The 72,089-nt window shown below is 36.2% G+C and overlaps 5 protein-coding genes and 2 pseudogenes across 6 annotated transcripts; 2 read left to right on the forward strand and 5 right to left on the reverse strand.

The window, feature by feature from the left end:
- Positions 1-10,293: 10,293 nt before the first annotated feature.
- On the forward strand, positions 10,294-12,237 carry LOC149028350 (chalcone synthase 2-like). The gene is made up of 2 exons (XM_089148238.1): positions 10,294-10,798; positions 10,946-12,237. Exons 1-2 carry the CDS (start codon positions 10,618-10,620, stop codon positions 11,938-11,940), a joined length of 1,176 nt encoding a protein of 391 aa, XP_089004364.1. The 5' UTR covers positions 10,294-10,617; the 3' UTR covers positions 11,941-12,237.
- Positions 12,238-23,397: 11,160 nt separating this feature from the next.
- Positions 23,398-27,251, reverse strand: LOC149028351 (expansin-A11-like). Of its 2 annotated transcripts, XM_089148259.1 has the most exons (4): positions 27,240-27,251; positions 24,219-24,282; positions 23,803-24,124; positions 23,398-23,704 (listed from the first exon to the last, which is right to left on the reverse strand). In XM_089148259.1, the coding sequence occupies exons 2-4, from the start codon at positions 24,220-24,222 to the stop codon at positions 23,398-23,400; spliced, it is 633 nt and encodes a 210-aa protein (XP_089004385.1). In that variant the 5' UTR covers positions 24,223-24,282; positions 27,240-27,251. The 2 variants fall into 2 exon arrangements, with proteins under 2 accessions (XP_089004385.1, XP_089004377.1); XM_089148251.1 differs by lacking the exon at positions 27,240-27,251 and having other exon boundaries at positions 24,219-24,360.
- A 6,016-nt stretch (positions 27,252-33,267) lies between these two features.
- On the reverse strand, positions 33,268-35,292 carry LOC149028352 (cytochrome P450 94A2-like). Its single transcript, XM_089136032.1, has one exon. It carries the CDS (start codon positions 34,924-34,926, stop codon positions 33,406-33,408), a length of 1,521 nt encoding a protein of 506 aa, XP_088992158.1. The 5' UTR covers positions 34,927-35,292; the 3' UTR covers positions 33,268-33,405.
- Positions 35,293-44,625: 9,333 nt separating this feature from the next.
- On the reverse strand, positions 44,626-46,505 carry LOC149028353 (cytochrome P450 94A1 pseudogene; annotated as a pseudogene).
- Positions 46,506-51,707: 5,202 nt separating this feature from the next.
- On the reverse strand, positions 51,708-53,411 carry LOC149028354 (chalcone synthase 2-like). The gene is made up of 2 exons (XM_089136040.1): positions 53,149-53,411; positions 51,708-52,998 (listed from the first exon to the last, which is right to left on the reverse strand). The coding sequence occupies exons 1-2, from the start codon at positions 53,327-53,329 to the stop codon at positions 52,004-52,006; spliced, it is 1,176 nt and encodes a 391-aa protein (XP_088992166.1). The 5' UTR covers positions 53,330-53,411; the 3' UTR covers positions 51,708-52,003.
- A 9,111-nt stretch (positions 53,412-62,522) lies between these two features.
- LOC149028355 (cyclic nucleotide-gated ion channel 4-like) lies at positions 62,523-66,586 on the forward strand. Its single transcript, XM_089148270.1, has 7 exons — positions 62,523-63,358; positions 63,461-63,676; positions 63,775-64,088; positions 64,351-64,459; positions 64,560-64,796; positions 65,721-65,807; positions 65,889-66,586. The coding sequence occupies exons 1-7, from the start codon at positions 62,747-62,749 to the stop codon at positions 66,402-66,404; spliced, it is 2,091 nt and encodes a 696-aa protein (XP_089004396.1). The 5' UTR covers positions 62,523-62,746; the 3' UTR covers positions 66,405-66,586.
- A 4,386-nt stretch (positions 66,587-70,972) lies between these two features.
- Positions 70,973-72,089, reverse strand: part of LOC149028356 (cytochrome P450 94A1 pseudogene) — a 1,851-nt pseudogene continuing 734 nt past the window's right edge.

The raw sequence follows: 72,089 nt of genomic DNA on the forward strand, positions 1-72,089 counted from the left end.
ATCTTAAAATATTCATACGAATTGAAGATGATAATAGACTTAGAAACAACTTGGAGATGATGAATAGATAAAAATTTGTCGTGAATATGGTCACTTATCCCAAGCACAATTCTAAGAAAACCAAGCCACAAAAAAGTGAACCTAATAAGTTGGAGGTCAAAAAGACTATTTTAAAGAAAAAGAAGGGCAAGTGCTACAACTATGGAAAATGGAAACATTTTGCAATGACTATAAACTATAAAAAAAGAGTGATAGACATACTAAAAAGGAAGAAGTTAATATGATGATTGATAACATTGTACCTAGACACTTTGTCACCATAGTGGGTGCGAGAGAAGGTCAAGACTAGTACATCTTTAGATTGATGGTTGGACTCAGGAAAGACATGTCATGTTTGCCACAAAGATGCTCCATTTGCAACTGTCACTTTGTTGAGGTTTTAGAGACTATGACAGTTGCAAATGGAGCATCGGCCTTGGTGATCCAAAGAAGAACTTGCAAATCTGATTTTATTTTTAAGTAAAGTTTTAACTTTAAAAGATGCTAAAGTAGTTCCTAATTTAAAAATGAATTTAATTTCACTTAGCCTTTTATGTTGGCATGTGTATTTTTTTCCATAGTGATAGTGTGACTTTATCTATTAATTCTCACTACTTTGGTTGTATAGTGCGACTTTATCTGTTAATTCTCACTACTTTGATTGTACTTGTGTAATTAATGGCATGTATAGACTAATTTGGAAAATGAAACAATAAACCATATTAGTTTCAATTTTAATTGATCACAAGACATTACATTGTAGATTGGGACATGTGAATTGTTGGAAGATGATCCAATTTTCTAAAACTCATAACATACCATTAGACTTCTAAACACTTTAACGAGATCTAAGTGTCTGCTCAAACAAAAATTACTAGAAAACATTTTCGTCAGGTTTCTATAAGAACACAATTTTTGGAATTAATACATTCTAATATTTATGATTTTAAAAATTTCACAACTCGTGGAGGATGGAAGTATTTAAATACTTGTATAAACGATTTTTCTATATTGTCACATTTCTCTGTTAAAATCAAGATGAAGTATTTGAAAAATTCAAAATTTTTAAGAGTAGAGTTGAAAATCAATTAAACGTAAATATTAAAAGACTTGGAAGTGATAGAGGAGGTGAATATTCTTTGTGAGTTCAAAATATTTTGCACCTCTTAGGGTATAATTTTTGAAAGCTGTTGCACCTTACTCACCCCAACCAAATGGCATAGCTGAACGTAGGAACTTGACGTTAACAAAAATGTTGATATTCCATGTTGTTGATTTTTGTTATTGGGGAGAGGCAACATTAATTGCGAATCACATTCTGAATAGATTACCTCATTCAAAATTGACTGAAACTCCATATGAATTGTGGCATAAACATCCTAGTAGACTTAACCTCTTAAAGACTAGGGCTGTATTACTTATGTAAGGATACAAGACCTTAAAAGACCTAAGGTGGAACCTAGAACCAACATTTTGTGTATATCTAGGATGTGCAGAAGACGGTGCAGCAAATTAGTTCTTGGATCTATGAACTAATGTGGTAATAGAATCTAGGGATGCAATGTTCTTTGAAGATAATTTTCTTCGAGATCAAGGCATGACCTTACCAAGTCTGACAACAATAGTTACATAATCAATTATGGAATATGAACCAATTACTTCTGGCACTAATCCCAAGGATTCTTGAATCAAAACTAGTTGTACTTTCAAAAGAGATAGAGTATCCAAAGATTTTGGTGAGGACTATGTAACCTACTATTTAGAGAATGATCCATCTACCTATAAGGAAGCGATGAGATCTAAGGACTCTTTGCTACGGACAGAAGCAACTAATGACGAAATTTACTCTTTACTACAAAATAACAAATGGACTTTAGTTGATTTACTTAAAGGTACTAAGTGTGTGGGTTGTAAATGAGTCTTGAAGAAGAAACTAAATCTTGATGGATTTGTAGCTTGGTATAAAGCATGTTTAGTAGCTAAAGGCCATAATCAAGTCAATCGAGTAAATTATTTTGATATCTACTCACCGGTCTATCATCTAGCTACAATTAGAATTCTTCTTGCTTGGGCATTTGTTGAACACTATGATGTGTATCAAATGGATGTAAAAACAGTCTTTCTTAATGGAGACATAATTGAAGAAATCTACATGGACCGACCTGAAGGGTATATCATGAAAGGTTTTAAACATAAAGTTTGTAAATTAAATAAATCTTTGTATGGTCTAAAACAAATACCTAAATTATGGTATCAACAATTTGACGAAATAGTAAAGAGCTTTACGTTTCAAATTAGTAAATTTGATAAATGCCTATACAATTAGTCTGTGTCGAATAAGGTCATAATTATTTGCTTATATATAGACGACATGATGATTTTAGGTTTTAATCATTCTGTCGTGAGTAACATCAAAGAAACTTTAGCTAGAGAATTTACCATGATGGATCTTGATGTTGTAGACACCATTCTTGGCATGAAAGTAAGTTTTTTTCTGGAAAAGAATATCCCTTAGGCAATCTAGCTATGCTGAAAAACTAATCTCTAGATGGGGATATAATGGATACAAACAGGTAAAGACACCATATGATTATAACAAAAAGCTTGTACTGAATGATGGTAAAGTTATGAATCAATAGATCATTCTAAATTGATTAGTAATCGCACTCTAAAACTGACACATCTTTATTTATTTTTCGTGGATCTACTGGCATTATGTTTAGAATGGTGTATGTTGATGATAATATTCTGACTGGTAGTTCTGGCGCTTTATTGGCCCGATTCCTCAGTAATCTTGGCTCGGTTTTTGCCTTAAAGGACTTGGGTTCTCTTCATCATTTTTTGGGCATGTTTGTCACTCAATCTCATGATGGCCTTCATCTTTCTCAACATCAATATATTCACGATCTTCTTAAGAGGGCAAATATTTCTGATTGCAAGCTTGTCTCTACTTCAGCCTCCACCACTGACAAACTCAGTAAGTTTACAAGTGAATGAATGGCGAATTCTACTCTATATCGGACTAGCGTTGGTGTTCTTCTATATGCAACTATGACTCGGCCTGATATTCAATTTGCAGTGAATAAAGTTTGTCAATTCATGCACTCTCCCACTGTTGATCACTGGTCTACCGTCAAGCACATCTTACGCTACTTAAAAGGACCTTCCTCTAATGGCATTTTTATTCATCTTTGATCTTCGAAATCTTTATTGGCTTTTTCTAATGCTAATTGGGCCGGTTGCCCTGATGATAGAAAATATACTGGTGGCTATGCTATCTTTTTTTGTTGCAATCTTATCTCTTGGAGTTCTAAGAAGCAACAAATTGTAGCTCGATCTAGTACCGAGGCGGAATATTGAGCCCTTGCTAATGTGGCTGCTAAACTCACTTGGTTGCAATCTTTGTTAACAGTTAATGGTTTATTTGCCTTTTGCTCCTATTCTTTGGTGTGATAATGTGGGGGCCATATCTTACAGCCAATCTTGTCTTCCATACACGTACTAAACACGTAGAGATTGATTTTCATTTTGTTCGAGATAAGATTGCCAAGGGTGATCTCCAAGTTCGGTATATATCTACTGAAGATCAGCTTGTAGATATCTTCACAAAGCCTCTATCACATCAACTGCTCAGTACTCTTTTATCCAACCTCAAGGTCTCATCTTCCCCCTTGAGTTTTAGGGTGCATGTTACAGATAATAACAATTTTCGCAGTCTGAGGGGAAAATAGGAAAATCATAGGAAACCTTACGCCAATCTAAGGTTGCCCTAGCCACCACTACTCCATGCGTACAAGGCTTCAAGAACTCTACTCAAACTCAACTACCTCCATGCGTGCAAGACTTCAAGAACCAGACACAAACTCAACTACTTAAGAGACTCCAATAGATTACATCTTTTCCACAAGTAGTAGACTCAGAATTGTACTCAAACACACAAGAGACATAGTTCATGCTATACACAAAAGGATAACTTGAGTAATTCAAACTTTAGAGTTAGAGTTTAAGATTAATGTTGAGCAAGATTCTTGTAACTAGAAATATGTAATATGTACAATAGTTAATCTCAAGGAAGCAAATCACATTCTCGTGGACGTAGGTTGCAGAGATCAATCGAAGCACGTAAAACTGAGTCGCTCTCTCTCTCCATCAACAAAAAATGTCTCTCTCTAATCCTAACTCATGGCATCTAACAATGAGAGAACTAAGGACCTGATAGAATTTATTTATGTTGATTAGCTAAATTTAAGAATCTTATTTTTCAATTTTACCCATGGCAATCATCTACCCATGTGGATTGGAATTAATTCCAACGTATGTGGGTGAAAGATCCAAATTTTTTAATATTTCATCCTTATTTGTTTCATTTTTAGGTAAATATCCTTGTTTTTATGCATCTGCCATAGCCCACGATTGATGAATGTCTTACAAATAATTAATGCATTTCTCCCTCTTTTGCATATCTGCCGTGTCCCACGATTGATGGATGTCTTACAAATTGATGTACCCAGGTCTCAATTCACGTTATCATTAGGTGATTAACTGTTATTAATTATCTATTGAATCAAATGAAATACGCAACCTATAAACCCTAACCTAGTCAAGCCAACCGATCGTGTGATTTAACAAGAAATTGGAAGCAAGAAGAAGAAGAAACACATGAGTTTGATGACGGAGTTCGGCATAGCCTACTCTCCGGGATTCAGGTATGAATCCAATCCACTATATGATTTGGGAAATTACAGACCTAGAAGAAGAAAGCAAGGAATATGAAACACACTGGTATATGCAACCTCGATCTTCAAAAGACCATTGAGTGTTCACCTCACTCCAGCGATCAAAAGCCCTCTATTGTATTCACCAAGAACCAACTAGAACCGAGAGATACGGGTGACCGAAGACGAACGCCATGGAAGACCTCAAGCAGCTTCAAGAACCCGTAGCAGAGGAATAACCCAAAATAGGAAAAAAATGAATTGCATACATCGTGCGAGCCAACCCCAGCCCCTAATATAATTAGGCATGAACCATAAGAACCAAAACCGGTTCGGTTCATCACTAAACAGATACAAATTACCAGATTAACCCCAACATTCTCCCCCTTAATCTGTATTCCCCAAAAACTAACTATAGTGAGTTGGATGCGATTGTCATCATCCACGTATACTGCACACACAAGACAAAAGAAAAACACACAGTACAAAGCAAATAAAATATGCAAAATACCTAGACATATACTAACTATGCAACACTAATGACTCCATGCAGATATACCATGCAACAGAATGCACCAGGTAGAGAAAACCCTAAACATAACTCATAACTCATAACTCACTCATACAACTATGAAGAGCACACATGCACACACCAGGCATATATCTCAAAGCCGAGATAAACAGAATAAGAGTTATAAAAATTTGGGCAGCATCTCCCCTAAAAGCGCAACAAATACAAAACACGATAAACAAACACAAACATACCCGGACATCACCACACCATAGATAAATGAAAACAAGTATACAATCTCCACAAAAGATAATAACCCACCACATAGACTTACTCATGCTAACCAAAGCATAATAAATATATAAATTAAAACAAGTAAGACTTTAAACAAGAGACTTGTATAAACTTCAAGAAATCCATGGTGATATCCAAAACAAACCTAGATTAACAGAACCTCACAACATCAACAGATGAACAACATGGATCCTGACATAATTGTCAATGCCAATACAGCCCATAAATCTACAAATGCTTACAATATAAGCCAAGTCAAGTCTAAAACATATCATATGATACATAAGAGAACTTAACCAACTAGAGAAAAGAGATTTAAACAATTCAAATATAAAAACATAACAAGTAAGCATAAATCTCTCCCCCTCAATCAGTAGATTCCAAAACTTAGGAAATTCCTAACAAATCCATGTATTTTCATTTCAAAATTCTGATTTTAAAACCTTCCCAAAGGAATACAAACATGCAATCAATATGTTAAACAACATAGATGCAGATATAAGACATAGAAAATGAAATGAGAAACTAGAGGTAACTGTCAACCTAAAATGCAAATACAATGCAAAAAATTCAACCATCAAGTCTTATATATCAATGCCAAGGGTATTCAAATGAAATCACAACAGAATTCATTAACAAGTCATATTTTCAAACTTAGTTGTTAAAATGCCTAAAGAAGTTGCAAATCTTTCTTTCTTCCACACTAAAGTAAAGAAAGACAACAAGTATCCATTTACCCATTAAAATAATGAAGAGAGTAACTCAGGATAGCAAACATTCTAATAGCCTTACATTTAACCAACAAGATGAAAATATTCTAAACAAACCCAAATAGGCAATAACACTTCCTCAATCCATCACTGGCTTACTACCACTACTCAAACCAAGACCTCTTCACCCACTCACTACACATGACGGGTACAAGTCACAACTAGACACATCTAGGTCACCTAGAGTAGAAACCAAACCGGAGATAAAAGAAGTAAACTCAATAAGACTTGACAACTCTGACCAACCGGGACCAGGACTCAATGACCACATAAAAATCTAACTGCAAACAAGACATAATCTAACCAATAAAACTGGTGCAAGTCATCTTACCAAACAACTCAATAAATCTGACAATAACTACTCCCAAATCAAAATCATACAAGCTGACAAACCATATCCCCCTGAATCTCATGTGAACCCCAACCTGTGAAGACACACCCTCTTGACAACACCTATGTCAAGACCAGCACCAATGCTGAACTGGAGAACAAACCTCTCCCCCTGGAGACCAACCTCTCCAAACACTTGACAACACTGTGTCAAAAAAACTAGCACTCATGCTACACATGGAGACTATGCCTCTCCAAACACCAGGGATACTTCTAATGCTATACCAAGTGAAATAGGAATCCTCATGTGTAACCAACTGTAATAAACAGTCTCAACACCACCTATTACCACTCTAGCATTACAAAAACCAGTCAGACAAGTATACCAATGCCAATAAAAGCATCCATGAGAGTACAAAACAACAACAAATACATAACATGCCATCACTATCATAATTGGTCAAGAATTCTCACACAACAAGATATATCTTAACCAATAGAAAAAAAACAGGCATAAAACATGTTGTCTCAGATTTATGAAAAAATAAACAACTTCCTTACACAAGCATATCACCTTAAAAATAAATAGACCACCTCCTTTTAACAAAGGAACAAAATAGGATAAACCAAAGTGTGCACCCAATGGAAACCCAAACAACCAGGTCTTAAAACAAGGTTAATGCTAACACAGAAAGCACCTAGGTCATCAAAGGACCTCAAACATGTTTATTTCACCAGAATTAGGCACATTATTATTAGTTGTCTCATTTTCTTGCAGTTTTCTCTTATATGCAAAACAATCTTTCTTAAAGTGTCCTACTTTCTTACAAAAGAAGCATCTCTTGAGGTTTGCATCAGACTTGTTGTTCCCATTATTATTCTTATTGTTATTCTCATGACTTTCAAATACTTTTCCCTTCCCTTTGGGTCTCCTTTGTTTGTAAGAGCCTTTACCCTTAACAAACAGATTCTCCCCATTGCCCTTAGTCATACCAGAAGCCAATAGTTCAGACTCCCTATTCTTTAAGGCATCAATCAGTTGTTCTAGGGAAATGTTTTGACAAGCATACTTGATTGAGTTCTTAACAACAAGATAATCATTATGAAGTGAATTCAATAGGATAATAGACAAGTCCTGATTTTCCAATTTAGTCTTCTCCCCTGTATTAGCTAAGTCTTGAATCAGCTTCTTAAATATATCTAGGTTCTTGTCAAGGCTGATTGTAGGGTCCATCTTAAACCCATACAACCTCTCCTTCAAATAAATTTTGTTACCTAGATTCTTTTTCTAATAGATCTGCTCAAGCTTATTCCAAACTTTAATAGGAGTGTTGTCATCATCATCAAGACACCTGATAACCCCATCTGTGATGTTCCAGAGCATGCAACCAATTGCATTCTCCATCACTTCAGTCCTCAAGACTGGATCAATACTTTCAAAGAAAGCATCTGGGTCATCTATTGATCTTAGGAGCTTTTGCTGAGCCATTAAAGCTCGAACCTTCCTCTTCCAAATCCCAAAGTCCCCTGTCCCATCAAACTTCTCAATGTCTACCCTGGAACCCCCCATAGGAGTATCCAAACTTAGGTAACTAGGACTCAACCCTAGACCTACTGCTCTACTAGAGCCTGTGGTAATTACACTAACCACACTGGGAGGAGTGTCCTCCCCTGGTAGACCAAATCCCTTACTTAACTCCACTTTGAAGCAGATAAATCACACACAATCAGTATATATTGGAATTAAATCACAATACTGATATAAACAATTACGAAAAATATAATAAACGGAATTAATCAATCACAATTTTATTATCTACTCATATACATGTGTCAGCAGTATTTAATCAAACATTTATTAACTCAATAGGCCAATATAAACCAAATAAAGTGCCTAAGTTATCAATTGAGATCACTACTACAGTCTTGTATAAAATTCTAGCAGAAATTATATAACCAGTGATCAATTAACAGTTAATAAAAACAGAATAAATCTCATACATAGATTATCACAATTACAAAGTCAAAACAGGTCATAAAAATTAGAACCGAATACCTACGGTAACATACGGGAGCAGCGAGTAGTATATATGACCAACATATGACAGTAATCAACCTATATTCATATGAGATTAATTCAGCAAATTAATCTAATCAGAATCACCAATCCTCATATAGATTAACATTGGAAATGAACCAAAAAAATTATCAGCAGACCAGAATGGTAAGCAGCAGAAGCAATAAATCAATCTATATTAACCAAAAAACATAGGCTATCAATCTAACAGGTTAACACTTGCTGAAATTATATAAAAACCAGATTATATAACCAGCAGTAGAATCATCCGAATTATAATCAGCAGCAGAAGCAGAAGCATACACAGATTATATAATCAGAAAAAAAAATGATTCAATAATTTAACCTAAATTATCTATGAGATCATAAAACCGAATTAGATATAGGAACTAAACAAAAGCCCTAATCCATCTAATTATCAATCACAAGAAAAAATGAACCGAAACACCGGCTGTCTCAGGCTAGCAGGGTAACCTCAGCTCTGATGCCAATTTGATGTACCCAGGTCTCAATTCACGTTATCATTAGGTGATTAACTGTTATTAATTATCTATTGAATCAAATGAAATATGCAACCTATAAACCCTAACCTAGTCAAGCCAACCGATCGTGTGATTTAACAAGAAATTGGAAGCAAGAAGAAGAAGAAACACATGAGTTTGATGACGGAGTTCGGCATAGCCTACTCTCCGGGATTCAGGTATGAATCCAATCCACTATATGATTTGGGAAATTACAGACCTAGAAGAAGAAAGCAAGGAATATGAAACACCTGGTATATGCAACCTCTGATCTTCAAAAGACCATCGAGTGTTCACCTCACTCCAGCGATCAAAAGCCCTCTATTGTATTCACCAAGAACCAACTAGAACCAGAGATACAGGTGACCGAAGACGAACGCCATGGAAGACCTCAAGCAGCTTCAAGAACCCGTAGCAGAGGAATAACCCAAAATAGGAAAAAAATGAATTGCATACATCGTGCGAGCCAACCCCAGCCCCTAATATAATTAGGCATGAACCATAAGAACCAAAACCGGTTCGGTTCATCACTAAACAGATACAAATTACCAGATTAACCCCAACACAAATAATGCATTTTCTCCTTCTTTTGCAGATCTGCCGTATCCCACGATTGATGGATGTCTTATAAATAAAGCATTGGCTTTTCTCCTTTTGCATATATAAAATTAAGGTTCACTTTAATATGGTTTGTATATGGTATTTATTACCTACTTTTATGGAATATCAAGACAGATTAGGATATAATGTGTGGTGGCAGTCCCACCCCCTTTTCTTTTATATAATCTACAGACAGCTTTTAATGCCTCTCCTTTTGATTAAGAAAAAAATTAAGATTAGCGAATGATGCCATTTTCTACCGGATAATTATTCAATATTATTTTGAGATTGTGATTTCCTGTTTATTGTATGGTTCCACACGGGCATCACGTTCCCTTTTGTTCAGGTAGAACCAAAATCCTATATTGGTCGGAGAAACAAAAATAAATAAAAGCTAATTAAGTGGAAGCTGAAGAACGTGACTCCAGTTATAGGTTGAACAGATGACTCATTCTAATGACTGAGTAACACTCATTGAGGCTTTTCTAAATCTGCCAGCTCTTCCGATTGTTGCATTAATTATTAAAGCAAGCACGAGGCATCCACCAGTATTATTCAAACCCCTAGGGAGGATTTGGCAAAGGCAATCGAATCTTGATCAGATGATCCATGCGACCCACATTTCTCTATAAAAACTATGTCCATTGGCTCTGTCATTTCATCAGCACCAATCCGAGTTGCATATCCTTGAAGAGATATATCAGCTGCAGTGAAGTTGAAGCCACTTCTTCATTACTGATTAAGCTGAGCATCGACAGATATGGGAAGCACCGGAGGAACCATCGATCCAAGCCAGTCTCAGAAGAGCCTAGCGACAGTATTGGCCATCGGCACAGCAAATCCGTCCCAGATAGTCTACCAGACTGATTTTCCTGATTTCTACTTCAGAGTTACAGGAAGTGAGCATGAGACTGAACTGAAGGAGAAACTCAGACGAATGTGTAAGTGAAAAATATGTTTACATTGCAATCCATTCATGCTTCAGTTACAGACTCACGTAGCCTTCTGCGTCTAATTAATGTATGCACTTCTTCAGTGAAATTTATACCTAACATGTTCTTGTTGTTTCCATTATGTTGTTAATGTAGGTGATAGATCAATGATCCGAAAACGACATATCTACCTAACAGAGGGTTTACTCAAGGAAAACCCCAGCATGATTAACTCCATGACCCCATCACTCAATGCCCGCCTAGATATTTTGGTTTCCGAGGTACCTAAGTTGGCCAAGGAAGCCGCAACCAAGGCCATCAACGAGTGGGGGCAACCCAAATCGGACATCACTCACCTTATATTCTGTACCACTTCAGGCATCGATGCACCTGGTGCTGACTTTCAACTTATCAAGCTCCTTGGCCTTTCCCCTTCTATTAGACGTGTAATGTTGTATCAGCAAGGTTGCATCGGTGGTGCCACTGCCCTCCGTGTGGCCAAAGACCTTGCTGAGAATAACAACGGTGCACGAATCCTTGTTGTTTGCTCAGAGATAAACTCAGTTAATGCTTTCCGTGAACCTACAGACGCAGACTTGGAGTCTCTGTTAGGGATGGGAATATTTGGTGATGGTGCAGCGGCTCTCATAATTGGTGCAAACCCAAATCTATCTCTCGAACAGCCGTTGTTTCAACTTGTATCAACAGCTTCTACGCTTATTCCAAATTCTGGAGATATGGTTGCAGCACACTTGCGTGAAGAAGGTCTAGTGATCAGCTTGTCTAAGGATGTGGCATGGACTATCTCTGAGAATATTGAGAACTGCTTGCTACAGGTGTTCAATCAAGTTGGTATTAATGACTGGAACTCCATCTTTTGGGTTACTCACCCTGGGGGACCAGCGATTCTAGACAAAATACAAGCAAAGCTCAATTTAAGAAAGGAGAAATTGTTTGTAACAAGGAAGGTGTTAGACGATTTTGGTAACATGTCAAGCCCAACACTGCTGTTTATTTTGCATGAGATGAGGAAAACATCTCTTGAAGAAGGGAAAAACACAACAGGTGAAGGGTTTGACTGGGGTGTGTTGTTAGGATTTGGACCAGGTATGACTGTGGAAACCATTGTGCTGCGTAGTTGCTCCCTATAATATCATATGATTGAACAGTGAATCGTGACTTCTAGCAGCCCGAGTAATCTATGGTAAATCTCTCTCTCGATGGTGTATGTCCTAGCTAGTGAAATAAGATGAGGTGTTGCCTTTTGCAGTCTGGGTAATATGTGAGAAGTCTCTTGTTCTCCATTTACTTGGTCGATGGGGCTTTACCACTTCAGAATGGTGTATGTCCTATGAAATATTGCAAGGTGCAATTACGATTTTAAAATAAAGGTTTGTTTGTTTGTAACTAAATCTTTAGAATGGTGTGTACCCTAGTGAAAGATTGTAAGGTGTTGTTTTTATATTTGAAAATAAATCAACTAGATTTTGATACTCTCTTCGTATAATCACACTTTCGTTCATAGTTAGTAAATATGCATATTAATCGTCATATTAATATGTGTAACCGAATGTATATTTGATAAAACGACATTTTTCCGTACATTAAGCAAGCACTTAATGCGGTACCCAACTTCTAAAGATAGCGGTATTGCTTTCCTTCTTAATTGTTGTTTTAGTTGGCGTATTAATTGGTTTTTAATTTTTTTAATAAAAAAATGAAAATATAAATAATAGAAAAATTGAAACCCAAAAGGATTATGAAAAACCCCAAATTCCTATTCCCTACATGTATTCATAGAATCCTCATTCAATCATTTGACTTATTCCCATTGTTTTGTTTTTTACCAACGCAAGGCCAGTTTCAATAATATGGCGATGATGACGCTCGACAGCCCCATTTTTCTCATGTGTTTGAGGACAAGAAAGCCGATGATCAATCCCACAAAAAGTGAGAAAAATAGAGACAGTGCGATATTCACTAGCCCAATCACTTTAAAATCTTTTCATCTGTCTAGAAAATAAATTTTCAACAAGTATCTTAAACTTTTGAAGAACAGAACAACCTCATACTTTAGATGCATAGGATGCAACCAAGTATGTTTACTAAAAACATCTACAAAAATAACATAATACCAAAATCCATCAATAGAAGCATTTGAGAAGGTCCCCACACATTCGAATAAATCAAATCCAAAGGTGTTGTAAAAATTGAAGTAGAAGTGGAGAAGGGGAGTTTATGACCCTTTCCCTTTTGACAAGCATCACACAAAAACTGAACTTTCTTAGAAGTAACAAGTAATTTAAATTGAGAAACAATACTATAGACTAATTTAACGCAAGATGGCCAAGTCTAGAGTACCATTGGGGGATAGAAGCTTGTTCACCAATGAAAGCTTATGGAGAAAAGTCGTCCAAGTGCATCTAGTAAAGCCCATTCCTAATGGTACCTTGAAGAAGACAAAACATCAGGATGGAACTCAATAGCATTATTATCACGAGTAAAGTGGGAAACAGATAATAAATTATTCTGAATGGAAGGAACATGAAGAACTTTATTGAGAAAGACAAAAGAATGCTTTATAGAATAGAAAAGTTACTAGTGTGAGTGATTGGCAAGCCTGTATCATTACCTACTAACACCTAATCCGTACCAGGGAGAGTTGGTCAAAGGGACAAAATGTACGAAGGTAAGCAAGTTGCCCCTCCAGGGAGAGAGGCCCAACAAATTAAAGCTTTGTTGGGCTTCAATTTCTATTATCTGTCCCTTTAATTAATAAATTGGCTGTAACAACAAAGATTTGGAGGGGTAAAATGTACGAAGGTATCCAGGAGAGAGCTGCTTCCTTAGGTAAGCAATCAGCCACCAGATTAGCCACTTGGAGTCCATGATCAAACTTGATGGAGGAGAATGAAGTTGCCAATATTTTGACGTTGTTAATGATGTGAAAGAGCTTCCAAGGGATCACCGTAGTACCTTTGATCATATTAATCAAGCCGCATTTACTTGAAAAGCTATTATTTTAGGACACCTTCTTCTTTGAAAAACTTCATTTTAAACAAAAAGTGTAGCTTGAAAGTCATGCATTTCTTGTAAACCAAACAACGAGAGATTTGAGTGATAATATTCAGCTGCAAGACTTTGGTATTTCCACTGTCATCTTTAGTGAAATTTGGAAAGTATTACGTGGCAAGCCTAATCTCTTTCCATCACACCTTTCCTTTATTATTGATTTCTTTCTTACTCTACAATATATTTCAAACAATTACCTAATTCTTTTGTTTTCTTGTAAACCATTTCCTTATTCTTTTGTTTTCCTTGTAAATATTTTCCTTATTCCTGGTAAGTAATTTCTCTATTCTCTTATTTCCTTGTAAATGTGTTCTTCACCTTGTTTATAAATTGTTTCATCGTAGATATATAATGAAAGGACATATGAGTTTATGCTCAATATTCAATTGTTTGACTACAAATTTTAAGCAGAATCAGACCCACATTGGGTTCCATTCTAGTAACAAGTCTTTAAGCTTACCTCCACAAGAGAAGAGATGGTTGCTTCTTATCGAGTTCTGAATTTTCTCAGAGTTGCTCTTTGTCATCTTGGTTTTAGCTTACCGGCCGCCTTTGGCATCTGCAACAAGAACTTTCCATGGTAGAGATCAGTTGTTGGGAAGCAAGATCTCATACTTCAATCCCTCCCAAAGGGACCGACACCTTCTGGTCCTTCATCGTGCACAAACATACCCAATCAAGGGAAGAGAGATCGTTGCCCACCAATCAATTCCAGGAATTTTGCAAACCATGCCAGTGTTAAAGCTTCAACTGGCAAAATTGTTGCGTCCCCATAACAAGCACTACATGCGCATAGTGTCTTCCAGTACGTTCTCTTCAGTGACATCAATCTCGACAGTGAAAACAAGTAAAAATAACTGAAACCAGCTCAATTGTCTTATTGCCATGGAGGTTATAACTCGTTTTTTTAATTAGTTCGTTCAAGTCTTTTCTCTTTTCACCTTTTTTTTCTTCTTTCGAACACATGCATGCAGTCCAATATTAATCCGCTCTACTAATAGTAAATAATCTTACAAAAGGAAGAAAAGAAGTTACAATGGCTTGTTTATCCATGAAGTTCTCCTCTCATCTGTCTCGAAAGTTGAAGCCCAACAAATAAAAGCCCATCCAGGTCTAGTCTTGGCGGTTGGTAACCTAGAAGAGTTGGTCATCAGATTAAATAACTTTGTTGCTAGAGACGGGCACACAATCACAAAGCACATGACAAACACACTTACGATGGCAAGAAATTTACCGGGTTCGGCAAGATTTCCTACATTGATAGAATCATGAGATTTGAGAGAACGAGAAAGAGAGACATTTGAGAGGAGAGAGAGAGACCAAAGTTTATGTGATTCAGTTGAATTCAACCTATGTCCATGGGAGAGTTTTAGATATTTTCCACTATGCTTTGAGTTGTGTACATGGCTTCTTATATAGAGGTAGAGTCATTGTTCATCAGTTTTTTAGGACTCTTGTAGTTTTGATCATAATTTGGATTCCTTGAGTTACAATGTTTGGATTTACATGAAGATAAGTGTTTTAGATTACATAAAATATTGACCAAGGTTTTATAAATGGGGGTCCGAGTTCAGCACTGTGCAATCCTCATGTCAAACTCTTAAAACATCTTTATGAATTAAAGTTTGACTATAAAGATCCTGTTTTGAACTCCGCCAGTACCAACAGGCCCTAAAATGCCAGGTTTAAAGTAATCTTGTCAAACTCTTCTTTGAATTGGTTAAAGTCCTTGTGAGTACCATTAGTAGAGACCTTCTTGAGTGTGGTAGCTAGAGTTTGATCAATTGTGGAAGTCTTAGAGGCAACCCTAGCCGCATAACCTTGAGAGGGAGTGGCAACTAGGGTTTAGGTGGTTTTCCAAAAATATCTCTAATATGCCCCCACAAACTCAAGGGAGGTGAAATGACCTTGGGGTTGGCCAGTAAGGTGGTAAAACGTGGAGTAGATAGTGGCTTGGTGAAGATGTCAGCTAGTTGATCCTTGGTAAAAAATAAATGAACTTGAAGATCTCCTTTGGCAACCTTATCACGAACAAAGTGGAAGTCAATATCCACATGCTTGGTATGAGCATGGAAAATAGGATTTGCAGTGAGGTAGGTTGCACCATATTGTAGCACCAAAAGACTAGAGCATCACTCAAAAATACATGGAGCCCGTGGAGGAGAGATAGTAGCCAAGTGAGCTCAATAGCAGCATTAGCGAGAGCTCAATACTCAAACTCCTTACTGGAGCGACCAACAGTGGCTTGTTTTTGAGAACTCTAAGATACAATGTTGGGTCCTAAGAAGATAGCATAATCCAAAACCAATCTTCTTCTTGCGCTGGTTGGAGCTGTCTTCGCGCCAGACCTAGGGAAGAGCCGGCACCGGTAATGGTAGCATCATTGGCAACACCGGAGGATGCCAAGGAAATCACGCCAGCGACGGTGGTTGTTATGTAGACGAAAGGGATTGGAATGACAAAGAAAACTAGTTCGGTTCGATTTGGTTCATATATTTAAGTTAGATTCACTTAAGTTGATGAATTTTGTATATTGGGGTATTTAACGATCGAGCACATGTATGAAGTACAATATTAATCCGTTCCACTAATATTAAATAATCTGATTGTAGATCAACTATAGTAAACCCAAAGGAAGAAAAGAAGCTACAATAGCTGGTTTATATATGAAGCTCTCCTCTCATCAGTCTCGCAAGTTGAAGCTCAACAAATGAAAGCCCATCCAGTTCTAGTCTTGGTAGTGCTTGGTAACCTAGAAAACTTGGTCATCGGATTAAACAACCTTCCGATTGGAGACAGGTGCACCATCACACAGAAAAGCACGGGACAAATATATTTACAACAACAAGGAATTTGCCGGGTTCGGCAAAATTATCTGCTTCCATCCTAAAGATATAGATATTTCCTGAAAAAGCTCTCTACAGCGGGTTAGGTCACCTTATGACAACAGAATCTAAGGACACATAATTACCAGTATGTTTCCCACTTTCCAACTTGATGTGGCTTCTTTGATCATTCTCTTCACTCTCTTTTCAGCCTTTATGTATTTTGTCATTGTTGAACTAGATCATTGAGGAATATCTGTTGATGTAGCACAATCGTAGAGGATGCATCAAATTTAGTAGTATACAAAAGACAACTTTCAATTGAATTTGCAGTTCTCTCTAGTAGCTTAAAAAAATGTATAATGGCCATGGCAAGAGTACTTATCCTTATAGCGTTGGTGCATATTGCTTTTTATGTTTATCCTTTTTTTTTTCTAATAAATAAAAGAGGGGATGTAATAGTGGCGGTCTTGTGTCCCTCGCTATGCAATATTTGAACTTTTGAGTTCAACCTACGTAAGCATTAGTCATGTGAACCACTAGTTAGCGCAAATACTGGCTTGGTTGGTGTAGCCTCACCGGAAGCCTATATTCCACAAAGCTGGTAGCGATTCCATGGCCAAGTCAAAGAGCACATAATTGCCCAATGCAAGAAACAAAGTAGAAATGATTTGAGCCAAAGACATGAAAACTATCAAATTAACCACATGGGAGTGAGCTTGGGACCTGTTATGTGCATCCTGAATTCTTCTAGTGTTAGAAACTTAGAATACGAAATCTTGGAATAATGAATTTGATTAACATTAAATTTGCTTTGGATCCAAAAAGAAAAAATTGATCCACAATAACTTCTTGTTATACGATAACCAAAAATAAGAATGCTTTCCCATAAGGGACTCAGATTTTTATGGTTTTAAGGTAGAACCACACCTGTAAGTAGTGAAGAGAAACTGATTACCCAAAAAGAAGATGCAAAAAAAAAAAAAGTAGTTGAAGAGAAACCAGATCGGGATGAAAATATGCACCAAATTAAAGATAAAATACCTCTTTTTTTAAAAAAAAGAAATTAAAGTACTTGACTTTATTTTGGTACTATAAAAGGTACCCTTTATTTATTTTATTTACTTAATACCATCTTCCTTACAGGAGTATTTATAATCCATCTATCCAGCTCGTGGAATGTAGTTGACAATGCCGGATTCTGTAACATCAAGCACAACCCGGTCACAACGAAAATCATCCATATGCTTCTCACCTGGATGGAGGACATCAACTTTTGTTATCAAAGAGTTCTCCTTCAAGATAATCTCTTTTGCAACTTCAGCCTTTTCTCCAACCAGCTCTGGCCATGCTTCTTTCCCTGCAAAGTCCATACATGTTAATTTAACTTGCCTGGATGTGTGTGTATGTGCATGGGTGTGTGTTCTGCAGTGAGGGCAGAAGAGCTCTAACCAGGGCAGCGACGGGTGCTGCTCATCGTCTCTCAGTCTTGATGTCGGAGTACTTTGATGAGGACCTTAATTATGGTTCAGCTTGGAAGATGGAGATGCTCTGTGCATTACAAGGTTACTCTACTTATAGGTGCTTATTTTAGCTTGGCTTATGTTGATTGTCTCAAGCGAAGATTTCTTGCTTTCCAGAAGGGCATCAACAAAAGTTTTCCTAGTATTATAGTATTATTGCCAAATGGGGTGATCATAGCTCAATAATGACTAAAGCAAGCATCAAACCAATTTTTAGTATCTCGATCTTCCAATGGGAAAAATATATATATCAAAGCACAATAATGATTGAAAAATAATAAATTCCTTTATGTGCAGTTGTCCCATGTAAAGAGAGTGGATCTCTTTTGGTATGTGTTGCCACCTTCCGTTCCAGGCCTTTCAGCACTATCAACATCTGTAATAGGATGGTTTAAATGTACCTAGGCTCTACCAATACCTTTTAATGCTCCAGATCTATTCCTTCTTGCTAAAAGAAAAGGCACGCATATCCTTCTATAGTTTTATTTTTAATATTGCCCTCTTTAATTTAAAATTTAAAAACAAACATTATATTTTAAGATAATTGGCGAAAAACATAGACACTTCAGAACTATGCTAAATTGGCAATCGCCCCTTTTTAATTAGACAAGTTAACTAATTAAAGAAAATGAAAAATATACCTTTAGTTGTATTTTTCTATATTTTATAATATAAAATGACGAATAGAAGAAGGAATTCAAGGATGAAGAAAGAAAATGTAATTTAGAATTTTATTTTATTAAGAGTAACACTAAAAAGTCACAAGAGATTAAGGATAATTTAAGAATTATGAAATTATTTAAATATAAATTTTACATATTTAGGAGATATTCTGGATGTCATTGCTAGTTTGGCATAGTTTTGAGATGTCTATGCTTTTCTTCATTTATATTGAAGCATCCTTAATATTTTCTTTTCAAAAATAATATTGGCATTGCATTATTCATAAAGTACACATCTTGAATAGAACAAATGGTAGGTCTTGACCCATTGTGTTAAGTATCTTTGGATAGTTTACACAATTTTTTTCATGTGAAGGTAATTTCATAGTTTTAGAGATGTAAATTTGAGATTGAATGTAACCTTTATTAAAAAATTGACAAAGTGAAGTGCTCAAAAGAATTCTAGAATATAAAGACGCGTAGAATTACAGATAATAGGGGTGCAAGTTTGGCTTTGGTGGGCTTGTACCGCCCTAGGCTCGAATAGGGTCTGGCCTCAAGATTTTGCCCCCGAGGGCGAGTCTAGGATTTCAGTTTGTCCTGTTAGGGCCGGCCCGACTCGTCCCTTATTTTTTGCCCTAATCTTGACCATGATTTTAGTCTTAATTCTAACACTAATTTATCCTTGGCCTTGACCCTGATTTTGGCCCTATCTGAACCCCAATTTTGACCTAAATCCTAACCCTGACTTTAACCATAGATTTCATCCTAATATTGACCATCATACTAACTTTTATCTAAGCCCTGATTTTGATCCAAAGTTATTTTGATCCAATAAGTCCACTTAATTTGATATTAAATTTTATTTCTTTTGTTTTGTCATTTAGTAGAAGTATATTTTTAAAATTTTTTAATATGTTACCATAAAACCGACTAAATTATTTGTTACATCCATATTTTTATTAAATATATATATGTAACTAATTGTTAATTTACTTAAAATCATAATTCTAATTCAACTTAGTTAAGATGTTTCACAATAGAAATTGTAATTCAACTACGGTGCATTTTAAAGGCCATAAATTGAGGTCACAGATCATTATCTTAACCTAGGGTACAATTTTTTCCAAAAAAAAATAATAATAATAAATAAATAAAAGAAGCAAAGGAAACGAAAGAAGAAGAACAACTAAAGATTCAATGTGGGCAACCATTTTGAATGAGAAATATGGCACAAGAAGGAGATCCCACCCTCTCAAATTTTCAGCTATTGACTCACCACTATGGAAGGCGATATCAAGAGAAGCTCTCATTGTACGCTATCATTGTAAAGTAGTTTTGGGTGATGGGAAACAAGCTTTATTTTGAAAGGATTGCTGGCTGGATCTTGATTACATTCTTGAAGATAAGGCATTCAATACTATCCCTGATTCCATGGTATGGAAAAGTATTAGTTTGATGTATAGCAGGTTTGGAGGAACATGGCCCCCAAACCTTGATGACTGGCTACCGAATGACATAAGTCAGAAAATCTAGGAGTGTTTGCCACCATCAGAAGAAACAGTAAAGGATAGATACATCTGGAAACTTTCATCTGATGGAAGATTTTCAATTAAATCTGCATATGAAGCTCTTGCTACTCAAGAGGGGACTCAACAAGATATTTATAGTTCAACATTATGGGACAGGTTCTGGAAATTCAAGCTGCTTTCAAGATTATGCTCTTTTTTCTGGTTAGCAAGTCGAGACAGACTGTTAACCAAGGCTCGTATGAAATACCTGCACTTACAAGACGAGGATCGTTGTGACTTTTGCCAAACTGAAATTGAAGATAATTTACATATATTTAGAGACTGTTCTTTCGCCAAGGGTATTTGGCTTCAACTTGTGGCTCCTCTGAACAGGGATTGTTTCTTTGGTTGCTGCATGAAACAATGGTACGTCCTTAACACTTATGGTGATGCATCCAGATGGGCATTGGATTGGTCTGAGAATTTTGTTTGTGTTCTCTATTTCTTGTGGTTTTGGAGAAATAAAGATCATCATGATCCCGATTTTATTAGGCCAGAAATGGACGGGTGGTTATTGAAGATTTCTATAACACAGAAAAGAAGCATGGGTGTCATGCCAAGCTCCGTTGAGATTTCAATCTTCGAATGATAAAAAAGAAAGTTGGTGTAGACCATGAGAGGGTTGGTTCAAATGTAATACGGATGCTTCCTTCTACAATAAAAACAATTTTGCCCAATTGGGAGGAGTAATAAGAGATCATGATGGCAATTTTAGAGGAGGCTTATCTAAAAAGGTTATTTGTAGTGATGTGCTGGAGGCAGAACTGACGGCGATAAAAGAAGGGCTTCACATGTCACTTAATCTAGGGGCGTGGCCAGTCCAAGTGGAATCAGATTCATTGCAAGCTATATCTCATTTGGAACCAAATGGGAGTTTTCATGGAAAATATGGTGACATAATTTCCGCTATCCGGAAAAGCTACCACTCGCATGGACATGTTCGATTTACCCATGTGGGTAGGGAAGGAAATAAAGCTACTGATTGGTGCTCGAGAATGGTCCTTCCGTTGGATAGTAATTCGTTGATTATTCAAGACCCTTCTGTAAATCTGAAGGAGTTACTTAGGGCAGATCTACTGCCTAAGCCAGTGTAGTATCTTTTTTGTTCTTTTTTGGGTCTTGTTTTGACCCCATATTCTCACTACCAAAAAAAAAAAAAAAAGCATTCTCCGATCAAAATTCCAATTAAACTATTCTAGGCGATTTCTAATAATCAAATGATCAAACAAGTTTAGAAGTGTAGATATGTGTACTAGCCTCGTACTATAACTAACAATGAAAACCAATTCAAGTCATTCTTAAACTTAAGAATATTTTTTATAAATCAACAATCTTAATTTAGAACATTTGAATAAAATTTCAAAATAGAAGGTTTTCAAGATAAATTTGAATGACATGATTTATAAATTAATTTTTTACACGATATAATATATTAAAAAATATTTTTAACTATATTAATTGCTGATAAAAGATGATGCATTGTCCTCCAATGATGTGAAATATCTAATATCTATTATATAACTTTTTTTATAAATGGAATCAATCAAGTGGACATGGCATTATCTTGCAAAGAGACACAAATGAATCATTGATAGAATGTATTTTATAGTCTTTTTTCTTAATTATAAGAATCTTATTATTTAATTCAAAATTGGATAGAATTATTGGTATTATTAAAGAAAAATCGATTTTGAAGAATAAATTTATAATAACATTTATTCTAAGGTAAATGTTATTTATATTTCTACTTTCTTCTAGGTAAAAACAAATTTTTTTTAATTAATATGATATCATATATACTTTACGTCATTAGACAGGTTTTTGTTTTTTAAAATATATTCTTTTTTTATACTCTAGATTTAAACTTAGCTAAGCAATCTAAAAGTAAAAACTCCTTCTAAGGACCCGTCTAATAACTCACCAAGTATTTCCACTTTGAAAAACACCTGAAACATTTTTAGGGGTTTGATAAAACTTATTTTATTGAAGTAGAAAATTTGAAAATTGAAATTGTAATAAAGTTTACGAGATTTACCATTGTTATATTTAGAATGTCAAATTTCATAAATATCATTTTTCAAACTATCCCAGTTAAACTCAACCTGCATCCAATTTTGCTTCAAGAAACAGACACAATAATTGTTGTTGCTGCATCGAATTGAAGCAAAAATTTTCATGAATTTCAATTCATGTTGCACAAAAATTGCAAAATGAAACGATTTTATATTTTCAACCAATTTTTCTGCTTGTCAAAGCAAGAAACACCTAAATCTTCTCTCTTAAAAATAAATTTCTGAAATTTCTTCTCTTTTATTTCTTTCTCTCCTTTTCTTAAAAATGTATTCAGCTTGAGAAAGGGGAAAAAACTATATTTCCGTAATTGAGATTTTTTGGGTCGTGGAGGATTGGAGATGAGTAGCTCAAACTCCATTAACTACGAATGAGGAAAATAGACAAATTCCATAAATTAACTCAAAATATTCAACTAACTACTATGATTAGTCAAATAAAATCATCTGCCAATGTATTAATAAGGACGTTCTGTCAGTGTTTGTTATACTTTATAGGTCAATTCAGATCATTAGATAATACAGAAAACTATTTATCATTCAAGAGTGTGAAATCAATTTAGAATGCATTTCAAAAATTTATACGAAAAGCGGCTTTCAACTATTTTTGTAAGTTATAGACCTAGGATATAGGAGTACAATAGGAAACTAAAGACTGCATTTGTTTTACTCAAATGCAAATGGAAAACAAAAAAATATTTCGTACAAAATAAAAAATAAAAAATAAATAAAAACCATGAGTGTTTCATTGATGGTTGGTTCAAGCTAGACTAAGAAGCAACTATACCTAAGCTAGCTGATCCAAAATTGCTTTCTTTCACCACATTCGATAGCATGTATGGCTTGCGGGCTGCTTTAACTAAAAAACCTCTGCAATTTGATGAACTTAGAATTGTATTCTGCTAGGGAAGGTCTGGCCAAAATACCAGTTCGAAGGGACAACATTTGGGAACAAACGAGTCACTCCATCATCAGAAATGATCTTGAAAGAGAGAGACTGGCCATTGAGATAAGCATTGGACTGCCAATTAGCTCCCCAGTTCCTCGTCATCTGCATCCAATCAGTTTCTGAACCTTTGATCCATACAGCCTTGATTGCTCCACTGCCTCCCACATTGTGTATCAAGACCAGTTCAAAGTAGTCCTGCCCACCAATGGTGAATCTCACTCCACCATCTTTATTGCATGGAACCCTATACAAATCCCATTGATCAGCACTGTAAGCATATATCATATATGAAATCCAAACACTTAAAAAGAGAGGTATAGCTAAAGACAACCCAGTAAGAACCTTTGGTAGAGAACAGGTACAATCCCTCCTCTGTAGATGCCAATGTTCTCCCATGCAGGTTGAGACATATCAAAATGTTCCAAAGGTTGATTGCACCAGCCACCATCATCGTTGGGGAGATTCTTATTTTCTGGGCACAAATTAGTAGCAGTCACAGTTATAGATGTACCCTGTATGCACCATTGAGGGTCTGACTCGTAATCACATGTGATCTCGTAGCATTTCCCACAAGAATCACCATTGTTGAACAAGGCAGGACTCAAAGCTGTAGTTTTTAGCCCATAACCAGTTGAGTACAAGTCACCATATCCACAAGCACCACCTGTAACCAAATCAATAATACAATGAAGTTCAGTCCTGCTAATATAGAGCACAAAACATCAGGAACTGTAACTGAAGAATAATTACCCACATACCCATTGTTCCATTCCCATCACTACCCCCATAGAAGGTGGCTGTGGCTTTGCTCCATCCAGAAGCCTTAAAGCCCATGACGTGATTGTATTGATGAGAGAACACAAACACCAAGAACAATGCAAGATTGATAGCTCTGGCCATTGGTTTCTAATTTAGAAGACAATGTGAAGAAGAATGAAAAGGTAGTAAGTGAAGTTGAATGAGGTCCAAGTGGCTTATTTGTAGTTAGCAGCTCATCTGAAAGAGTCAATGAGGTTGAAGTAGTTCCATAATAAGTAGGAATCGGTTCGTCTGGAGAAATTATGGAATTCTTTAATTCCGGGAGATGTTGATAATGGTGGCAACGAAAACCGAAAATTAAGAATTCGGAAAGCCGTCAACAAATTTTTTTAATATCTTGTTGTATTTTTCCAATTTTCTAGATATCTTATGGTTTTTATTTTTCAAATTATTGTGGTTTTTTGAGATCGTTATACCATTCCGACCTAATCCCATAAAATTAGCCAATGCATTATGATATCATAAAACCTGCAGATCTCATGAGCCAATTCACTAAAAATTTTTCTAGCTACCATCGAAATTATTGGTAGATGGGAAGTTTGGGTTTGAAATACAGGTATTAAAAAAGGAATTCCTGAACTTATGCATGCAACACTAATAACCTAAGGATATCAAGTATTTTGTGATGATCTAGAGAGTTCTTAAAGATTAAAAGTTAGCACCAGTAAAGGGATTCGGGTTCACACCCCTGTAATTCTTATTGTGACACCTGATAGTTAATTATCCCGTCACAATTAAAACCCAACTAGAAGCTGAATCTCATGTTCGACAGATGAAGAAACTCATCGGACTGAATAAATCCCTAAAATTTCTCCCAATTTCTTTACTCCTCTTTTCTTGAAGTTTAATTTTAGGGATTTATTAGATTCAGTTCCTAATTGGGTTCTAATTTTGATATTTGGATAATTAATTGTCATGTTTCACAATCCTAAATAGGAATTACATGAAATTGCGGGGGTGAGAATTGTAGAAGATGTGAGGAGAGAAGGTTCATGATATTTTTGAATTATTAATATATTTTTTTATAAAATTATTAATATTAAGTAACTAGAGGTTTTCATGGGAAAGAAAAAACTCATAATGTGTTTTCTAATTATTAGTATTAAGTAAATAAAAGCTAACATGCACAAGATAAGCATTCATAATGCCTTTTCCAATTATTAACGTTAAAAAAATATTAGAAGGCTAAGGTTTTTTTGGGTAGAAAGTGGCCATGTATTGGAGAAGACATCATGAAGCCATGAAGATAAAATGGGCCAAAGAGTCTGGCACACCACGGACACAACCTTACAAGCAAGAGATATGCTACAGCATTATTGTCACACCCCACCCGCTTATATTGGTCTCGCCCGACAACCCATGGGTGCGATTACAGTCACAAGATCCACGATTTACCATCAATGATAATAAATGCACGCAATAATAATCAAGGGCAAGAATAATCCAAGTAATTAAATAAAGGGAATTCCATGAGTCTAATACTCAAAAAGAATGAAGCAAAGAAAAAGGAATAAATATTATGTTCTAAAATTTATAGAGCTCAGCGGAAGCAAAATTCAAATTAATTTTGATTGTTTTGTTCTTTCATGAGCGATGGTCTTTTCTTCTAGTTTAGCAATGAAAGGAGCCATCCAACTTTCCTCCACTGACTTCTCAAAATGTCGGGCTATCTGCCTCCTCTTGCCATCAATGAGTGCTATAAGCACACTCCAAGCATCCGCAAGTGGCTTCATGACATACATTTCCGTCTCCCATTGGCGTCGCCATAGCTTCTTCACAGGAGTCATTTCAGTCATATGGAATTTCTTTTGATCCAATATACCCATCTATATACAATTCAACACACAAAAAGGAATGAATTCTGATGAACTCAGTAAGGAAACACATCAACATACATATCAATATTTTATCATGGTAATCAACATATATAAATAATGATATGCAAGTGTATGGATGCAGCTAGAATCTAACTATACAAGTCTCTAATATGGCAGGCATGCTTTAAGATATAACACCAGCCCTTCTCTAGGTAGGTCTAGTCACTTTGATCCCTCACGGACTGGTTACCTTTGTTGGGATCCTGAGCAAAGAATTCAGTCCTCATCAATCAACCATTGCTGGGGTTTAGGTTCACACTCTCTCACCACGACTATTGGCATGAGTACTGGCGCATGTCAGGGTTTCTAATCCAATGCAAGGTCATAAGGTGACACACTACATGTAATCCGGATACTTCCCCTTCGGCACCAACCAACTCGGTTCAGTATCCTTCTCTACCTAAAACTGAGAATCCTCATGGACTGGCTATCTCTGTTGGACTCCATTCTGTAACCCTATGGTCATCCACATATTGTTGGGGCAGATGCTCTCATGTCCCCTCACTACTCCCATCAGCTCCTTAGACGCCCATGAACCCAACTCTAACATGTGCAACCCTACCAATGCATAATCAATAGTGAACCACTAAATCTCTATACGGATTGGCTACCGCCGTAGGATAAACAAAGTCATATCACTACTATCACGGATCATTCGGCTTCAATTCCCCTACCGAAAGGGTAGTAACATGTATGGGTACCTAGCCATGCATTCTAGACTTTCTAGGTATGTCATCCAACAACCATGATAGTGCTAGGGGCATCAGTAGGTAGTGTCGCATACCACAGCTCTGATATCCCAAGCAATGGATACCCTACATAATACCTTCCATCACAGTTATGACACAACACCAAATTTTTATATGATAAATTACTCAATGTCAATTAACAAGTTTTATATTAACTTCCGATTTCATTTTCCCCTTCTTTTGTTTTTCCTTTTGTTTGCAGTATTTTCAATATCAAAAAGTGAGTCAAAAGAATTTTAGTTCCAAAAAGGTACCCTTTCCCTTTCCTATTGGCTTTGCCATCAGATCTAAAATGTTGTGTTATCAACAAAGTGCAACATTTTTGAATGTCTACGGTGAATGTATCTATAATTACTTCAGGTTATTACGGTGCCACATTGTAAGACACCTCTGAGTGTCTATGTTTCTTACTTTGCTTAGCGTATCCATCTCACTTTTATCAATTGTTTGGCTTCTCCACCAAAATGCATGCTAAACTCCTATTGTCCATTGCAAGGACCAAGGTCTATTTTGGATAGGCTTATTCATAAACCAAATGCACTTCATGCTGTATTACGATCTCTCCAAAATGGTTGTTGTCCCTTTGCTAGAGTCGAATCCCCATGGTTGCTATGATTTTGGTTCCCGATCACATAGTGATGATATCCTTGTAAGGTTTTTCATAGTTTCTTGCAAGCAATTGTGTGGTTACAACCTATTTGAAGGGTTTTTGCCATACGGGATGTTACAGTTTGATATTAGGGGTAAAAATTATAGTTGGAACCAGTTGGTGTTTATTGAAGCTTGGACTATTAAACAGTATTCTAGATGGTTTCTATCATGTATGCAGTCCTCAATTAGCTAACTGGATGATATAACAATTACAGATGATAAAATAAAAAGTATAGAGCATCCTCTTAACACCAAACAAATAAAAAGTAGAAGTGAACCATGCCGAGATTGCAGGTAAGCAACCACACTGAGATTATCAGACACTACACATAAATTGGAGTACCCATTCTATTCTGGAGTGTGAAATCCATCCCAAACAGACAAAGCCTCAACCAACAGGATATTATCAAAGCTTTTCGAGATTGATGTCACACCTAGTAGAGTACCAGCCATTGAAAGAAAAGCAAATTGCATGTCCTCATTGCCACCGGAAAAAGGAAGGCTTGAACTATAAATAGGTGCACCACCTGTATCAAACATAGGCAAACCCACTGAGTTGCATGGCAAAGGCCCATGCGATGCATGACCCACAAGAGCATTACCACCAACTCCTTGAACACCAACATGCATATGTGCCTACAGTAACTCCAATGCTGCCCTACTAGCCTGTTGTATTACATCTACGGGTTGGATTCTAGAGTTACGAAGAAGGAACTCACAATGTGCCAAACCAAATAAACCACAAGAGGAAAGACGCATGGCAACAGAATTCACAACTATCTTGTGAATTGACTCAACCTCTAAAAACCCTTCCACCCATGAATGAAATCAATTATAGGCATAGTATGAAGTTTTAGCGAAATATTGCCGAGTTTCGGCAATATTTTGCCAGTTCAGTAACAGGCAAAAGAATATTTACATTCAATCGACGATATATCATCAAAAAAACTCAAAATATTGGCGAATTGTCAAAAATTCGGTTAGCTCAGCGATATATTGCAAAAAAAACTCAAAATCTCGCAAGCCCCATAGGCCCATCCTAGCTTGACAAGTTCATAACCCATCTAGCCTTAACTCAATTAGGCCCACAGCCCACCTCCAGTATAAAATTGAACCCATACTTGAGCAATTAATATTGTCCAAGCCCAACCCAAACATTTCCCATCTAGCTCAGCTCAAACACACCCTTTTTCCTAACCAAAACCACCCAAAAATGTCAGCAAAATTTCGCCGACATTTCGAGGTTTCTCCAATTTTTCCTGAGGGAGAAACATTGATTTTTTGTGAAACTTCGGACTTTGATTAGGCATCATTTGTTCACAAAAGTGGAGTGAAAAAATAAACATGTGGGACCCATATATAGTAGCATGATAGAATAAAAAATGAAAGAAAATGATTTTATGCAAATGTTTCAAATGTGGGTCCCACTTGTTAAATCCCCTAAAATCCCAACCCAAAAATCCATCATTTCAAGTCCGTGAACCCGAAGTTAGAGTAGAAGACAACTTTGGAGCCTTCGAGTCTAGTCCGGGAGTCCAAAAATCGAACCTATGGACTTGGATGAACTAGGAGAGACAAGGTCAATTCTGATGGTATAAAAATGAGATTTTGATGCATGCACAAAAACCAATGCTAGAGGACCCCAATGCCAAGGTAAAGTATGTCATTGATTCAAACATATTTAGGAGTCTCTACCCTCCGAAGTCAGTCGAAAATGGCTTTTGCAGGTAAAAGTTATAGGGGCAGCAAGTTAGTTTGATTGACTTCCCCCACCAAGAAAAGGAGCAGTTTTAGGATTTCAAATCAAAAAGCCCTATTTTATTGCTTTCTAACATCATAAATGAATTGTTTATGCTACTTGAAGGCTGAGAGCTTGAAAGAGGAGATGAACTTGGAATTTGGCGAGATTTTTACACGTGTGATGATGCCAAAGAGCCGATTGCAAGGCTAATGACTTGTGGATGTAAGAAGATCCTAAAACCCCTATTTTCAACCATTCTTTCATAGTATTTATGGTGGTTGTTTGCAACAATGATGGAAGTGGTGGAAGTTGGTATAAAATGAATGCTCATTATTGTTACTCATTATATTTTCCAACCCCTTTAAGCGATGAGTCATGCTATTGTTTCCATTTGAGACCGATCCATCCTCTCTTAGAAGCCCATGGGCAGCTCTTTCATAACCAAATTGAGGCTTTTTGTTTTGGGACTAATTTAGATGTTTGGAAGGTTTTTGTGGAACAATATTATTGTTCCACTGAAGTCCCAAAAAACCCTAAACCTTGAAATTGGAATTTTTTTTTTCCCATAGCCAAGAGTGGTGGTCGACTAGCCCTAATGAGCTTGACTTGCGGCCTCCATCCAAGTGCAAGTTGGGTTCATTTGATGCCTAGTTTGATTCCCGATTTAAACCTAATTTAGTCTTTATGTTTTCTTAGGTTCTTGTGGCTTGTTTGCACTATTGAAATGTGGATTTCTTGGACATTTGGAGACTATGTTATTATTGACAGGTGACGAATACATTATAGACCATATCGGCAACCTAACAGCTGTGGAGGATTGGATGTCAAAGTTTGGTTCTCATGCTGCAAATGATCAAAAATGGAGTGGGGAAAACATATCCATCAAGGCCACAATATATTTCTTGCAAATAATGAGTTTTTGATATCGATATCTAATTATTTTTCGAATGGATCTCAATATCTAATTATTCATTTATTATAGGAGTGCTTTTATTATCCTAGTGACAACTAGTAAGGAACTAACATTTTCTTTCTTTGGAACTGAGGTTCATCCTAGCTAACTATCGTGCACTTTGACTATATCTTCGTGGAGGGTGGCGTTTACATATAATTGAAATATAAGACAGGGCTTTGCCCTTGGCCTTGAGAGGATTCAAATTATTGATGTCATACTATGAGGCATCAGTCTTTTGCCCACTGAACAAGTTCTTGAGATTGAGGAAATGACATTATTTATTGATTTTTTCCATTTCAATGCACTTCCCTATCACAGTTGATTATTGGTTACACATACTAAGGCACGAGAAAACCTAAGTTAAAGGCATTTTTTCAAATCTAATTGTTAGAAATAATTATTCTTAAATAAATAACTTTTTTTTTCTTTTGAAAATAAATAGTAGATTTTTTTTTTCTTGCACATTTGGAAAGCTGGTCCTCAAGGCTTAAACTATGATAATGTAGCTTTTTCATCAGTGCAACTCTTCATCTGCTCCCATGCTTTTGTTCACTTCTAATCTGGAGAAGCAGTGGTTCTTCTTTGTTATTGTTGTTACCTTTTATATTCATATAGATGGCCATGAATGTTTATTTGAAAGGAAAGAGATCAAACCTGAAAGCATTTTGCATACCACAGGTTATTGGTGTGCACTCACCAATAAGCTTTATGACTATTCATTTACCCCCTCTATCCCTAACAATGTTACCCCCAATATCACCCTATCTCAGATGTAATGGCCGGTATCTAATACTTTAATTTACACTCTGGATTGCAGGTACCTCGATCAAATGCAGTTCTAAAACGTGTTGATTGGTCCTTTTGCTTTGTCAGGAAGCATTTGCCTTAAAGGATTGATGTTCGTCTGAAGTTTCCCAACTAGAAGCTGTTATGGAGGGACTTTTTGATCGAGGCTTTTAATCAAACCAAGTTGTCTGTATGAATTAATTCCAGATCACTGTCATGCTTTCTCCCAACCCTAACTAAGCTTTACCCATAAAACGAAGCCAAAAAACCAAGCATTAACCATAAAACTACTTCTGCTCGACTTTGAAATCCTGTGAATAGGGGATTTCCGCTCTCTATCTTTATGGACTATGACTCTGACCCCATGCAAGCCCTTATAGCATGTAAGCTTGGCATATCCCATATAATGCATGATCCTGTATTTTCTAATTTCTATAATGCCTATCTTTTATTTGCTTGATCAGACAAAAAAAATGGATCAAATCTTGGCTGGTGTAGTCCGGATCTAGTTACAAGTCAATTCCTATATTCTCATTCATAAAATAATAGCTAGGGTTGCAGTCGGGTTGGTTGGGCCGAGCATTTCCAAATTCAATCCAAGCATTGAATGCACTTAGTTAAACTCATTATTACCCTTACCTAAGATCCTAGTCCTTGAACATTGACAGACCAAGTCAAGCCCAATCCTGTCCGAATTGTCCTTGATCGTATCGACACCAGATGCTTTGGCCCCATCCACATCCTGTATTGACCTTATTCCTAGCCCTGCTTAGCCCTATCCCTATCTCAGATTTTTATATGCAGCAGCAGCTGGCTGCTGCTGCCGACAGCCGTGATTTCGCCACATCAGAGAAACTTGAATGAATGATTGACATTCAAACAAAGAAGATTTGTGTGTTTATATTTTAAGGGATTAAATTTTCTTAATTAACAAACCAAGTCCCTCCTTTGCATCGCTGGGAGGAGATCCAACCAGGTTTGTTTGTCTTTGTCAGTGTAGTAGCTGAAGATTTCGTTGCCAACGAAGAGGGTTCGAATCCTAGCTTTGTGATAGAAGGGACAAGATTGGTTTTGACCCATTCGTTTGCTAGGGTTTGATTTGATGAGATGTTTGAGATTATTTGGTTAGGAACCATGACAGCTACTTCAAAATCGGTTTTAGTAAGGGCTTTGAGGATTTTGAGTTCTGGTTCGTAGAGCTTAATGGTACCTGCTTTCAGTTTCTTGATGAGCTTCATGGATCGAGATGGGGAAGGAAGATTATTGCCCAGAAGCCCATATATAGTTTATCCCAACATTGGTTGACACCTTTGCATCTGCCAAAGAAAAACATAATCTTTTGTTTCAAGGTGACTTATTGGAGAAAGCTATGAGACAGAAGAAGATCAAAGAAAGAAAACCCAACTCCAGATTTCTCCGTCTGAAATGAGGGTTTTGGGTAATCGGTGAATGAGAGACTTGGTTCATAAATTAAGAAAATTTAATCCCTTAAAATGTAATATAAAAATAAAAAAAAATCAATATTTACACATAAACCTTTTTTGTTTGAGTCTCAACCATTCATTCAAGTTTCGCTAACCTGACGAAATCACAGTCATCGATAGTAGCAGGCAGTTGCTGCCGCAAATAAAAATCCTCCCTATCTCCATCCCTAATTCTCCCTATCCATGTCTTTCATCGGATTTGTCCCGTTCTCTAGCTTTGGGCTAAACATTGCAAAAATAAACTAAATTGAAAATTTGATGTCCAATCAAACAATGGAAATCTAAATCTTTATTGAGCCAGAAAAACAAAGAAAAGCTGTTCCAAGAAATCGATATAATAATTGTAATTAGTGTAAAACAAAAAAATAACAACCAAGGTCAAAGTTCGAATTTCTCCGACAAGAGGAAGGCCTGCCTTATATTATATAATACCGCCCTCCCAAAATAATTAGAGGTGGGTTGATGCATCTTTTTAACCTCGTAAATTAAACATAGGTCAAAACCAGAAATCCTATGCTTTTCAAGAGAAAAGAATGTGGATCATCTCCTTTGACGAGAGCACTATGCAAACGGTTTACAACCACAAACTATGAGAAGTCTACAGGTTAAAATTATTAAAATATATGTATTTTTAAACTATCACCTTAATTCTGTTGGCACTTAATGCTAAGTGCTTGGTACTCGCTTTTCGGTTGGCATAGTCATAAATTACAAGTCAGGAAGCGAGCGAACAGGTTAAAAATAAAAATAGACAAAGTGATGAACCCAGCAGATTTTCTTTTATTTTATGTTATAAAGAAACGTCGCTGAACTATAGCCACAGAAAGTGAGAGGCAGCTCCAGTTAGAACGAGCATTAAACAATGGTTGAGTCATACGATCCCTTATCTCCTTTGCTCGATTTTCACTGGAAATCCTCCTTTCATCTTGGAAGTCAAGAACGAAACAAATACCGGCTCAAATTCTTCCACCGCTGGCACGACCCTAAACCGGCTCAATACACCGGCGACGATCTTCTTCATCTGCAAGAAGGCCATATCTTTCCCTAAACAAATCCTGGGTCCTGCTTGAAAAACCGCATAAGTGTATGGATCCCTCCCCACAAAACACCATTTATTTCCTTCACTCTGTTCGTCATTATTTCTCTCCAACCACCGTTCAGGCTTAAATTCTGACCAATCTGAACCCCACAACCCTTCCATTCTTCCCATGGCATAAGGATGGTAGGTCACTCTCATTCCTTTCTTCACGATGGTTCCATCTGGTAACACATCGTCTCCTGCGGCTTCCTTGGTGTCACTTGGTACTGGTGGGTATAAACGCATGCTCTCACAAAGGGACGCATGGGTGTAAACCATGTTCTTCACTTCATCATAATCAAGAGATTCTGGCTTCTCTCTTATCTCCTTTAATATCTCTTCTTCTACATGTGGGTTGCAAGAAATTAACCAGAAAAACCACGTTAACGCCGCAGATGTAGTATGAGTATCTCGTCCTGCCAAAATAAAGCTGACCACCATGTCCGTGACAAACTCTTCATCCATATGCCCAGAACTCAAGAGTTTCGAGAGGAGATCTGAAGTTTCTAAAGAGGAATTCTCCTCAAGCTCACGTTTCTTTTGTTTCACGATCTTCCCTGCAAATCCACGAACTTGCGAGACTGCCATTCGCAGCTGTCTCTCATGCCCAAAACCGAACGATCGTTTCAGCTTCCATAGGACAGGAAACGCACAGTTCATCCGCATGCCGCTCACTAGAACGGCTTCATCGAATGCAGCAGCAAAATCAGCTACTGGGAGTGAAGGAGACAAGTATTCTGGATCGAACCCAAAAGAAATCTTGCAGATATTGTCGAATGCAAACCTTTGTAGAATGTCTTGCAGATCGAGTATGGAATTTTCAGAAGAGGCTTTCGAAAGGATAGGAACAAGTCGGTCTGAAAGCTCGGCCTCGACAACAGTCTCAACGAATTTTCGAAGAGATTTGGTATTGAACGCATGGCTAGAGATTTGTCTCTGAAATTTCCAGTTTTCACCGTCGGCATTAAATATGCCAGAACCAAGAAAATCGGTGAGGCTACGGCGAACGAAACCACCTTTGGGGTAGAGAAAGAAGTGGGTTTTGAGCATATGTTGAACGTTGGCTGGATTAGCAGTAATGATCTGTAATTCACCAAAAGCACGAGAAAGAACGAAGGTAGCAGTTGGAGAGTGTTTGAGAACATCTGTGATCCATTGGTTCCGCCGCTTCTCGTTCTGAAAGATTGCAATTGCTGAGCCAATTAACGGGTAAGACCTGGGCAATTTTTTATTACCCACAGAACCACTCCGAGTATTAAGGAAGAAGAAAAGAAAGATTGGAAAAACGAAGAGGAGAAAGGAAACCAGAGCTCCTAAGTGCATCATGACTTATGATCTTCAAGTGACTTACAGACTCATGGTTCTCATCGAAGACTATATATAGATCTCTAACAAGGAAAGGCATACACGCTGACTTGGGAAATGCATTCTATTTCTACCCAGATAATAGCTTAACAGAGGACTCATGCCTTGTGGCGTTGGCGTATGTATACACGCATCAGACACGGTCATGAAGAACGGTACCGTGTCGTGGTTTTGAGTTGGAACTTGGGAATGAGCCATGTATGGTTTTGATCTGACTCTATTCTAGCCCATCCAAACTACCAGAGGACAAATTGCAGCTCCTTGTGAAAGAGATAAAAGGGATATACGTGCAGGTTTCTGTTCATGCATTTTTTCACACCACCACCGTCAAACCACTATTCTTCTGATAGGGCCAAAAAAAATCAGACTTTCTACCTAGGTAGGCCGGAAAAGCAACTAGATGGGTCTAATTTTCAATCTCAACTTCAATGCTGCGTAATTATTGCACGGCACTGTACTGTAAACGTTAAGATCTGATCGAGATTTCAACTGAAATTTTGATCTTGAGCTCGACCATTCGCTGCAGATGATCCAAGCAATTTTACTGATTTGTGACTAACTCCAGATTTTGGTGAGTAGGCGAATTCTTTTGTATGAAAAAGTAGGCATGCTGAGGAGCTCCCTTTAGAAAGCAATCCTTTTTTGGAAAGAAAAAAAAGGTCCCATTAAATGATTATCCATCACCGTTTTAGGATAGAATTAGGATTTAACACCATAAACGTCAAAGTATCAATATTTTACAAAAAATACGATAATTTTTATATTTATTATTAAAAAAATTTCTCCATTCGAGGATTCAAAGAACTAGTATTTTACATTGACGAGTAAAAACCATGATGATTGAGCCAACCGAAGTGAACTGCTGTGTATATGGACAATTTAGGACCGACCAGTACTTTATTGAACCATCCCGAACACAATTCAAAAGCACCTTCGATATTTGGCGTACACACCAAGAAAACTAAACATGACAGGCAAAGGGAAGGATCCTAACCCCTTGTTTTGTCTAACTTTTTATTTGCATGCTAGTCTAATCTTCTTTGATTTTTCTCAATTTTATTATTATTTTTTTTTTTTTTTGTGGTAGAATTTTATTTTTCTCAATCCAATGACAACAATATAAGGTTTTCGTCTCCGATAATGTACTAGGAAATCAAATTCGAAAAAACTTCAGCCGACATGTCTTTCCCTAGTGACATCTTACCTAGACTATTGGGCTTTCTTTTGTGGTTTATTCTTCTTTAAACTGGGGACATTTAATATATATTTGAGGGTTGTCCATTTTTTTGGTAAACTTGTACGTATTAAATTCCAAGTTGTTGAATAGTTCACTAGTAAATATGTTGATTTTTCTAAAATTAAGGCGTAAATGGCAACTTATGCACGCTTTGACTAATCTTCATAAATGGATTTATATTTTCAACGTGAGAGACTCCAGCTCTAGCAATGTAATCTTTGGCGTCAATAATACGTTATATTGTGTGTACTTGATGAAAATTGAACTTTAACGTCAAATCAAATTAATTATGATATTACCTTGATTAGCATCGGATCTAGTAGCATGTAATGGTTATAGGTCTAAACCAAAACCCTACCCTAAATCCTGTTAATGATCAGATTTATAACCTAAATTCAGCCTTGGATGATGAAGTTTTATTGACACCCTACAATGGTAGAAATGCTTTAATTTCAAATAAAACCAAAATCAATCACTAATCTAAATTCATCCTAGTGTTTGAATGTATAAATTTTTTTGGGTAGGTATTTGAATATTGTTTTTTCTTTTTGAATGTATAAATCAAAAACCTAATTTTTTAACTGTAACTGATACCGAATCCATGCCGACATAAAGCATGTTGAAGTAAAGAAATCAGGCATAAATCTAACAAAATGATTTAAAAGTCACGTGGGCAAAATATGGCATCACAATCTTTTCTCATCAGGGCATATTTTATTTTTTGGTGGTTTAACTCCTGGGGCTCTGCCGTTTTTATTATATAGTAGCATGTGTTTAAAACGTGTCGAATCCTAAGACGGGCTTAGCAGGTAAGAATAAACGTTTTAAAAACTGATAAAAGTTCATTTGAAAAATACTATAAAAAATGGAATCAAATAATGTTCAGAAAGCGAGAGGGCCGGTATTCAATGTTGGTATTTCGTTGTCTGATTTGTCTCCCACTTTATTATCAAAAAAGAGAAATTGTGTCCTACACTTCTTGTCGTGATGCTCGTCACACAGGGGACCTTTGCCTTTGGACCGGCCGTCCTATACTCCTACTTGAGAAAAAGAGAATCTCGATCATTCGAAGCAGGAAGGATGAGCAGTTAGATTAGGTCGGAGGAACAGTGATCCTGACCATTGGATAGGTGGTTGCTCAATTATTTTGACCAAAGATCTTCTCTCTCCATGTACTATTAGGCGCCACATCTCTTTTGTTTTCTACCATTAGTTTCTCACACGTAAATTGTATGAATAATTCATTTCCTCTCTCTACATTGAATGTTGTAAATATGTTTACAACTTTATATAAATATTTTATTTATTTTAATTGTGTCTTTTATTCATGGTTTTATTTAGTCCCACATCGGGTTGAGAGGATCTGATTATATGGTTTTTATATAGTAAGAGCCTAGGTATTATTAATTTGCCTGAACCCTATAGTGACCCTGTCATGATTAGATAGATAAATATATATATTAATATTAATATATCTTTATGACTTGGGGTGAAGACACTTTTAGAACCCGTATTGCACAATTCGGGGTGTAGAAAGTACTTCAAGTACGTTTCAGTATTGTGATTATAACAATAGTTCTGGTGTGTGTGCAGATCCCTCAATCGTCTACAACATTGAATAATTTAAAATTTAAACTAAAAATTTTGCTTTTTTATATTAATGCCAACTGAGTTGGGTGCGAACCCAAAACCCCCCTAGGGAAGTTGAATCTTTAACCGCTTTAACATACCACCTTTAAATTAAGAAGGCTACAGATAATGTGAATTTGCATCGCCACCGTTTGATCATAAGATATAGACATACATGATAATGTGAATTTGCATGGCTACGTGATATTTTTATATTATTTTTCTTTTTCCTCACAAATTGTGGGTGCCTTTTTATTTTTATTTTTAATAAATTTGTAAATCAAATAGAAAGAGAATATACTTTAGTGCAAACTCTTTATTATCTTACCTTAATTAATGAATCTCTCTCTATTATCAATCCATAAAACGAAAATTTTGTTCAAATTACATATTCTAAAAATTTAACTTTTAAACCTTACAATTTTAATTTTAATCCCCTTCAATCATGATAGATTTTATATTTTTTTTCAAATTATTTGCATCATTTTCATTTTGTCAAGTTATTAAAACCTTTCTTACTCATTTAGGTACCCTTTATTTTCTTGCCAAAATTAACTCAAGAAATCTCTTTTGTCTATCAATTCTTAATAATAACATTTAACTCTAAATTAGAGATTCTACAGAAAGAAATCTTAAATCTTACCATTTTAAATATAATTCTCAATGTATAAAATCATGTACTCCTCTTTCGTGGTAAAATTTTCACTATTGTATCTTTTATTTTTATGCAAATGACATTTTTGTTTTTACAGTAATTTTCTTATCTTTCTGTTTTTGCTCACAAATTGTCGTTACCCTTTTATATTTTTTATTAAATTTGCAAAATCAAATAGAAAGAGAATATATTTTATTACAAACTCATTATTTTCTTGTCTTAATTAATGAATCTCTTTACTTTATCACCCTAAAAGGAAAATTTTGTCCAAATTACATATTCTACAAAATTAACTCTTAAACCTTACCATTTTAGATTTGATACCCCTTCCATCATGGTGGAATTTATATTTTTTTTCAAATTATTTGCATCATTTTCATTTTGTCAAGTTATTAAGGGTCTGTTTGGTTACATGAGTCTGAAGATTTCAAATATCTAGAGATTTTAAATTTATAGATTTCAAATCTATGGCATCATACTTCATAAAATTAAGTGTTTAGTTAACTTGAATATGTGGAATGAAATAAGTAGATTTATCATGAAAAATTATTTGGTCGACGTGATATTTGTAAATGTGCAAATGCTTAGCTCTTTTATAGTAAAGGTGAATCCAGAGATTTCACCTCATACCCATAAATCTAAATATACATGTTTTTAGTGTAAAAAGATGAATATCTATATTTCAAGAATCTAGGAATTTTCACAACTAAACTGATATAAATTTCACATTCATGAATTCAAAGATTTCAAATCTCTGGATTCATGCAACCAAACAGGCCCTAAAATCTTTCTTGTTCGTTTACACCATTTCTTTTCTTGCCATAATTAACTCAACATATCTCTTTTATCAATCAATTCTTAATAAATAAAATTTAATCTAAATGGAAGATTCTATAGAAAAATCTTAAATCTTAACTGTTTTAAATATAATTCATCGATACATAAAAGCATGTACTTCTCTTTTGTGGCAAATTTTCCCCTTAACTATTGTATCTTTTGTTTTTATTTAAATGATATTTTTTTTATATTAATTTTCTTATCATTTCTTTTTTTTCTCACAAATTGTTGGTACTCTTTTTTTTTTATTATTTTTTATTAAATTGGCAAAACAAATGGATAGAGTATATATTTTAGTGCAAACTCTTTATTTTCTTGTTTTAATTAATGAATCTGTCTAAATCTCTAAAGAGAAAATTTTGTTCATTTTAATTTTAATACCCTTCTATAAGGTAGATTTTGTATTTTTTCCAAATTATTTGCATTCTTCTCATTTTGTCAAGTTATTAAAATCTTTCTTATTCATTTACACCATTTATTTCTTGTCATAATTAACCCAACAAATCTCTTTTATCAATCAATTATTAATGAATACAATTTAATCTATATTGGACATTCTACAGAAAAAAAAAAAATTTACTGTATTAAATATAATTTCTTGATATCCAAAATTAATTATTAAATCTTACTATTTTAAATCTAAAACCTCAATATCTAAAATCAACTCTTAAATCCTACTATGTTAAATCTAATACTCCTCTTTTATGACCGTTTTATATTTTTTTTCAAATCTTTTTTGCCCATATATGTTTTAAAATTATTTGTATCCTTCGCACATTTTCAAGTTATTAAAACCTTTTTTTATTTAATTTAATTTGTACCTTATTTTCTTGCTATTATTAACCCAGTGAATTATCTTGCTTATCAATCCTAATAAGGGAACTTAATTCAAATTATATATTCCACAAAAATAACTCCAAAATCTTAACATTTTAGATCTAATACTAATCAGTCTCTTATGGCCGTCAAGTTGCATTGGATCTATCACAAGCAAAATGCTTATTTTTTAGGTAAGAAATCTCTACTTTGTCTTTAGGTAGGGCATCGACAATTTTCAAGACTCCCATTAATGAAAACGAGGCAAAGTCGTCAAGCTTCATGCTAGTTTTACATGGTTATTCTTTCCAAAGTTCGATTATTGTTATGAGCTTTTAACTACTATGGATATATTGGTAATCATCTTGCTATGGTTTGTTTGCTATGCTAGATCATGATTTACGATTGAGTTTTATGAAATTTAATATTTTTCCACTTCTTGTTGTTTGCTTAAGTTTACCGACATTTTTTTTTGTTTTAAAATGCACTATTGATGTTGTTAATACATTGTCACTTTATGTTGTCAAAATGCAGTTTTGTAGGGTTAATAATCCTTTACAATATTTTGTTAAACTTCTGGAATTTTATTATGCTATAAGTGCATAAATTGACGAACTCATTAGATCTTATAAGAGTTTTTTTTTCAGGAGAATTGTAGGTTTTTTCACTCACTCTTATCCAAGGCAGCAACGTTTTGAAGAGTTTTAGTATAGCAAGAAACTCTTGAAATTTCTATATAAAGCCATGTACAAATACAATTTAAAATACAATAAAGAAAACTAGCATCTTCTCTTCACTGTGGACATAGGTTGAAGTACACAACCGAACCACATTAACTTATCTTGAGTTCTCTTCTAATTTCCATATTTTCTTTCACATAAAATATAGATTTTAATTCCTACCAATAAAATAAATATCAATTAAGTATTTCTGGTATTCGAGTTGGTAAACTATCATATTAAGAGAAATCCCTACAAATAAAAGTTCTTCCCTACCAGACAAGGATTTGGACTACACATCAATTTTCAATTGACAAATGCAAAAATTGTTCAGAAAAAAAGGTCAGATATGGCATTAGACCTAAGTGGGTATTGCTTAGCCTATTGTCTAACCCTTCTCTTGTACTCTCTGTTACATCCTCCAATTACGTTATCAAAGATAAGTAGAAAACAATGGGCTTCCATGATACAACCATTACAAAAACAAAAATAAAATAAAATTCTCAGGTGCATGGTTGAATACCTGGATGAAGAAGTGATTTCGATTGGTATGTCAAAAAGAATTTGCTTCACTGTGATAGCTGGTCACCAACCCTGGACATAATGATCGACAGCACTTTCTATTAATGGAAGATCAACCAAATCTCATCATACACTTCAAACAGTAGTAGAAAGCCCAACAACAGTGTTGAGTACTTAACCCTATTCTCATTGAGAATCGATAAACAAAAAGTTCCTGAAGGATAAACAATAGAGTAGAAAAAACCTTGAGGGAACTTGCACTTGGGTGGGTTGCTAGAACGTTAAGAGTAATTAATTGGGAACTAACCACCATTCCAGTAGATCTGCAAATAGAAGAGTAGGTGTGAAAAATTTGTTGATGCAAATTATGCACACGAATATTAGTGAAGTAAAATCAGTTTAAGTTGAAGAAGTTGTTGCCCAACTAATCAGCTTCTGTAAGATGTAAAGAAAATCGACCATCTACTTCATACAAACTAGTTTTCAAACCAGAGTAATATAGCATAAACTGTCAAATAACATGATTGCAGAATTAAGTAATTAATCAAAGATGCTTTGGAAATTTTACATTTTGGGACAAAATTCTCATTGAAGATCAAAATTATAATCGAGTCTGTATTCTAACAGCAGATCCAGTCTGCAGAATTTGAGTAATTGAATTGAACGATAGATCATTAGCTTCAAGACGACTAAAGTGGGGGAAACTTTTTTTTTTTTAAAGGAAATTATAAGGTATTAAAAAAAGAAAAGAAAGAAAACGTAAAATCGTTTAAAATGGAGAAGAATTCAAGAAATACCTTCTAATGTTAATTAAAATGGAATTTTAGGATTCATTTATAGGCAAGTAAATGAAAAAGAGTATACCACAATTATTATTAGTAAAATAAGAAAATGAAACACAGAAAGAAATTTCAAGAAGATATAGTTACTTGAAGGCAGGTTTGAGAGAAAGTTGTGAAATATCTTCTACCATTAATATGACAATGGACAGTTTCTTTTACCTTATTTGATTTGTAAACTAAAAAATATGTAAAAATATAAAGGGTACCTACAATTATTGAAACAAAAAGAAAAATAATAATAAAATAAAATAATAATAAAAACTCTAATGCAAAAAAATATGTCATTTGAATTAAAACATAGGATAGAGTGGTTGAGGAAAAGATATGTCATTAAAGAGGAGTGTATGCTTTTATTTATATAATGACAAATTATATACCATCGATACGGAGAACGTGCACAATGGGTGGCAACCTCATTGTACAGACATAAAGTCCAAAGACATCATAGGTTCAATCATGCCACCTTTTCCCTCCCCCTAGGCTTGTGAGCCCCTAATCACCTTGATATTCATTTGATTTACATCTATAGACTTTTATGGTTGAAATCAATGTGCTTTTTTTTTGGTAATATTTTAAAAAATAAAAATGTGGAGAATACCTTATGTTATTCTTTTTATTTTGATCTTGTATCATTTATAATTTGTAGGGTAATTACCATGATTCGTTTGATTTACATCTATAGCCTTTTACTATTGAAATGATGTGTTTTTTTTTGGGGTAATGTTGATTTAGTAAGATCCTAATGCTTTTTAATTTTTTGATAATTTACTCCTTAAAAATAATAAAGAATAATATATAGAAAAAATTGTTGTTAAAATTCAAAATAATTTTAAACATATTGTTGTCAATTTTAGAAATTTCTTAAATTTTATTCCTAAAATGAAAAAATATATATTCTAAATTTTGAATTATTTGTTGTCATAGTAATGAATAACAAAAATATTGTGAAATTAGTAGCTCTATGATGTTAAATATTGAAAAAGAAATTGCAATGAACACCTCGACTACATCTTCAGGGGAGACATTTCTGTGATGGTAGAACCCACCACCTCTTCACTTAGAGGCGTGGATCTTACTGCTAGAGCAACTCTGTGTTGACAAATTTTTTTGTAGCTCTTCACTTGTTCTTGTTTTAAAAAAATATAGTATAGATTTTGAATTATTACCAAGAAAGGTGTTCTTTTAAATACTTGTACTAAAAAGTTTGCAATCATTATTTGCCCCCCCCCAGTCTAGCGTTTGAGGAGAACAATGTGCCCCCTAATGCTTTCTCATCATACAATATTGGGGAGCCCATTTATGAATACTAATAAAAAAATCATAAATGAGACTCTGGTGGGCCCCACGTGGACCCCACCATCACTGCGTGGGGGGGGGGGGGTGTCTGGTGCACATTTCCTATCAAACACTTGATCTTATTTTGAACCTATTGCTCTCCCATCTAAGTTGACTAATTTGTCTTTTCAGTTTAATAAATGAAAATTGTAGAGTTTTTGATGAACTTCGGAATGGAGAAATAGCTCATTGAGTAGTGAGGGAGGGAGTTGGGGATCATGCTGCACAATTAATGTGCAACAATTAGACCGAATTGGGAGCCAAAAACCCCCCCCAACCCCCTTTTTTTTTGCAACAAACCCAACCCCCCCCCCCCTTTCCCCGCAACAATGAGCTACCTACGGTTAAGATTCAAAGTGGTGGTCAAGATCAACTTTTGCTCTTTTTTTATTTATTATTTTTAGTTGGTGTAGTTCAAAAAAAAAAAAAAAAGTAAAGGTCGAGATTTTAAGGGAATTGGTTGACTTTAATGAGTGTGGTGCATCCCGCTTGGGCTAGCAGCTAAGACTTCCAACTTCCAAATTAGCGGAAGAGTACTCTAACCCTAGAGGCATTGCTTTTAGTTTTGGTGATTATTTTGAGTTTCTCTTCTCTTCTTCCAAAACTTAGATACTCATTTTGTAAAATGTTTATTTCAATAGAATGTTTCACGTGAGGATGTCATTAATTTGATGAGGAAGATCATACCATAATACAACTTTTAGCTCATATAAAGCTCATGGGTTTGATAGTTTTCAAGCTTGCCTTTTTTACCAAAAGAAAAAAAAAATTTCAGAATTAAATTAGCAATGATATATGTTCTTTTATTAGACAATTATTAACCATTTTTCTACTTTTTGGTGCTAATCATCCTTTGATTGCTCTTAATCTGATGATAGAAACCTTTTTTATTAAGCAACTTAGGCCTATCAGTTTGCCGGATGTTGTTATGGATAAACAGATTTATAACAACATTTCTATTGTTCATAATTTTTTTTCTTCTATCTCATACAAAAAAAAAGAAAAGGAATATTAAGGAATATTAATCATTCGCAAATGATTTAGCCAAAACAAGGGAAAAAAAAGAAAAAAAAAACGAGGAGGAAATAAAGAAAAAAATAAGAGAAAAGGAAAATTACACATAAAGCCTTGGCGTCGTTAAACCTTGCAGAGAAAACCTGAAAAATAGTAGTGGCATCTTATTCCCTCCTTTGTATCTTCACCGGAAAACCTCCTTTCATCTTAGAAGTCAAGTATGCAACGAAAACAGGTTGGAAGTCCTTCTCCGCCGGCACAATCCGATACCGTCGCATAACTCCGGCGACTAACCTCTGCATCTGCAAGAAAGCCATCTCCTTCCCTAAACAAATCCTGGGTCCTGCCTGAAACACCGTATACGTATATGGATCCCTGGCCACGAACCTCCACTTTCCGCCACTCTCCTCTCTCTCCAGCCACCTCTCTGGCCGGAACTCCGCCCAATCTTTACCCCACAACGATTCCAATCTCCCCATCGTATAAGGATGATAGGTCACTCTCATCCCTTTCTTCACAATCGTTCCGTCTGGTAGAACATCGTCTTCTGCTGCTTCTTTGGAATCGTGTGGTACAGGTGGATACAATCTCATGCTCTCGCAGAGGGAAGCGTGGGTGTAAACCATGTCTTTCACACCATCGTAATCCATCGTATCTTTCATTTCTCTTATCTCCTTCATTATCTCTTCTTCTACTTGAGAATTGCAGGATACTAGCCAGAAAAACCATGTCAAGGCGGCTGATGTGGTGTCTCGACCTGCTAAGATGAAGCTGATGACCATGTCGGTGACTAAATCTTCATCCAGGTGACCTGAATTCAAGACTCGCGATAAGAGATCCACTGTTTCTAACTCGGATTTCTCTTCTAGCTCTCGTCTCTTCTCCCTGACGATGCTTCTAGCGAATTGACGGATGTGAGTTACTGCTAACCCTAGTGGTTTCTCCGATCCAATATTGAGTGCTCGCTTCACCTTCCACACTGCTGGAAACATGGTAGGGAATCGCCCGGTGATCAATTTTACAGCTTCGTCGAACGCGACGGCGAATTCGGCCTGTGGCTGTGGGAAAGACGGCGACAGAGATTTGGGATCGAAACCGAAAGCGATCCTGCAGATATTGTCAAACGCAAACCTTTGGAGGATGTCTTGAAGATCGAGCACGGAATTTTCGGCGGCGGCGGTGGAAAACAGAGGGAGGAGGCATTCAGAGAGTTCGGTTTCGACGACGGTGCCGACGAATTTGCGGAGGGACTTGGTGTTGAACTCGGGGCTGGAGATCTGTCTCTCAGACTTCCAGCGATCGCCATCGGCGTTGAAGATACCAGAACCAAGCAAGTCATGGAGATTGTTGCGGAAAAAAGGGCCTTTGGGGTAATTGTAGAATTGCGTCTTAAGAATGTGTTGAACGACGGCGGGGTTAGCAGTCATGATGTTTCGACGGTTGAAACGCTTGAAAGTGAACGTTGCATTTGGGGAATTTTTGAGGACTTGAGCTATCCATGGCATCCAAAGGTCTCGATTCTTGGGAGCAGCAAAGATGTGGCCGACCAATGGGTAAGAAACAGGGATTTTACTTGCAGAAGAACCAGAAGAAATTCTGTTCTTTCTGATGAAAGAGTAGGAGAAAAAGACGAAAGGAATGACGAAGAGAATGAGCGGAATCACGAACTCAAACTGCTGCAACATGGTGAGTTGAAGAATTAAATTTCTCCTTCCTTGATAGAATTGAAGAAGTGATGAGATTTTGTTAATGAACGAACTCAAAACATTTATCTGGGCAAGTGCAGACAGAAGACTAAACAACAGAATACGTAGAAATGCAAGATTATACAAGGATACGGTATACTATACAGGTATCATCTCCCTGAACACTCCTTCCTTGAAACAGGATTGATACAGGAAATTTATCAGAAATAAGAAAGTGAGAAACCAATTTTATGATTTTGAAAATTAGAAGAATTATATACTAAGGAAATTCGATGTGAAGTATCCATCATACGTATTTATTTTCAATTAAAATTCCCACTTGATTGTGGTTTGGGAAAAACTGCTTCTAGTAAATTGATATAACACACGCTTTTGCTAGAGTGCAGCGCCTAAATGGCTAGGCACTCACGTCATCTTAGAGATAATTTTCTTTATAGAGCTGTTCTAGTGGGTTCGACTCTTGCTGAAGCATATTAATATCCCATTCCACGGCTTAATAAAGTTCTTTTTATAAAAAAAAAATAATAATAATAATAGCATATTGGTTTAAAAACAAAAAATCCCGTGAGAAATTGGGAATGGAACCGAATATTTTGGTTCAAGTTTCATCTCATCCAAACCCGATTTTTATGAATGCATTCTCACTGCATGATCCACCCAACATTTCATGATGTTCAAAGAGGCAATTAACCTGTTACCAAAAGCAACTCTCGATTTCCATGATATTGGCCAATTTACCTGCTTGTTGATTACTTTTCTCTGAAAATGAAGAAAAAAAAATTAAAAAAATTACGTGGTTTATATACCATTGTGGTGTGTGCTACATCCATGGGCGAAGAATAACTTGAATTTTCACTATGTAGAAGAATAGAATCAAAATCTCTCAACCAATCATTAGATCAGCACTACAAAAGCTCTCATTCAAAACCCTAAGACGGTGATAAGATTGGACCGTATAGGTGGTTTGGTTGGATTGACCAAATCTTGGTTGAACCATGTTTGAACCAAACCATGTATCATGCACAAGAAGTAACATCTACAGGTAGGGCGCTTTGGAATGGACTCTTGGTTGAACAAAGAGGCCAATGATGGTCTTAGAGACCAACAAAGACTCTGACCACTACCTATACACGGGATGCCTAGATTGGACGATTAATAGAGATCTACATCGGTCAATCGAACAACCAAGGTAACACCTAACCATTTATTTAAACCTACGTTCTTGCCATTAACAGGTACTCACATTTTAGTGCTTCACTTAGCATTGAGAGCTTTGCAATTACGGTACTACCTCTAAGGTTGTGTGTATCCACTAACTTGATCGGCGAAGACATTCTTCGACCAACATGGTCAAGCATGTGTTTTGCAGGTCAGATCGCTTGCACTGTCAAACTTGTTTGGTGCATATATAGAGACTTCAAATAGATAAATGGATCAATCCATGGGATTAGTTTCTACCATACCACAACAAAGGGCCCTCTGCTACCATTATAGACCTCCAGAATCAGGTCATTCCAGAATTTTATGTTGGTTTGTACTCTTTCCGGATCATGAAATGCTGGATTGAAACCAATGAATAAAGACTTCAGTTTACCTTGGATCAAATTTTCTTTGGTTTGGTTTGGTTTAATATTTTCAGTTTAGTTTCTCAGTGACCACCAACAATTGAGCTAGAGGCTGTTCGCATTTTACGGTAAACAGCTAGAATAAAAAAGATAAAGAGGACATGGGCTGGTCTACTACTTTACCAATGAGATATGTTGATTTAGTCTTATATATATTATAAAGTATTCTCGAAGCTCAAGTTGGTTCATTGTTGCATGACCCATCCAATCACAGATTCACAGTTCAATGACGATCAAAGGCAATAAACCTGTCCATTTTTCTTGAAATCACTCTATAAATGTCAACTTTGTCTGGGATTTTTATTTGCGGCTGCAGCCAGACGGCCTCGATCTTGCCACATCATCAAAATTTAATTGTGTGGTTAAAATTGAAATGCTGAGGATTTATTTGTAAAAGTAAATTTTTATTTTTATATTTTAAGGAGTTAAATTTTATTAATTCACAATTCAAGTCCCTCATTTACCTGATACTCAAAACCCTCTCTCATCTTCTCTTCTCACACCGGCGATACCCAAAACCGTCTCTGCTCGACACTCTGTAAGATTCCAAGCTCATCGCATCAGCTTTGCGAGCTCCAAGGCAAGTCTTTCAACGGATACCAGACCACCAAAGTAAATTGCGAAACAGAATCATCTTTTAAGAATTTTGTCGAACACAAAAAATATTTCAACTTTCTTGTTTTTGGATTTTCACTGGCTCTTCTTAGATCTTCTTCTGCAATTTCTAGTTCAATCTCTTCCCAATCTCTAGGTCACCAGGAACTTAGAGATACTTTCTTTCTATTCTTCCCTTTAAAGCAAAAAATAATTTTTAGCTATCTTAGGGTTGAAGTTTGTGTTCTGCATTCCGTTCCTTTTCCTTTTCCGATTCGTCGTTTCAACATTGAAAACATTCAAGGTTTTTTATTCTTTCTTTTTTTCAGTTTTCCTTAAGCTCTTATGAATAGGGAATTTGAATATGATGTGTTGCTTTTGTTTCTAAGTAGATATCTTGCTCCTCAAATCGGTTCATTCCGACCATTTGAATGGACCTTCGTACCTTGATCTCGCTGATCATAACTCACTTGGACAATGGTGCTTAGTGAAACCAGCGAATCAAAACGCAGCGATTTCATTGTTCCTCTCACAGCAACGGTATCTCACGAGCAGAGGGTTGTTTTGTTCTCGATGAATTAGATTTTTGGGTATACCGTCGGTGTGAAAAGAGAAAATGAGAGAGGGTTTTTGAGTATCGGGTAATGAGGGACTTGAGTTGTAAACTAATAAAATGTAACTCCTTAAAATATAAAAATAAAAATTCATTTTTACAAATAAATCCTCAGCACTTCAATTTCAACCACACAATCAAATTTCGATGATGTGGCAAGATCGGGGCCGTCGGCGGCAGTATAAAAATCCCTTTGTCTGCTGGCAGTCTCGTCTAAGTACTCAAAGTTGAGTAGCCAATAGCTTAAGGGAACTAAATGAGCATTCACATTACCCTTGAATGAAGTAGATGAGGGGTTATATAGTAACATGGACATTGTGACTTGTTGAATGGTTTAGCTTACGTAAATTTTCTCTCAAACTGATACATCGATCTATTCCAACGTAAGTTTTATCCAAGCATAATGATAGTAGAATTGTGTTGTGAATTACTCCATAGGGCAATATTCATTTCGAAAATGACATCAAATATCTTGCCTAAAATGGACATGATGCCACATCTACGATCCTAAATCAATCCTGTGTTGATTAGTTTTTCAGTGCTCCATAGCATGTTCTTGGGTGAGGCTAAAGTTTGGGTCCTCGATCAGGCCAACTTCTAGATCTCCAATCATGCATCTCCTTGTCATCATTCCGAAGTCTAAGATCGAGCCCCCCATACCCAAATTTCATCCTCACGTTGGGTGGACTTTTGAGTTTGTAGTGAGATTTGGAGTTAGGGCCCCGATTTGTCTTGAACATTGTAGGTTACTTCAGAATAATCCGGTCTGACCACCGGTTTGGAATGTGTTGAAACGTTGTTGAGGAATCTGCAAATGCATTTGATCTTACAATTCTACTTGAGAGCTGAAACGTATCAAATGTACTTTCTTTAAGGTATTTAAATACCCCGATTTGTGCAATACGGGTTCTACAGTGTCTTCACCCCAAGATCAGTCAGCCCAACCTTTAAGGTTGCACCCCATAAAGGTTACTTAAGGTGTATCAGGTAATGTTCACTGCTTGACAGAACAACAACAGGGAGAGAGAGAGAGAAAGAAAGAGGAGGAGATTATTCAGTGCTTAGAATGAACTCGGAAATGGCTTTATATAGAGCTCCAAAGGCAGTGGGTGAAAGGGTAAGATCACCTCTCTTTGTTGAGGGTACTTTTCGGCTCAACTGCCTTCAAGAAGGTACCTATCCAGCTAACCTCCCTACTAGAGAGTGCCTTAGACTCTCTAATGGCATCTCCACGTAATCACCCACCAACGGGCTTTCCATAATAGGGCCCATGACAAAATGGGCCTTCCGGATCAAAGTCCACGGGCTTTCCAAAATAGGGCCCATGACAAAATGGGCCTTCCGGATCAAAGCCCAAGTCCCAAGTCAAGCTCGGTTCGTGTCACACAAATTAATAATACATGGGCCTTTACTATATATAAGTCATATAATCAGATCCTCTCAACCCGATATAAGACTAAATAAAACCATGGATAAAAGATACAATTAAAATAAATATTTATATAAAATAAGTTTTAAACATATTTACAACAGACTGAGCTCTAATTCTTGTGCTAAATTTACATCACCACTCTACCCCAGTTAAAAAAATATATTTTTTTATTTTTCCCCCTTTGTTGGTGTTATATTATCCTGGCAGTAAAGGCCCAGATGTGAGCCTGGCAATAGGCCTAGATCACTAAATGTATGATTTATCTTCAATTCTGTAAGCCCAACTAATAACTTACAAATAAATCTTGTACAACAGTAGGTGCACCTAAATATTTCTAAAGATTCATGTTATTTATAAATATAAAGAAAGAAAGAGGGTCATCTCTTTTAGCCTAATTTTCACTGACGTTGCTCAGTTCATTGAGTTTTGCTCTGTCATTTCAATAGGAATTGCTGCTTTTGGAAATAACGCCAGAAAGTTAAAACGTGCTTAGAAGACATACTTAGAGATTAAATTTGAACTCTATATTTGAATCAATTCTAATTTATCTTGACGTTTGAATTCTTTCTATTAGAACGATTCTTATGATATAAACACTCAAAAAAAAAAATTATGAAGGAGTTTATAGTATATAATAAAAATCCAAGATACTCTATATAAACAATTTATAAAAAAGGAAGAAGCTACTTACAACAAAGGTTACCATTGACAATGAGCAAATTGTAGATTTTGAGTGTTGTGAATTTTTAACAAAGAAAAAAGAGAAAAAGAGAAAAAAACAAAACAATGGGAATGAGTCAAATGACTGAACGAAGGTTCTATGAATATACATGTAGGGAATAGGAATTTGGGATTTTTTTATAATCCTTTTGGGTTTCTATTTTTCTATTATTTCTATTTTCATTTTTATTAAAAAAATCAATTAATATGCCAATTAAAACAACAATTAAGAAGGAAATCAATACGGCTATCTTTAGAAGTCGGGTATGGCATCAAGTGCTTGCTTAATATACGCAAAAAATGTTGTTTTATCAATTATACATTCGGTTACACATATTAATACGACGATTAATATTCATATTTACTAAGTATGAACCAAAGTGTGATTATATGAAGAGAGTATCAAAATCTAGTTGATTTATTTTCAAACATAAAAACAACACCTTACAATCTGTCCCTAGAGTACACACCATTCTAAAGATTTAGTTACAAACAAATCAACCTTTATTTTAAAATCGTAATTGCACCTTGCAATATTTCATAGGACATACACCATTCTGAAGTGGTAAAGACCCATCGAGCTAGTAAATGGAGAACAAGAGACTTCTCACATATTACCCAGACTGCAAAAGGCAACACCTCATCTTATTTCACTAGCTAGGACATACACCATCGAGAGAGAGATTTACCATAGATTACTCGGGCTGCTAGAAGTCACTATTCACTGTTCAATCATATGATATTATAGGGAGCAACTACGCAGCACGATCGTTTCCACAGTCATACCTGGTCCAAATCCTAACAACACACCCCAGTCAAACCCTTCACCTGTTGTGTTTTTCCCTTCTTCAAGAGACGTTTTCCTCATCTCATGCAAAATAAACAGCAGTGTTGGGCTTGACATGTTACCAAAATCGTCTAACACCTTCCTTGTTACAAACAATTTCTCCTTTCTTAAATTGAGTTTTGCTTGTATTTTGTCTAGAATCGCTGGTCCCCCAGGGTGAGTAACCCAAAAGATGGAGTTCCAGTCACTAATACCAACTTGATTGAACACCTGTAGCAAGCAGTTCTCAATGTTCTCAGAGATAGTCCGTGCCACATCCTTAGACAAGCTGATCACTAGACCTTCTTCACGCAAGTGTGCTGCAACCATATCTCCAGAATTTGGAATAAGTGTCGAAGCTGCGGATACAAGTTGAAACAACGGCTGTTCGAGAGATGGATTTGGGTTTGCACCAATTATGAGAGCCGCTGCACCATCACCAAATATTCCCATCCCTAACAGAGACTCCAAGTCTGCGTCTGTAGGTTCACGGAAAGCATTAACTGAGTTTATCTCTGAGCAAACAAGGAGGATTCGTGCACCGTTGTTATTCTCAGCAAGGTCTTTGGCCACACGGAGGGCAGTGGCACCACCGATGCAACCTTGCTGATACAACATTACACGTCTAATAGTAGGGGAAAGGCCAAGGAGCTTGACAAGTTGAAAGTCAGCACCAGGCGCATCGATGCCTGAAGTGGTACAGAATATAAGGTGAGTGATGTCGGATTTGGGTTGCCCCCACTCGTTGATGGCCTTGGTTGCGGCTTCCTCGGCCAACATAGGTACCTCAGAAACCAAAATATCTAGGCGGGCATTGAGCGATGGGGTCATGGAGTTAATCATGCTGGGGTTTTCCTTGAGTAAACCCTCTGTTAGGTATATATGCCGTTTCCGGATCATTGATCTATCGCCTACATTAACAACATAATGGAAACAACAAGAACATGTTAGGTATTAATTTCACCGAACAAGTGCATACATTAATTAGACGCAGAAGGCTACGTGAGTCTATAACTGAAGTATGCATGTTGGATTGCAATGTAAATATATCTTTTACTTACACATTCGTCTGAGTTTCTCCTTCAGTTCAGTCTCATGCTCACTTCCTGTAACTCTGAAGTAGAAATCAGGAAAATCAGTCTGGTAGACTATCTGGGACGGATTTGCTGTGCCGATGGCCAATACTGTCGCTAGGCTCTTCTGAGACTGGCTTGGATCGATGGTTCCTCCGGTGCTTCCCATATCTGTCGATGCTCAGCTTAATCAGTAATGAAGAAGTGGCTTCAACTTCACTGCAGCTGATATATCTCTTCAAGTATATGCAACTCGGGTTGGTGCTGATGAAATGACAGAGCCAATAGACATGGTTTTTATAGAGAAATGTAGGTCGCATGGATCATCTGATCAAGATTCGATTGCCATTGCCAAATCCTCCCTGGGGGTTTGAATAATACCGGTGGATGCCTCGTGCCTGCTTTAATAATTACTGCAACAATCGGAAGAGCTGGCAGATTTAGAAAAGCCTCAATGAGTGTCACCCAGTCATTAGAATGAGTCATCTGTTCAACCTATAACTGGAGTCACGTTCTTCAGCTTCCACTTAGCTTTTATTTATTTTTGTTTCTCCAACCAATACAGGATTTTGGTTCTACCTGAAAAAAAAGTGAACGTGATGCCCGTGTGGAACCATACAATAAACAGGAAATCACAACCTCAAAATAATATTGAATAATTATCCAGTAGAAAATGGCATCATGCGCCATTCTTAATTTTTTTTCTTAATCAAAAGGATAATTATCTTAGGCTCTCCAAAACCAGCCTGGAGGCATCAAAAGCTGTCTGTATATTATATACAAGAAAAGGGGGTGGGACTGCCACACATTACTAAGGGAAAACGTAAAATATACAAATTATATCCTAATCTGTCTTGATATTCCATAAAAGTGGGTAATAAATACCATACACAAATCATATTAAAGAGAACCTTAATTTTATATATGCACAACGAGAATAGCTGATGCATTATTTATAAGACAACCATCAATTGTGTGATATCGCAGATGCATAAAAACAAGGATATTTATTAATGCATGGTTGGTAGAGTGGTCAAATTCATATTTTTCAGTGGAGAGGTTATGGGTTTGACCTTTACGGACGACAAAGCTCATTTAAGGATGTAATCGAGGTACGCATCAGCTGGCCCAGATGAACCTCAAACAAAAAAAATAGTAGATGCAACAATCATTATTAGGATAAAGAAACCCAAGCCCAGGATCTGTCCAGGTTCAGGGCCTTATAAGTTTTAAGGGAGCCTTGGGTTGGCTGAGATTTGGTTTCCATCTCTTTTTTCCTTTTCTTTTTCCTGGTAAGAGAGAAGGCTTTTTAAGCATAGACATTGCTACTAAATCCCCCACAGGTTGCTTTGAAATAGAAAAGTTTCAGGGTGTATAAATGAGGGGTTGCATGGTTAACGATTCTAGCACACTTATTTTGTGTTATTTGCCCATTTTTGCCCATAAGTTACTAAAATTTTGTATGGTAAACCGATCTGAAATTAGTGTGTCAGTTCAACAAAAGCGTGCCAAACCAGGCATTTGGCACACAAATTGGTTGTTCACAATTGGAGCTTCTTGGGTATAGAAGCAATTCTGCCGCAAAATGTGAGGCATAAATCAAGGGGAGATGGAACTCAGAGTTATTGATGTAATGTCACAACAGCCCTATGCTCATAAAGGTACAACCTTTCGGCGAAATATCACAGAAATTTCGGCCGTTTCAGTGAATGGCGAACCAAAACGGCTGTAGAAAGGTGACTTTGCGAGATATCGCCAACATTCTCGCCAATATCTAACTATTTATCACCAAACTGGCGATTTCTCACGAAAAATTGATATAAGGGTGACGAATTTCGGTGAATTATCCACTTGATTTATTTGGATTTCTCTCTCCTCTCCAAACCTCCCCCAGAGCTTCTCTCTCCTACTTGGAATTTTTGCTATATTTTTGTTCGATCTTTGACATTAAACCTTAAGTCTCGTTTCATTATTGACGGGTATGGCATTGCGATGATCAAGCGAGATTTTATACAAATTTGGGTGTTTTGTGGAGTTTTTCATTTGAGAGGTAACCATTATTCTCTAAACTTTTTTTTTTTTTTTATTTTAATGTATGCCATAATGTTGTTGAATGGGTATGAAATTAAGATTTGTTGAATATAGTAGGCCAATCTACAAAATCACGGAGTCAGAAATTTTTTTCGCTGAGTAATTTATTTATTTGTTTTCGGGCGTAAAAAATTGTATTTTTTTTTACATTGTAAATGCTTACTTTTTGCATGATATATGTATTATATCGTGATTGAAAAAATATATGTGGGTCTCCATGGGCCAATCTACAGACTCACGGAGTCTGAATATTCAGAATATTTTTCGACCCAAAAAATAATTATTTGATTTTTTGGAATTTTGGAATTTATTAAAATATTAATATAAAATATAAATAATTATGAAAAAAAGAAAAAAAAAAAAAAAAGAAAAAAAGGAACAGATAAGGGAAATGATTTTAAAAATTAGAGAAAATTATAGAATAGCTATATAATTATTTTCAAGTGCTACTCGTGTGGTTCCGTTGTCGGTTTTCATATGGCAGCCTTTTCTTTTGTCAAAAAAATTTTAAATATTTATTTTATATAAAATATTATTTTGGTATTGTATAATTGTTTATGCAATCATTTTTTATGCAATAGTTATCATGTCTAGCAGTGGGAGAGGAGCAGGTTTACACGGAGTACAGCAGGGCCGAGATAGGGACAGCCACAGCCACAACGAGGGTGGAGGGTTGATCCTACATGACAGTATTGTGTTGCTATTAATGACAACAAGAGAAACAAAATGCAATTTTTTGTGGTAAGGAGTTGAACTCATGTGGCATAAGTAAGTTTAAGGCTCACATCATTGACAATTCAAAAGATGTGGCCACATGCACTGAAGTGAATGCTGATACAGTGAAGGCAGTTAAAGAGTTGGATAAAGAAAAGGGAAAGAAGAAACAAGACAAGAGGAGGGTGAATACTGCATTGGATGAGGCAATGCGAGCACCATGATCTTATAGAGTTGATTTAGATTCTGATCGGGATGTTGATCCTATTCATATCAGAGAGTTGGAGGAGAGGGACATCAGACGGGCGATGGTTGAGAGCAGGGAGCTGCAGTACCAGGAGCAAGAGAGGGCCAGAGCTAGATTTACAGAAGCTAGTCCCTCTAAGGCTGCAGGGGTTGGATCATCTGGATCAGGGGTTGGAGTATTAGGATCTAGGGACATGGGTGGTATACTTGATATGATGAACCGATCACAAAGTCAGAGGTCACTGACATCACCACTTATAACTATCTTGAAGAGAAAAAAAAGTCTTCCAACTAAAAGTGAACAAAGAACCCAAAGCCTTCCAACAGTTGCGAGCAAAAGAGTAAAGAAGAAAAATATGAGGAATATCTTCAGAAGCCTCTAGACACATACCACATCGTGAAACTAAAGAGATTCCTTTGGACATAACAAGTGCATCAACCAGGGATCTTCCAATGGAAAACCCACCAACAAAAAATCTGCTGCCTAGGAAATAACTTTAATTTCCATATCTTCTTCGCCCAATTCACAACCAATCTCTTTTCCTGTGCATATCCCAAGCTGATTTCATTGAGAACTCCCCTTGAACAATACCAATCCAATGACAAATATCTTTGTAAAAACCAGCAGGAAGATGGATAAGACTGACACACTCCAAAATTTCTTTTAAACAAGGAGATTGCACCCCCATAAAACACCACTGTCGATCAAGAAAGTAGTCCGTCACTTTAAGATTTAACTTGTTCGCCAAAATGAGAGGAATCTTCAAATGAACAGCAACAGTACAGTCCGCTAACCAACGATCCTTCTAAAAATTTATTTTTGTCCCATTGCCCACTGTCCATCTCTCATGAGAACCAACAAAATGCCAAACCTTTTTCAGACCAAAAAGAATTGAAGAGCCGAACCCTAGAATTGTGCAAATTTCCCTTATCATCAATCAACTTTCCTCTCAAAAATCTTGAAAAGAAAGAGTTACTATGTTTTATTTGTCAGGCTAACTAACAGAGACAAGCAAAATTGACATCTCACAAATGACGAAGACCCAACCCGCCTTCACACTTTGGAGCACACACAGACTCCAATTTGACAATGATTTTCTTTATTGACTCTATATTACTAGTCCAGATGAAAGTATGCATTCATGCTTTAACTTGCTTTATAATAGTTCTTGGTCACTAGTACACTGAAAAATTATGAATGGGCATACTAGAGACTACAGAGCGAACAAGTTCCACTCTTCCTGCCATAGATAAGAGCTTCCCTTTCTAACCAAGAAGGCGACTTTTAATTTTATCAAGCACGGGCAGCAGCCTAGATCGAGTCACTTTCTCTTTAAAAATATCTACACCAAGATACTTTGTAGGGGAAGAAGTTGTTGAAACATGAAGAAGTTCTTAAAATTTTTGCCTCCTAAGAGGAGCAACTTTGCCAAGAAAGAGTTTACTTTTTTCAAAGTTGATATGTTGACTAGAGAAATCTTGATATTTTCCCAGAAAATCCACTAATCCCTTGACATATCGCAAAGAAGCATTACCAAAAATAAAAATATCATCAGTATATAATAGAAAGGATGGCACTTCCAAACCCCTAGGACCAGACAAAACCTTAAGTTGCCCTAACTTCATCATCATGCGAAGACCTCTACACAACACTTCTGCTAAAAGAAATAGAAGAGGGGAGATGAGATCACCTTGACGTAGCCCCCTCTCAACACCAAAAAATACCACAAGACCCCCATTCAATAGAATGTAAATTCTAGAAGAATACAACATCTCATGAATCCACCCAACCCACATATCAGAAAACCCAAATTTTCTCAAGATAGCAAAGAGAAACTACTAGGATAATGTATTATAAGCTTTCTGGATATCAATTTTAAGACCCAAACCACCTCCCCTAACAGATGAAAATAGGATATTGGTAAGCTCCGAAGCAACATAAACACTTTTTGAAATAAACTTACCCTTCTGAAAAGCTCTTTGTTCGTCAGAAATCAATTTGGGAAGAAGAAGATTGAGACAGGAAGCCATGCATTTTGACACAACTTTGTAGAAAAAATTGCTCATGCAAATAGGCCGGAATTTATCCAAAGAAGCGGCAGTCGCCACTTTTGGAATCGAAAAAAAGTTGAAACAGCAGCCCCAAAATCACGAGAGATAATGTCCCAGCAATGTCTAAAGAAACTGTCTGAAACCCATCAGGACCAGGAGCACTATCTGGATCAAGTTCCCACACCACCCTTTTGATTTCCTCCTCAGAAGGCAGCCCCTCTAGAGATTGACAATCATCTTCAGTTAATAACTTAGGAATCACTGCCAACAAATGCATATAAGGACTGGAAGTACTTTGTTTATGAAAACTCTCAAAAAAGGAAACAACATAATCATGTAACTCATCCTTCCCATATGTTCAAGAACCATCCTCCTTTTTTAAGAGACTTGAAAGAGTTTTTAGCTCTATGCACTTTAACAAATAAGTAAAAAAGCTTAGAATTTCTTTTTTTTTTGGTAATTCAGAGTTTTATTGAAAAACTGAGCAGGGGTTACACTTAGCATCCTGGTTACAAGCATCAAGAAGCCAAGATAAAAGCTTAGAATTTCCATCACCATCTTTTAACCAATGTACCTTTCCCTTTTGATGAAACAAAGAATATTGTCATTTAATAGCCTGCAGTAACCTCGCTATTTTTCCCTGTCTCCGAGCAAAAAGATTATCATTCATCCCATGATCATCTATTTGTTTCTGAATAGCCTCCAACTCCATCTCAGCTTGTTTAACCTCCAAAAAACATTTGGGAAAGTCTGCTTCGCCCAAGATTTTAGCACACTCATAAGAAACTTTAATTTTTTAGCCAACACAAAGATGGGATGACCCACAAAATGTTTCCCCCAAGCCACCCTCACTACTTCAAGAAAAGAATCATCAGTCATCCAAAAATTATTAAATCTAAAAGGAACATTTGCTGGTTGAATAAATGTTTGGAGTAAAAGAATTGATCAATATTAGCCTTGGCGAACCCAGTGTTGACCAACTTACCGAAATCAAACGAGGATGATGCACTTGTAGAATTTAGGGGGCGCAATTGCTCCTCTCTCTTTCTTCCTTTCTTCTTTTCTTTTATTTTTTATTTTGTTCTCCAAATTGTTTGGAATGTATAAGTAGTTACATGCAATTATTGCTGGTTAGTTATTCTTATTTTTTATAAATACTGGATGTTGTTGGGGGTAATCTGGTCATTTACTTCTAAGTCATGTAACAAGTGAACCGGTTTGGTTCATTCGGTTTAAGTCATTATATATGAGAGGCTTTGGGGTTGGTTCATGGTCAGATGCAAATCGATTTATCTCATTTTTGGGGTTTCTGTTCTACGAGTTCTTGGAGCTTTCTGAGTTCATCTATGGCTGCCATGTTCGAGCACCCGGCAACTCGAGTTCCTTTGGATCTTGACGACGATTGTTGAGGGCTTTTGATCAGTAGGAAAGGGCGATTACTCGATGGTAGTTTGGGGGCATTTTGTTGCCTGTACCAAGTGTATTCGTGAACTTCTCCTTTCTTCTTCTTGTCTGTAACATCCCAAGATTTAGTGCAGTTGGATTCAAACCTGAATCCCGGAGAGTAGGCATATTGCCGAACTCCGTAATCATCTTTGTGTCTTTTCTTCTTCTTGCTTCTAATTTTCTTGGTAATTCACACGACCAAATGGTTAGGCTAGGTTAGGGTTTACAGGTTGCGTTTCTTCTTATTGATTCAATTGATAATTCGTATGATTTAATCACCTAATGCTAACGTGAATTAAGACCTGGGAACATCAGATGTAATGTACATGAACGGCAATACTCAATCAAATAATAATATTATACTTATCTTTTTATTTTTAGTTTTAGTTTTTCTTCTCTTCCTTAATTATAGCTATACTTTTTTTTTTTGGTAAACAATTATAGCTATACTTTAGAGAAGGAATAGCTTTGCAGATAAAGAGCCCCACAAATTTTTGTTGCTTTCTCCCAAAAAGCATTTAAACCCTCGTACTCCAAAGTAGAGAGAACTTTGCATAGTCTTGATTGTCAGATTTGATCCTTTGGGTCATTCACTAACCCTGACACACCAATTCTTCCATTAAATCTACTTGTGCAAACGTTAATATATTATATTATGATGAAATATAAATATAATAATTTGTAAATTCAGCAAACGTACATATAATTTCTTCTTTTTGTTATTATTGATATTATTGTGACATGTAATCCATGCTTTTGTACATTTCAAAATCTTTGTTTTGTTCCCCTGAAAGTCTTTTGAGATGTAATATTCCTGTGGTTCTATCAATTTATATGTAATTTTCTACCAAATATTGTCGGGGTTGCTTACAATATTTATAGGTGTTTTCCCCCTCTCCTATTGTACGATGCTTTCTTAACCATTTGAACCCAAAAACTAAGTGAATGATCGTGACCCTTCTCATCATCTTTTCTTAGGCTTTCAAATTAACAACATAAAATATAATGATGACTTGCCGTTTAATCAGTTGCTTTAATGAAAATCACATGAAAAGTTTCATCAATCTTCTTAATTTTGTGGTGTTTAGCAAAATCAGCTTTTTGTTGGTGATGAAATTCAATTTAGCTGTTCGCATCATGAGTGTAAGTAGGGGACCAGGATAAAGAATCAAATTGCATGCAATTAACTAATCTATTACTAAATTAATTTGTGAATAAAGATAAAAGAAAATGACATTATTCATTAAAAAAAATGACATGGCCTCAGGATCACCATCCATTCACCTTTGACATTGCCATTTGACGCTGAAACGACAAAGAACAAGGCTAAATAAAAGTTTATTCAGAAACAACAATATTCAGCTTCCCTCACGTACAAATAGGGGTGTAAATGGATAACCGAAATTTGCTTTCGAATTTGCATATACATCAGTTTAGCGGTATCCGAATCCGTCCGATTACTAATAGGATGCGGATATGGTATACCCCTTTCTTACCAATTATTATCCATCAAATTAAATTACTTATTCAGATTTATTTTTCTTATTTTTATAAACTTTTTACTTGAGATATATGACTATTTTTGTAGATTTTCTATGCATATAGCCATCAAAGTTGCTAAATTCTTAAATTTCAAACTTAGCCCTCACAAAAATAATGATAAATATGTAAATTGGTAGTCGAAAACTTGTACTCAATCGGTATTCATGTTCATTTCGAAGAATGTATTTAAGAAAATAACTATCCGATTATCATCCAAATCTGATTAAATCCTTCCGAAAATCAGTAAGATATTATCCTAATCTGTCTGAATATAATAAGATGCGGATATGGTATTATCACTATCCGATCTGAATCCGGTCCTTTTACACCCCTACATACAAAACATGGTTTTATAGTGCAAAAAAACCCTAAAACGAAAAAACACAAAATTACAAAAATGCTACTAAAAACAACAAAATGCCCTCAAAACAATCCCAAAACACAAAAAAACAACGTTATCACTACAAAGTTGTGAGTCATTCTCACGAGCTCGTTTTGAATCAACGTAATGAATTTCAGCCCATTTTGAATGTAGGACCCCAAGATACCTAATGGACCACCCATATGCATCACCATTACCAAGAATACTCTATCCAATGCTTTACATATATATTTATATAAAACCAACGCTTTTTGTAAACCTTTATATGTTTTATCTAGTTAGTAATTTATTTTAATAAACCTTTGGTTATGAGTAAACTTTTTTCCTTTTTAATATAACTGACTTGTAGCCCCAAAAAAAGTTATTATCAATGACAATATCAGATGTGGATGGTTTTTATGACGGTGTCATTTTATGTAACTTTGTCCAGCAAGACATGCAAAATTTATAAAATTCCAAAGAAATCATGCAAATAAAACTCTCACCAGCAACATAAATATAGCAAATAGTCCCCAAGAACAACACGAGTATAGATTTTATAATGAAAAGTTGATTTGGAATGGTTAATTAAGTGAAGAATATATATTATATATGATTTGATTTCTTTTAATACCAATTCAGTTTGGATTTATATTTCAAAGCATCAAGACAACATGTTCCAAATAACAACATACATTTGAAGTTATACATATAAAACGCCCTTTTCCACTCCCATGTAATAACATCAATTTCTTTTTAGGTCGGATTGTGTATCATTATCATTGATTTGCAAACAAACAAAAGAAGGGAAGTTGCAAGGAAGCAGAGTTGATGTTGGAATTTCTTGCAGAGGCTTCTTCAATATTAAGCCTGAGAGAGACCTCATATCGACAGCTAGGTATCTTTACTAATTTATTTTCTGATCCTTAATTTGAGGTAGCTTTAAGTTGTGTTTAACTTTATGAAGCCTTTCCAGTTCTCCAATTATTGATTCTGCGGTGGACATATTAAGCCTTAATTTCTCCAACCTCCACATATATATATACCCAGCAAAGTACGATCGATTAAAGCAATCTCCAAGCTCATCTCTCTCTTTCTATCTGTCTTTGTGACTTGGTGATGTTCTGAGACGCCATGGCTAGTGATGAAGAAAGCTCACAGGCATCGGATACAGAAGAAGAAGATGAAGAAGAAGAAGAAGAGGAGGAGATAGGGTTGTATGGGTGTACAGACATACTGATGTTCAGCGCATGCGTGCCTGGTAGTGGAAGAACGAGGAGGAGCGACAGTGGAAGAGGATGGTTTATGGGGCGAGTGTTGAACCCACGAGCCAAGTGGGTTGAAGAGTGGAACCGTGTGTACCTGTTAGTCTGTGCAGCAGGTCTCCTCGTAGACCCTCTCTTCTTCTACCCAATCTCCATAAGCGAAAACTTTGTATGCATCTTCATAGATGGATGGTTCGCCATAACTGTCACTGCTCTTCGCTGTATGACAGACGCTTTACATGTCTGGAACATGTGGCTTCAGTTCAAGACGGCCAAGCTTCGTCACTTGTCATCTTCTCACTACAACAACATCACCGGAGAATATGATGATGGTGGAGATGAAACAGATTCAGAAGAAAGTCAAAGCCTTTGGCACCGCTCTACCTCCACCACCACCACCACCACCACAAGGACCACAGGTCCGGTTCATTCCAAGAAAGACTTCTTCCTCAGTCTCTTCGTCATTCTACCCATACCCCAGGTGATGTTTTCTTAATTTCCATACCATTTGTGCACTGTCACAATCATCATCCACAATGGCAAAAATGTTAACTTCGTTCTTCAAGTATCTATAAGGATGCAGGTTGTGCTATGGGTAGTGATTCCTTCACTGTTACACAAAGGATCAACGACGTTCGTGATGACAGTCATGCTGATAACATTTCTATTTCAATACCTTCCCAAGATCTGGCACTTCGTTCGCTTCCTTCGTCGAATGCGCTACCTTTCTGGTTACATCTTTGGCACTATTTGGTGGAGCTTTGCTCTTACCCTCATGGCCTACTTCGTTGCAGCCCATGTCAGTCGTACTTCTTCTCCTTTCTCACCAACATCATCACCCTTCAAAGTATTAGCTAACTCCACCAGGCACCATGCATCTCTGTTAATTGTTTGCAGGCAACAGGTGCATGTTGGTACTTGCTAGGCATCCAAAGAGCTGCCGAGTGCTTAGGAGAAGAATGCAGTTCCACTCCAGGCTGTGGACCGAGGATATTAGCATGTCAAGAACCCATTTACTATGGAACTGGCATGGTGATCAGAGACTCACTGAGATTGGCTTGGGGAGAAAACAGTCAAGTTAGATCTAACTGCATTGACAGCAGTAATAATTTTAATTATGGTGCTTATGCTTGGGGTGTTCAATTGTTCACAAATAGCAGTCGCTTGGAGAAGATACTGTTTCCCCTTTTCTGGGGCCTAATGACCCTCAGGTTAGTCTCTCTAAATTCTAACTTTTTTCTTCCATAGATTAGAACAACAAAATAAGCGCAATAATCATAACCTTATCTCAATCCTGAAAAAGAAGCGTAACAAAATCAATGAGAATGCTTCACCAATCAATTAGCATTTAGAAAAGGCATCTGGACTTAAAATTTATACTTAACCTTGACTTATTATACCTAAATATTTATCATGATTTGAAGTGGGATTTAACTTGTTGAATAATATATCATTCTTCTGTGTTGAAATCAGTACGTTTGGAAACCTGATTTGCTCAACTGAATGGCTGGAAATTCTTTTCAACATCATCGTCCTGTCAAGTGGCCTCCTTCTAGTGACCATGTTGATTGGAAATATCAAGGTAATGTTATGAAGTGTTCTTCACTAGAATCGAGTACCTGCTGATAGAAAATTGATTGACATGGAATTATTTAATTAGATCTTTGTGTTTGCGGAGGCAGAATTTTTTGAGTGGAATGACATCAAAAAAGCAAAAAAAGCAAACGGGTATAAGGATCATGGAGGGGTGGATGAAGAATAGACGATTGCCTCAGGAGTTTCGACAAAGGGTACGTCAATATGAGCGACAACGCTGGGTGGCAATGAGAGGAGTTGATGAAACTGAAATCATCCGAAACCTTCCTGAGGGCCTAAGGAGGGAAATCAAATACAATCTCTGTCGTGACCTAGTGAAGCAGGTAATACTTTAAAAGAAAAATATGTAAATCGACAATAAATATATATTTAATGGTTAATAACTTTAGAATCCAATTCTTTCCTATGGCACAATATTACAAGAAGTAATTTCACCATAAAGAAAAAATTCCCAGATCGTCTCCACCGGCGAGGCTGTCCCCCTTTGAGTTCGGATCATCTCCCCTGATAGAGTGCTCCCTGACGGCTATTGACCACAAATTATAGGAGGCCCACAGGATTAAGGTGCTAGGTTTTTAGTTAAATTTTATTATTATTATTATTATTTTTTATTTGTGGGTCTCACGTAGTTTGTGGTTGTAAAACCGTCGGGAGATGATCCACCCTTTCTCCCAGCCCTCTAGATGCAAACTAAAGTGCATAGAAGGCTGCAAGGGGAAGGAGGTATAGTGTTTCCTAGTGGAGAGGATTTGGATTAGATCTTCAGGTTTAGATCCTCTCCACCCAGGAGTCCGGATCTGCTGCCACCCCGTCGGGGAGCACAAACGACAGCTTTTCCACCCCAAAATACAGAGGGCACAGGGGTGGGTGATGGAATTTTTTTTAATTAATATTTTTCAGCTGTGAGGCCCACCGATTTTGTGGTGGTAAAACCGTCAGAGTGCTCCTCGACGGGGGTGATGATCCGGATTCTCCACCCAGGCCTTGTGTCAGGCTTTATGTCAGTGTGAGAGAATGATAGTAGGAACTGATTGGGAGGAACAGATTTCCCTATTAGATCTTCTACCAAGTAGGCCTGCATCGAATGGGCTGTATGCCCAACTTCCAAAACAAGTAAAATCCCTGTCTTGATCTAATGAAATCCCTGTCTTGATCTAATGAAGCAGGTAATACGTTTAAAATATATATATATATATATTGGTAATACCCATAACCCACTCATGTAAACTAAATTTTCATTTTTTCAGGTACCCTTATTTCAGCATATGGATGAGCTGGTACTGGAGAACATATGTGACCGCGTGAAGTCTCTGATACTTCCCAAGGGAGAAACAGTGAGTACTAGTAGAGCTGTTGATATCTGATTTTGATACGAATTGAATCAAATTATATTTACACAAACCACATATATACAGATAATAAGAGAAGGTGATCCAGTCCAAAGAATGATATTTGTTGTAAGGGGACATCTAGAAAGCAGCCAAGTTCTAAGAGATGGTGGGAAGAGTAGTTGCATGCTAGGACCTGGAAACTTCAGTGGAGATGAGCTTCTTTCATGGTGCCTCAGAAGACCATTGGTGGAACGTTTACCTTCTTCATCATCCACATTAGTTACACTCGGAACCACTGAAGCATTTGGACTTGAAGCAGAAGATGTGAAATATGTGACACAGCATTTCAGATACACTTTCGCTAACGAGAAACTAAGGAGAAGCACAAGGTACTATTCTACTGGATGGAGAACTTGGGCAGCTGTGGCTATTCAGTTAGCCTGGAGAAGGCACAGGCACAGGTTAACACTGATGTCCTTGTCTTTTACACGCCCACGAAAGCCTCTATCTCGTTGTTCTTCCTTGGGGGAAGAGAGGATGCGGCTCTATACAGCTTTGTTGGCATCCCCAAAACCCAACCAAGATGATTTCAGCTTTTGAGTTCTTGTACTAGTAATATATAGTTGCGAGTCTATGTCTTTTTTCATTCCATATCAAGATTATCTTATTGTGTGTGAGAATCATATATTATATTTCTTTGTAGACTGTAATATTTTCATATTAGAAAAAATGCTAGTTCCATTATAAATATGTAATGCATAACTTAATAGAAGAGTTGAACTTATCTTCTCCTAATTTTCTTATTTGTATTTAATATATCTTTTCTATTTTATAACAAGTGAATTATTAAAAATACGTTTGTAATTTGACAATTTACAAAGCCATAAAATCTGGTTGAATCCCTCAAGAAGACACCAATTCAAATTGTGGGCCTTCAATTTTGAGTATTGGGTCTTTCACTCACATTTCGTTGATGAAACGAATAAATTATAAGGTTATAGTAATCGTACAACAATATTTGATGATACATTGGTATCATTCGAATCTTGACAGGGAAACAACAAATTTTTTTTCTTTCTCCTTTGAAGGTCTCTTAATTTCTATACTTTTTTGGTTGCAGGTACAAGGTGACAACATTGTTATGTGATGTGTCAAAGAGGGCTGCATAGAGAGAGGTCAATTTGGGCTAAGACCTATTCCAAACCCATTTTTTGGCATGAGCTGAACGCAAGGCATGCCTTGACACCGACACCGTTAGTACATAGTTTCTCGATCACAATCATGAAAATTTTTGTCTCATGGCATGGAGCATGCTGTGCTGGGGACTGATATGATGATATCAACATCCAATTGCCTGTGTTAATAGCCAGAGCAAGGTGTACATATGTATTCTTTTTTTTTTGTCCAAAAGTAAGTTTATATAAAGCTCTCCAGCTGAAGGTGTACATTTGTATTCAGGGAGTAGTTGGTGACACTATTTAACTCGGAGTCATCTATATCTTGTTCTATTAGATATTCACCAAACAGGTAAAACTTGTTATGGACCATCGGAAGGGCATTGTCACATATAAGTGCGACATATCTCCATCTTTAGCTTCAGGATATCTTGCCTCCACCTTGAGTCTTGTTTGCTCTAATAAAAACAAGAGTTTTGGCAAAAAAAAAAAAAAAAGAGGCCTGCACCCACTTAAGTGGGTTAAATTACATGGTGCACACTTTACATTTTTTGTAAAATTACAAGTTACTCACGGTTAGTTTGAAACTAAAGTGACCATTTTACCCATAATGTATTGCTAAATATGATTTTTGTTTTTTATATTTAAGGATTATAAGTTTTTAAATTTACAAAAAGAAACCCTTGACTCCTACTATATTTTAAAGAGTGGGAGATATCTTGCCATCGCTGGATATTGTTGCCCAAAATTGTTATGCCCATAGAAGTGCTTATGGAAGTGGAGCAGGTTCATGAGCTATTCAAGGAACATCGGTTTGAGAAGAAGCACAGTTCAGATCTTCTCATGTGACTTCAGGTAACCATGAGCAATTTGATAGGGAAAAAAATGTAAATTTTAATTTTCCTATCCAATGTGAATGGTATTTCTTATTACTTTATGTTTTTGTTGTAATGGCAGATTCCCAATGAACCACTTTTGTCCCTTCCATAGGTTCTACTTTCGTTGGATTAATTCAATTTTGTTTTCAAGCGTTCGGATGTTCATTTTGATGGCTTTGAGAGGAGAAAGAAATTTGATCGTTTTTGGAACTCCGGAGATAGGGAATATTGGGAAGTGCCATGTCAGCATTGCCATATCAACCTCCATTAGTTTTGATGATAACAAATATAAAGTACTAATGTCTATACTGATTATATTTGTTCAGTTTAATATAAGAGCAAATTAACCTAATTCAACTCACTGAATGTTTAAGACCAAGTCAACACCTAACCAATTTTGAACAAGAAGTCTAAGTCAAGATGAGTATGAAAGATTGAAGCACAAAAGATTCAAAAATATCAAGTCAAGCTCTAGAAAGAAGACAAAAATATTTAGGACTTAAGATACTCCCATGTACACATATGTGTAATTGCACTCAATTGCATCAAAATCACATATATCATGTCATTAGACTGACCTATGACAAGTTAGGAGAGTGTATGAGATATAAGGTTGTTAGAAATTCCTATAAACCCCCTCAAGTCCTTATATTTTTCCTTGTTAGGCATTATGTGTTGTAGACAGTCGTTTGTTTGGTCACAAATGGCAGAGGAAAATTATGTCTGCCTGTCTGGTCACAGTGGCCCAGACGGAACTCTATTTAGTTAAAATCAAGCCTAACGGCTATATTTTAATGGCTACTTTTCAGTCGAAGTTTCGTCTGAATCAGATGACGATCCGTTTGGACTGAAGTTTCACAAAAATTTATATCCATTGGAAGGTTGGATCAAGCAATTGAATGTCATCTTTATAAGACCAACCAACCCTATTTGAGAACTACTACCTCGCCTATTGAGCTATTTACTCTCCCACAACTCTTAAGCTTGCAAATTTGTGAAGAGTTACTTGTTAATAGTTTTTATCCTCACTCAACTTTGAAGAACATATTAATGTTCTAAGCAAACTCATTGGAGTTAAGCTTGATGTGTACTAGAAGGCTATTAGTATTTCATTGGTAGTGCATCCATTTTCATTTGAGTATTCATTCTCATTGCATCACACTCATACAAGGGGTAAAGTGTCACACCCCTTATTAGGTAATATTCTTCATATCTTATATTGTGTTTGTTTAATTCTAGTTTAGTTTGACTAGAATTGGTTAAGGGTGTTCTTGTTATAGGATTAACAAAGATTGCAAAAGGTGCTCTTGTCTTATTGAACATAAGTTGTAAAGGTTTGATCTCTATCCACCATATTGAAAGAGAATCACAAGTGTAATACTCTCTTGAGGCTAAGATAAAGAGTGTGCGTAGATTTGTAAAGTCGGACCACTATAAAACCTTTGTTTTGTAGTTGATTGCACTATCTTAATTTCATTTGAATTTAAAATTAATCTTGTATTAGTAATTAAACCAAAAAATTAGGCAAATTCACTAGTTACAACCTATTCACCTTCCCCTCTAGGTTACTTTAATAGAAATATTCCATTGTCTTCACCTTGAAATTCCTATGCTAATAAGAGGGTTCACTAGTCTAAGAGCTTTTTTGTCTCTAAGCGGGAGTTTCCCAAAGGATTTAGGTTAGAAAGGGATCGTTTACAATCTATCTAGTGGAATTATGTTTAGATGAGCATATTTGATAATTTACTAACGATTGCACATTCAACATTTTGTGACACCATCTTCAAAGATCACTTCCTAAAAAGAAAGGGGAAGTTCTTGGTTCTAGTCTTTCAATTTGCCCCTCAATCACATGCACTTCACTTTCTCCCAACTCTACTAAAATTCTTGCATGATGGTCAAAAGAACCCAGAGACCAAAACTCTCGTGCGACACAATGAATACAAGCACTTGATCAATACTTTCTTATGGGTCATAATAGTTGAACCCTCTTATAAAATATGAAATACTTATGATAACATAGGAATTATTTAGTTTTTTTTTTTTTTTTAGGGGGACTAAAAGATAATGGCTTATGGGTAGATAGATTAAAAAAAAATTATACAAATTGAAGAGTCAAGAATACCCTCCAAAGTACCCACAATCACTTTGAAAAATCTTTTAGGTTATTATAAGTTCACAATGGTATTTCGTGAAACGTTGTCATTTGAATCTTGATCGACAACAACATTCTTTTTTTAAGGTACAAGTTGACAGTTTTGCTGAATAATGTGATGTGTAAAAATGGTTGCATAGATTGGGGCTTCGGAGAAATTAACATTTTAATTTCCATTTTTTGGCATTAACTGAGCACAAGGCATCATTTGACGGGTTCACATCATTTACAATTCTCACCCCTTGCAATTTCCAGTAATTCATATCTAGAATTGTGACACATGATAATCAATAATCTAATGTTTAAATTTTGAACCCAGTTAGGAATTGAATCTAATAAATTCTTAAATTTTCTTTCAATTTCATCTCTTCTATTTTCTTGAGGTTTAATTTTAGTAATTTTAGGAATTTAGATTCAGTTCCATGAACAATTGATTATTAATGGTCATGTGTCACAATCAAAAATATGAATTATAAAGAATTGCTGGATGTGAGAATCATAGAAGATGTGGACCTTGCATTAGAGCCCTGTTGCTTGCAAGCGTGATATCGTGGCCCATTTTCATTCCTTGACAGTATGATATCTTACCTGCACCATTATCTTTGCTTGTTCATCTTCTTATTATAATCTTTTTATACCAAAAAAGAAAAAAATCAATGCTTCGGATTTTTCTGAGAAGAAACTACACCAACTGGACGATATTACCTAACTCTCAGTAGTATTTAAATAGACCAAAGCATATTCAATTGTTCTGTTGTTGGCATCAATCTATCAATTTCGTGTTAAATTAACAAATCAACATTATCTATCTATCAACCACTCCAGCGTATATCAGAATCAAAGTTGACAATTACTTTTCTGCCGTTAAAAATAAAATAATTTCACTCGAAGGACTACGATATAAGAAATTATTATTTGGTCAATGCGAATTTGAGCTGGAAAACATATACATGTACGATAAATTGATTTTATAACTCCTGAATTGGTGTCTATTCATCTTTTGATGAGAAACAAACAATTGCACAATAGAAACAATATTATCTTTTATTACTTGTTGCTAAACAATTACAAGCAGAGATGTTATCGCACAAAAAGAAAAACAGAAATGTTATCTCTCACACTACAGAAATTTCGAATTTCTGTTTATGCCCTTAACAAGGGAAACAAAGCATTCGAAGCCCAAATTCATTAGTTAGTGGTCAGTGGAAGCAACCTTCCTCTTTTCAATTCTCACTGGAAAACCTCCTTTCATTTTGGAGGACAAGTAAGAAACAAAAAGTGGATCAAAGTCCTTTTCGGCCGGCACCACCCGATACTTCTGCATCACACCAACCACTATCCTCTGCATCTGCAAGAAAGCCATGTCTTTCCCCAAGCACACCCTGGGACCTGCTTGAAACACTGGATATGTGTATGGATCTTTTCCCACAAACTTCACCTTGTTGTCATCTTCCCTCTGAAGCCACCTCTCCGGTAGAAACTCCAGGCAGTCTTTCCCCCATATCTTCTCCATCCTCCCCATTGCATAAGGGAAGTATGTAACTCCCGCTCCCTTCTTCACAAAGGTACCGTCCGGCAGGTAATTGTCGGCCGCTGCGAATTTAGTGTCGTTGGGAACCGGAGGATACAACCTCATGGATTCACAGATGGCTGCATGGGTGTAAACTACGTGCTTCACATCGTCGTAATCAAGTGATTCTGGCTTATCCTTCAACTCCTTCATTAACTCCTCTTCAACACGAGGATTGCGATGCACTAGCAGGAAGAACCATATCAAGGCTGCGGATGTGGTATCCCGGCCAGCTAAGATAAAGCTGATCACCATATCAGCAGCAAAGCGTTCATCAGAGTGGCCAGAGTTCAAGATTCTTGAGAGGAGATCCTGTGTTTCTAGTGAAGATTTCTCTTCCAGTTCTCTTTTCTTTTCTCTCACTACCTTTGTTGCGAATTCACGGACGGTTGCATTGGCTTGTCGTAGACACTTCTCAGACCCAATATTAAGTGCCCTTTTAAGCTTCCAGAAAGGAGGGAATATGTAGTGAAACCTCTCGCTGCTCAATTGGGTTGCAGCTTCGAA

This window comes from Hakea prostrata, chromosome 1, assembly GCF_041222555.1.
Source record: "Hakea prostrata isolate BN-2017 chromosome 1, UWA_Hpros_2, whole genome shotgun sequence".
Classification (NCBI taxonomy): domain Eukaryota; kingdom Viridiplantae; phylum Streptophyta; class Magnoliopsida; order Proteales; family Proteaceae; genus Hakea; species Hakea prostrata.

Coding starts and splice junctions, on each gene's coding strand:
- LOC149028350 (XM_089148238.1), top strand. CDS start 10,618: ATGGGAAGCACCGGAGGAACCATCGATCCAAGCCAGTCTCAGAAGAGC. Junction 10,799..10,945: donor GGAGAAACTCAGACGAATGT/GTAAGTGAAAAA, acceptor TTGTTAATGTAG/GTGATAGATCAATGATCCGA.
- LOC149028351 (XM_089148251.1), bottom strand. CDS start 24,360: ATGGCCAGAGCTATCAATCTTGCATTGTTCTTGGTGTTTGTGTTCTCT. Junction 24,125..24,218: donor TGATGGGAATGGAACAATGG/GTATGTGGGTAA, acceptor ATTTGGTTACAG/GTGGTGCTTGTGGATATGGT. Junction 23,705..23,802: donor GTACCTGTTCTCTACCAAAG/GTTCTTACTGGG, acceptor GGATTTGTATAG/GGTTCCATGCAATAAAGATG.
- LOC149028352 (XM_089136032.1), bottom strand. CDS start 34,926: ATGATGCACTTAGGAGCTCTGGTTTCCTTTCTCCTCTTCGTTTTTCCA.
- LOC149028354 (XM_089136040.1), bottom strand. CDS start 53,329: ATGGGAAGCACCGGAGGAACCATCGATCCAAGCCAGTCTCAGAAGAGC. Junction 52,999..53,148: donor GGAGAAACTCAGACGAATGT/GTAAGTAAAAGA, acceptor TTGTTAATGTAG/GCGATAGATCAATGATCCGG.
- LOC149028355 (XM_089148270.1), top strand. CDS start 62,747: ATGGCTAGTGATGAAGAAAGCTCACAGGCATCGGATACAGAAGAAGAA. Junction 64,460..64,559: donor TGTTGATTGGAAATATCAAG/GTAATGTTATGA, acceptor TTGCGGAGGCAG/AATTTTTTGAGTGGAATGAC. Junction 65,808..65,888: donor TACTTCCCAAGGGAGAAACA/GTGAGTACTAGT, acceptor ACATATATACAG/ATAATAAGAGAAGGTGATCC.